The sequence below is a fragment of the Artibeus jamaicensis genome, unplaced genomic scaffold, assembly GCF_021234435.1.
Source record: "Artibeus jamaicensis isolate MK-2021 breed Jamaican fruit bat unplaced genomic scaffold, CSHL_Jam_final contig_889, whole genome shotgun sequence".
In the NCBI taxonomy this organism is placed as follows: domain Eukaryota; kingdom Metazoa; phylum Chordata; class Mammalia; order Chiroptera; family Phyllostomidae; genus Artibeus; species Artibeus jamaicensis.
Genome location: NW_026522005.1, coordinates 6,250,727 through 6,308,002, shown reverse-complemented (window position 1 = coordinate 6,308,002; position 57,276 = coordinate 6,250,727). Strand labels below are relative to the sequence as shown.

General features: G+C 42.0%; 1 protein-coding gene, 1 long non-coding RNA gene and 1 pseudogene across 3 annotated transcripts; 1 reads left to right on the top strand and 2 right to left on the bottom strand.

Moving 5' to 3' along the window:
- Positions 1-7,770: 7,770 nt before the first annotated feature.
- On the bottom strand, positions 7,771-8,018 carry LOC119061659 (heat shock factor-binding protein 1-like; annotated as a pseudogene).
- Positions 8,019-9,437: 1,419 nt separating this feature from the next.
- SPINK2 (serine peptidase inhibitor Kazal type 2) lies at positions 9,438-19,676 on the top strand. The gene is made up of 4 exons (XM_037162277.2): positions 9,438-9,568; positions 10,402-10,445; positions 18,186-18,295; positions 19,403-19,676. The coding sequence occupies exons 1-4, from the start codon at positions 9,493-9,495 to the stop codon at positions 19,446-19,448; spliced, it is 276 nt and encodes a 91-aa protein (XP_037018172.1). The 5' UTR covers positions 9,438-9,492; the 3' UTR covers positions 19,449-19,676.
- LOC119061657 (uncharacterized) lies at positions 18,379-28,074 on the bottom strand. 2 transcript variants are annotated; one of them, XR_008389627.1, is made up of 3 exons: positions 28,022-28,074; positions 26,064-26,217; positions 18,379-19,208 (listed from the first exon to the last, which is right to left on the bottom strand). It is a non-coding gene; the product is annotated as an uncharacterized LOC119061657 (long non-coding RNA). The 2 variants fall into 2 exon arrangements; XR_005084827.2 differs by lacking the exon at positions 28,022-28,074 and adding an exon at positions 26,337-26,421.
- Between the last annotated feature and the right edge of the window lie 29,202 nt (positions 28,075-57,276).

Genomic DNA, 57,276 nt, shown 5'->3' with positions numbered 1-57,276 from the left:
ATCTGTAGATCTTGTATAATCAATTAAGAGTAGGTTATATATTGATTATGACCATGATTTGAACACTTTTTAGTGATTCTGACTACTGAGCTTTTGCTCATAGTAATATCACTAGAATGACATCACTTCCTGAGGGCAGGGGTTTTAGTTTTAGTGTGTCTATTCACTGCTAACTCTAGTTCCTAGGATAGTGCGTATGTAGCATCTTATAATTATTTGTGGAATAGATGAATGAATAAAGTGTATAGGATCATGTATCTTTCTGCATAGTAGGGATGATTATTCAAAAATAATGACTTTTCTTTGACTTGTTTTTTTGTTAACTTCTAAATTGTGACCCTGCAAAGCACCTACCGATATTGCAAAAAGGACTCTGCTGGGAAGGAAAACTTTTTCCTCTCCCCTTTTAGTTTCTTTTGGCTTGTCTGATAATTACACATAGGGCAGATGAACAGGAGGAAAACGAATTTAATTATATACATACAGGGGTCCTATAAAAAAATATGAGAAAATCAGTCCTGGCTGGTGTGCCCCTGTAGAGTGAGTACTGGCCTGTGAACCAAAGGGTCGCTGGCTCGATTCCCAGTCAAGGCACATGCCTGGGTTGCAGGCTGGGTTCCTGATTGGAGGCATGTGACAGGCAACCACACGTCAATATTTCTCTCCTTCTCTTTCTCCCTCCCTTGCCCTCTCTCTAAAAATAAATAAACAAAACCTTAAAAATATATGAGAATCATGAGCAAGTTGTCCACTTCAGGCTTATGTGACGCCCTGAAGTAAAGAATGAGACAGGGGTGTGGACCTCCACAGGAGGGACATTTACAGGACATTAAGGAAAGCGGTGTTCAGATCCTTGCCCTGCCATGCAGATAGGTCACTCAGGTATCAGGGATCGCTGGTAATTTCAAGAGACTCACTGGCACCTGTAATCACAGACCGGCAGCAAGTGACAGAAAACTGAAGGTACAAGTCAGACCTCCACAGGCACAGTCAGTAAGACAATTCAGCATAAAAGAACGATGATTTTGAATGAATTGACCAGATAATAGGTCTGAAAAAATGGTTTTTGCCTAAATTTCCTAGACCCTTTATGAAATTGTTATTCATCTGGAGGTGTGGAGACCCTGAGGCAGCAGTGTGCACCTAAAAAAAGACTGAAAACCCAACCACAAAGACTAAGGGCAGACATATGTCCCAGCTCGCACTTGGTGCTCCCTTTACCGCGCATGCCAGTGGTCAGCCTTGGCCATTTTTGTTTGGTGTATATCTGGCCGGGGGTCAGTAAATCATGGCCCCGAGTCTAGATGTGTCCTGCTGCCTATTTTGTAAAGTTTTCCTGGAACAAAACCATGCCTATTCACATATACTGGTGGCCCATGGCTGCTTTTGCACTACAGTGACACAGTTGACAAGTTGTGACCGACGGTGTGACTCGCAAAGTCTAAAGTATTGTACTTCCTTGCTGGCCCTTTATGGAAAACATTTGTTAACCATTGTTCTTGGCTGACAAATGCTGAGACAACTATGTGGGAAGCACCATGACACAAAACATTTCTAACATCAACTGTTTGGAACAAACTAACATAAAGGCAGCAACAACAACTACCACCCACATATATTTATAACAAATCTACCTTGAGGGGTACATGGCTTTCTCATTGAAGCCAAAATTCCTTTTAACACAGCTCTAAGCTTTGTTCCCGAGTCTGCGTCAGGTTTCAGTTTGTATTCCTGAAGCATCAGAGGTGAAGATGTTTATAAGCAAGGGTATATGAGGTCTGTCCAGAACGTATCCAGCCATGTACTATGGAAAATAGAGACATTTATTGAAGAAGATACAAGATACAAGAAACATTGCACATAGGACGAGATGCCTCAGTCCCCTTCAGAGTAGGCACCTTGGGACCTCCCTCAGTTTTCCCAATTGCCATCAGCTTCCCTGTTGTATTTTCCTGAATTTCATCTACGCTCTGAAATCTCTTCCTTTTCAAAGGCAATTTTAGTTTTGGGAAGAGCCAGAAGTCCCAGGGCGCCAAATATGGGCTGAGGGGCCGAGTCACCAAAAAACTCTGCATGAGATGTGATGCAAGGGCAGGCTCATTATTATGATGAAGCTGCAGCCTTCTCGATCATCCAAATAGTTTCTGCTGAGGCATGTTCAAGCTTAAACAAAATGTGATGCTGATTCATTGCTCTACTCAGTCACTTTGAATGTCATGGCCACACAGTACACATGCTCACTCAGTTGCATCTACCTCCCCAACTGACCGGGACAATGAAGTTGTCATTGTTCACACATGTGCATTCTCGTCCACTCTCTTTGGCTGTCAGGTTACATCAATGTTGAACAAACCATTCTCATTATATTAATAATGGCTGGATTTTTTTTTCCCGGAAAGATCTCGTATGTTAGTTGTTAATAGAAATCCAACACAGTGGAGAAAATATTTTTGTATATTTATATATCAATCCTTGATGAAAGTCTTCAACAGAATAAATGATCAGTATTTTATGACCTTTGTTCAAAGAACTTACACTAAGTGACTCAGAAAAGCATTAACATTCCTTCCAAATTCACCCTTTGGCTTCAAACAGGACACTAGCCAGAACTCAGCTGTGCATGGTGCCAGATGGAGTTAAAACTGCATGCTGTCTTCTTGTCCCAGTTTTTGTGGTTGCTACAGTCAAGGGGTGGGGTATGTGACCATGCCAGTCATTAGGTTATTGTATGTCAGCTCTAAAGCCACCCTTCCAGACTCTGTGATGCTGGATCTTTCCTACTTGCCCAGCTGGCTTCCCGAAGGTCTGCCAATAGGATGTGTTAAGAAGACACTGCAGGGCAAGGACATGGAGGAGGACCTACTCCTGTGTGCTTGCTGGTCCTTTCAGCAGTGCCGCAGCAATGCCTCTCCACCTGGCAGAGCAGCTGACGCCAATCTCCACTTTGTCACACATTCTCAGAACTGCTCCCTGAGACCCGCCAGTCCCAAGCAGAGAGCACCCTCCTCAGAGGATTGAGCCCCGGCTTTCCAGGGCCTCTCTTCCAAATTTCTAGCTTCTGACAATGCTGGTCCTTTCTTCCCCGAGACCGAGGTGCGATACCTACATCCTGAAGTTACCATCTCTGTGGGTTCCCTCATTGTTCCCTTTCTGCTTTTTGCAGTTTTCCAATATTGGTTTGGCCAATTTCTTATATTAAACTTTCTTTGGTGCGATTCCTAGTGAGTCTTGTGTTTTCCAGACGAGACCCTGACTCATACAAGGAGTATGTCACAGAATCAACATTTGACACGTAGGCAGAAGAGGCAGAAAGAAAATGGATCTGCTACTGCACAAACTTGCTGTGCTTCTTTGGCGAGATCATTTCTCTTCTCTACGCCTCTCATTAAGGTTTGCTGAGCAGCTACCAAAACTTGTATTCAGGATCAGTAAATATGTCAAAGGATGCTTCTTAAAGAAAAAAAGAATCAGTAAATAAAATATTCTCAAATGCTATATGAGGTACTGTTGGAGGACATCGATGTTTGTGTATCAGAATAATTTTAGTTGTTAAATTTTATTTATTTATTTATTTGTTTATTTTTTACTTATTTTTAGAGAGAGGAGAATGGAGGGAGAAAGAGGCAGAGAAACATCCATGTGTGATAGAAATACTGATTGATTGCCTTCAAGAGCCCCCAACTGGGGACCCGGCCCAAAGCCCAGCATGTGTCCTGACCGGGAATAGAACGGGGCACCTTTCGGTGTGCAGGGTGACACCCAACCCACTGAGCCACACTAGTCAGGGCTATTTGCTAAATTTTTAAAAATTTAATTCTTTTAATAAAAAATGATACATGCATCTAAAACCTTAATGTTTTTAAATCACTGGTACATGCTCTATTAGTTGGCCAGGGCTGCCGTAGCAGAGCACCACAGAGCAGGTGGCTAATGCCGCAGAAGTGCATTTTCTCACAGTCCTGGAGGCCTAGAGTCTAAGTCGGTGTGTCTGCAGGTGTTTGTTTTTCTCCCTGAGGCTCCTCTCCTTGGATTTCAGGCGGCCATTTTCTCTCGGACTCCATTGTAACTTAATTACCTTTTAAAAGTCCCCATCTCAAAATATAGTTACATTCGGAGGTACCAGTGGTTAGGACTTCACCACGAGTTTAGGGGAGACATAATTCAGCCCCCAACACATGCAGTTTGTTAAAAAGAAACGCAGTGGGCTGCTCCTGCTCTCGGCCTCCTGCCTCATCTCCCACTTTCCAGAAGAAACCAACTTGCACTGTTTTAATTACTTGGATGTTTATCTTCACATCTCTAAATAATATGTGTAAATGCCTCCTCTCGGTCTTTCAGGTTAGACGTTCATCCCTTGTATTTCACTAAGAAAGATTTAACTTTTTCTCACCTCCTCTCCCTCTCACTACCCGTGTATACATTTCCTCCCCCATGCTCCCCAAATAGTTCATCATAATTTTGGTTAGACCAGTGATTAATATTTGCATTGGTGAACAACTTTGTTTTTCCTGAAGCCAATAACTGTCTTTTTCATTTTTCTTAGTTTTCTTTTTCCCCTTAATATTATTCTATATTGGCAATACAAATAATCAAGACTGGTGAATAAAAAACTTCAAAAAATCATACTGTGTTTATTCAGGGTTTTCCTCTGTGAAGCACAATACCACTCCTTAACTTTTTCACTTCTTTGATACAAAATCTCTTTGCTGTGATAATCGTGTGGCTCTCCTTCCCAGCCAATAGTTAGCACTCCTGACACTCCATTTCTGAGTGGCAAGAGTTATTGTCCTTGTTTGCTATAATCAATAATAAAACCGCTAGTCTGCAAGAATTTAGGTAAGAAGTAGTTTTAAAAAACTTGAGCCTACTATAAGTTGTTTACTATTTTCTAGCAAAGTGGCTGGCATGGGCTTAATATGGTCTCTTTTCCTTTTCTGTTTCTGTTTCCAATCAGTAACTCAAAGAAAAGATGGAATAATTGTTTTAAAATCCAGCCAGACTTTCTATGATAACTATTTTAGATGAACAATGTAGGGTCCTACTGAAGTTATTCAAATCTCATGCAAAACTCAGATGCACACCTTATCGCATTAGACAATTCGGTCATTTTCCATATTTAAAAAATCTCACACTAGAGAGGAATTCCGGCCAAAATGGAGGTGTAGGCGGAAATACTGTACCTCCTTGCACAACCAAATTTAAGGACAACAAAGATTTAGAAACAAAAAACACAACCAGAACAGACGGAAAATTGAACTGTACTGAAGTCCGGCAACAACGAACCTTTGATCCAGACCAGTAAGAGGGCCGGAGTCAGCAGCCATGGGAGAGGGGTTTCAGCAGGAGAAAGCAGTGGTTGGCAGACCCGGGTGCAGAGAAGAAACGAGCAAACCCGGTGAGGCTCGAAAGGTGGCTGGCTGGCCCTGGAAACACATTCTCACGCAGATGAACCAGGCAAAAAACAGGCAGTGAGACAGACTGCACAACCCAGGGCCTCAGTGATGGGAATTAAAGCCTAAAAGCACCGACTGAAAAAATTTGCGGGGGTTGAGGTGCTAGGAGTGACTCCCAGCCTCACAGGAGAGTTTGTGGGAGAGACCCACAGGGTCCTAGAATGCACACAAGCCCACTCACCTGGGAACCAGCACTAGAAGAACCCAATTTGCTTGTGGGAAGCGGCAGAAGAGACCAGAATCCGAGAGAGAGCGAGGAACAAGTGCCATGGCCCCTCTCTGACCCCGCCCCCACATTCAGAGGCACAACCCAGCAAGTGCGTCGCCCCGCCCTGGTGAACACCTTAGGCTCTACCCCTGATACGTAACAGGTGTGACCAGACCAAAAAAAAAAAAAAAGGCTCAAATGAAAGAACAAATCAAAGCCCCAGAGCCAATACTTTTAAGCGACCAAGAGATAGCCAACCTATCAGATGCATAGTTCAAAACACTGGTGATCAGGATGCTCACAGAAATGGTTGATTTTGGTTGCAAATTAGATGAAAAAATGAAGGGTGCACTATGTGAAATGAGGCAAAATGCAGAGGGAACCAATAGTGATGGAAACAAAATTGGACTCAAATCAATGGAGTGGACCAGAAGGAAGAAAGAAACAACCAAACAGAAAGGAATGAAGAAACAAGAATTCAAAAAAGTGAGGAGAGGCTTAGGAACCTCCAGGACATCTTTAAAAGTTCCAACATCTGAATCATAGGGGTACCAGAAGGGGAAGAGGAACAGCAACAAATGGAAAAGTTATTATTTTGAATGAATAATAAAGGAGAACTTCCTCAATCTGGCAAAGGCAATAGACTTCCAACAAGTCCAGGAAGCCCAGAGAGTCCCAAAGAAGTTGGACCCAAGGAGGAATACACCAAGGCACATTATTACATTACCAAAGATTAAAATGAAGGAGAGAATTCTAGAAGCAGCAAGAGTTAAGGGGACAGTCACCTACAAAGGAGTTCCCATCAGATTGTCAGCGGATTTCTCAAAAGAGACCTTACAGGTAAGAGGGGGCTGGAAAGAAGTATTCCAAGTCATGAAAGGCAAGGACCTACATTCAAGATTGCTCTATCCAGCAAAGCTTTCATTTAGAATGGAAAGACAGATAAAGTGCTTCTCAGATGAGGTCAAATTCAAGGAGTTCATCATCACCAAGCCCTTATTATATGAAATGTTAAAGGGACTTATCTAAGAAAAAGAAGATAAAAGTATGAACAGTGAAAGGACAGCAAACTCACAGTTATTAACAACCACACCTAAAACAAAAGCAAACTAAGCAGACAGCTAGATTAGGCTCAGAACCATAGAAATAGAGATCACGTGGAGGGTTAGCAACAGGGGAGTGGGAGAAGGAGAGAGGGGGAAAGGTACAGAGAATAAGTAGCATAGACGGTACATAGAAAATAGACAGGGGGAGGGCAAGAGTAGTGTGGGAAATGTAGAAGCTAAAGAATTTATGACACATGGACATGAACTAAAGCAGGGGGATGTGGGTGGGAGGGGGTGTGCAGGGTGCAGGGAAATGAAGGGGGGGAATGGGACAACTGCAATGGCATAATCAATAAAATATATTAAAAAAATAAAAATAAAAAATCTCATCCTAAAGTGGCAGTGGTCGCTCTTCATTATTTTAGCATCTGATCTCAGAGACTTAGACATAAAATCACCATTCAAGTCTGAGTTTTAGCTACATAGTCGTGCCAAGTATTTTCTGAATGAGCAATTTGGGTGTGTGTGTGCCTTTTGTGTTTCTGTGTTTTTAATAAACTTATTTACCTTGTGCACAAACAATTTTTAAATGTTTTTAACTATTTGAAGAATATCACTAACACACTATTTGGTGTTAGCTCATCACTCTGTGTGGAGAATTAAAGAACCCTAAACACTATAAGTGTAATTATAATGAAAGGATCTACTGTATCTCTAAAAGTAAAAGAATTACACAGCGAAGTTTATCCAACAGCAACTACTACATAGAAAGGGAATGATAGAAAAAAATGACTTCACAAAAATATACTAAAAAATTTGACAATCTTATGCAGGACCCATTAAAATTTTAGTGTTTAATATTTAATAACACAACTGGCCAATATCCAAGTTGTAAAGTTACCACGTGGAAGAAACTGGTGGGAAAAATCACTCTATAAACTAACTATATAGTATGGGATGAGAAGAATGCACACTTTATAATATAAAACCTGCCTGTCAATAGTAGTTAGATGCAAAAAGCCATGTGGTCTTCTCTTGGCTTGTAAAAACAATGTCCCTGATTTCAGTGTAAATTAGCGACCTTCAGCTCTTTCCATGTAGCAGGTGTCTTATTTCCCCCTTCTAGGTGTTTCCCAGCCTGCGTGATGAGGTCTGCAATGGTTTTCTCCAGGTCATCAGTGCGACTACTCATGTCATCAATTCTTCCGATGACCGGTTGGACATAGTCTAAAATTTACCTTGCATCTGTTGCAGGCATGTCTGCACCACTCAGGCGAGACCCTGCCTGGGCCTGGGGTCGGACTCTGCCATCTCCTCGGTTCCCAGCCTGGCCATGAAGTCTCAGACCATCATCTGCACTTCCATTTGTCAGTGCAGACACCTCCAGCTTACTTAGTTTTCTTTGTACTGTTACTAATCAATCCCCGAACTTACTCCCTTGGTGTAAATCTCATCCCAGTCACTGTAAGACACGTTTCCTATTCCGTCTGTGTCACCCTTTAGAAATGTTCTCCTGGGCCTGTTGCTTGCTCCAGTCTGGACGGGCCCAGCTGTAGGACTGCTGTACCACCGCCTGCTTCCTGGGTCCCATGTCTTCCTCATTTGATCTACTTTCTTCTTGTGATGTCAGTTTAACATTTTAAAGAGTCACTTATTCAGCCAGCATTTATGGAGTGTGTGCTAGGCACTAGGGACACAGAAGTCAGAGAAATAGACAATGTCACTGCCTATAGGCTGGAGATGTTTGGCTCTGTGACAACACAACAGCCAATGTGACCCCAGTTTGGAGCGTATGCCCAGTTGCTTACAAACAGAATAGCTACCCTCTGTGCAAGTCCTCATCTTGCCTGGATCACTGCAAAAGCCACCAAATTTGTCTCTCTGATAAATCTCTCTCCTATCCATTCTTCATCCAATCTATTAAAATGTAATTCAGATCAGAGGCATTGCCTGGCTAAAACTCCTCCACTGGCTTATCACTGCAACCAGAAAAAAACCCAAACCCCTTATCACAGCCCACCCAGCCACACGTGCTCTGGGCCCTGCAGTGCCCTCTCCCATCCCTTTCCCTCTCCTCCAGGCAGGGCTCCAGCTGACACACTGGGCCGACTCCTGCCTCTGGATCTCTGCACTCCCTTTTCTTTGAGCCTGGAATACTCGTCCCAAGGCCTTCACCAAGCTTCCTTCTTCTCGTGCCTCAGCTTTGAGCTCAAATGTCACCTCTAAAAGGCCTATTTTCCCCCTGAATTCGCAATGGTAATTCTTCCCTCCCCCACCCGTTTTCTAACACTTAATTTTAGAAAGTGTTGTATTTATTCAGTTGTTTTGGAGTTCCCTGTGTCACCGCCTCCCCAACCCCTACAACTAGAAACTTCTTGAAAGCAGGGATTCTTTTGCTGAGTTCAGCCCCCAAACACTGTCTGGGACAGAGTAAATTCTGAAGAAGTAGGGGTGGACCCACAGAGCCCACAGGGTTGTTTCCCGCCGCTCTTACTTGGTCCTTGTTTGCTGCAGGAGGAGACCCTCCTCTTAATCATTTACTCCCATCCTCGTAGGGGTGGGGCAGGGGAATAGTAGGGGCCTAAGGTGGGTGCAACATCTGCTTTCCTTTCCACCCTTTCTCCCCTGCTCCCTGCTCTACCCATCCGTCCCTGCCCCTCCCCTTCCTGCCTTACCCTTTCTTAACACCTCTCCTAGCCCGCCCCTTTCCCGCCCCTCCCTCACCCCAGCCTGCCTGACCGGTGCACGACCAGTGTCTCGTGGGCACCCGAGCACTCGGTCACCCATGGCCGGCCATGGAGGGAGGATGGCTCTCTTGGGAGTGAGTTTGCTGCTGTTGTTCCTGGCCGGGGACTTGACAGGTAACGCTCACTCGCCAGCCTGGTCGGCCCAGCAGCCCTGGAGGAGTAATGAGTGGGAGTCTCGCTGGTGACCATCCGGATCCCGCGTCCCTGGCGTCCCTCCTCGTGCTGTTTACTGGCAGTTCCTGGTACAGGAACGTCGGAGTATGGGGATAGCTGAGGAGCCAGGGACCCTCTAGTTCTTGCTTGGGCCTCACTCGCAGCTAGTTCTTAGTGACAGCCTACTGTTTGCTCTTTCTCCCTTAAAGCAGATTTTCTGGAGCCCTTTTCTGGAGCCCAAGATACGGAGTAGGGTTTTTTATAGTACAGAGACCCTGGTGTATGGGAATTAGGAATAGTGAATGCCAAGTGCATCAGGAACTCAGGGGCGTTTGAGAAAGGGGCTTCAGTCCTGCCAGACTTCACACCTTTTAAAAATGGAGTTAAAGTAGTAATGCCTGAAGTTTTGCATTTATTACCCTGAGCTGCAGAGGAAAAGAATATGGTGAATTATCAGAGTTACTACTCTGATTATTATTGTATAGCTCCATAGTCCTTTCTTTCTTTCTTTTTTTTTTCATAGTCCTTTCTTGAACAAACCTTTTGGGGCGGTCAATTATGGAGCCCATACCAAATGTTCTTTCTGTGTGCGTGCTAGGAGAACTGCCAAAAAAACGGCTGAGTATCCTTTGGAGGTGGGTGTGGGGATCAGAGGGGTGGTTCAAAGAAGTTAGGCATTCCAGGGAAAGGAGAAGGGATGGCCTGGAAAAATGACGGGCTGATTTTAAAAGCCCTTTGTGAGCAAGAATTGACCTTAATCACATATTTTAAAATGTCTTGTTTTCTTCTTGCAGCCTCTACAAACAGTCGATTTGGTCAACCTTCAGAATATAAAACAGTAAGTAGAAAACCACTGGTCCTGTTTCTATAATACACTGAAGCCCACAACGGTTTGGGTTGGGGGCTAGTTTTCAGCTCTGACCAGCCACTTTTGAAACTGCGGACCACTTTAGAAACCAGAATCTCCGGGATAAAAATAGCTCAAGGCTTGAAGGCCTCAGGGCTTTGTTTCCTTTAACATTTCCTTAAATGATTCAGAAAGTCCTTGGCTTAATAGTTATACTTTGTACTAAACATTTTTTGCACAGTACCTTATCAAATGAAATTCAGTGGAAGCAAAGACCAACCGCATGAGAACAAAGAGAAGCTATTTATTCAGAACTTGCTGTAACAAGGGAGTCAGCCTGGTTACTTGTGTTTTGGCAGAAACTCAAAATGCAGGTCGGGGAGTGGGAAAGCTCTAGGTGGGGGAAAGGAAGGCTTCAGGTGGGCCCTGATGCAAGGCTGCGGGCACGGGGAAGCTGGAGACTGGCTTCGGAGACCACGCAGTGTGTGGGTTGGACATGTGGTGGTTAGGAGTGCGTGTTAGACTTTCTCCAACTTGTCCTAAGTTGGAAGTAGGAACAAAAATTAGGGAAGGTGTCAGCTATTAGTCAAGTCCTGACCATACTGGGCCTATTATTATAGAGGTTATTGTTCGGCCTCCTGGACTGTCACTAGAGCTAGCCATCCGACTTCTTACAAGTCTGACTTATGGCAGGCTGGCTTCCTGGGCTGGTTATTCCAAATAATGAATTGGCTTCCTGGGAAGGTTGCTGCAGGTTGTGGGTCAGATTTCTATTTTAATGCCTAGTCTGACATTGTCCATTTGTATATTCAGTCAATTCTTATAATGACCTTGTAAGATAAATAGACATTTTTGTTTTGCATATGGGGATATTGACCTCTTGAGTTAGGTAACTTTGAGTGTTCAATTCAGATTAAACCTCTTCCAAGAAGCCTTTCCACCCTATTTTCTACTTCAAAGTAGATATAAATGCACCTTCTGCTTCCGTTCGACCTATACTGCATCATCATCACTATGATAATATATGGGAGGGAAAAAAATCTCTCTACCCTTCTGAGTTCTTGGCTGGGGTCCCTATGACAAAAGACAAATTAACAAGAGAAAAACAAGCAAGTGTATTAACATGTGCATTGCACGTCCAGTAGGAACACTCAGAGAAGAGGAACTCAAAGAGGTGGCTTAGCACTCCAGTTTACATGTCCTCTTTAATGAAGAACAGGAAATCTGTAGAGAAACGAACAACAGGAAAGTGGTTTATGCTTCCAAGGTGCATCAAACAATGACACGGTAAATGCATGGAAGAAAACTAGTGCAGCAAGGTGTGTTTGCAGGTCCCTCTGGGCTGATGAGAGTCTAGAGTCTGTCCAGTTAAGGAAAATTTATATTCAGCCTTTAGAAAGAAAAGGGGAGGGTAGAGAGAGCTTCTTCTGGGTTTGCTGGTTTGGGGTGGTTTTTTTTTTTTTTTGACATTTTTACTATATTTTTCTTTATTTTATTTAAATATCTTATTGTGTATGCTATTCCAGTTGTCCCAATTTTCGCCCTTTGTCCCCCTCCACCCAGCCCACCTCCACTTTGCTGCTTTTATACTCCCTTTAGGTCAAAATTATTGTTATGTCAAAGAGCCATCTTTTGGAGGTGACATATTTTGATTTTCTTCAACAAGACATGCTTAGATACCACTTCCTGTGTGCCAAGCACTGTTCTAGGCATTTTATATGTAGTAACTATGAAGTAAGTGTTATTATTATCCCTTTGGCCACGGTTACTTGAAAGTGGGGGAACTATGGTTCCAACCCAAGTGATCGGACTCCAGACCCAGGGCTCGTCAGGACCCCATCAGAGCACTGGATTGTAGTTGCCTATCTCCCCCCAGGAAGCTGTATACTCCCGTGATCAAGGATAATGTCTTATTTGTTATTTAGTGTCCAACATTCAGCACTTGGTGGGAGCCCAGGAATACTTTTTGATCAGATGATTCCATTTTCTTGGGTTTGATTTTCTTTCAGAAAATGGGGATAACCCCACCTCTGTCTCAGGGCTGGGATTAGGTAGGGTAAGGTAAATGAGGTACCTAGGCTGCAAAATTTAAAGAAACACTCACTCTCAAGAGGCAGTTACCACAGGAACCTGCTCTATTTGTACAGGATTATTAAACAGATCAATCGTGCAAGACATCCTTGTTTTTCCTTCCTTGTTTCCATTGCCACCGCTCCAGTTTAGGGCCCTGTTACCTCTTAACCTAGACTCACATAACAGCCCCCTAAGTGGTTTTCCTCAATCTTTAGCATCTCCACTTTCCAGCTCCTGCCACACATTGCTACTGCAATTACTCTTCAAAATCTTTACTCTGAGTAGAGCACGTCCCTGTGCAGAGCCTAGAGACTGCCCGGTGCCCACGGAGAACGTTTCACGTCCTTACCGCAGCCTACCTTTCTCTGCTTCTCTGAGCCTTTCTCTGCTTTCTCAGAGCTTACACTCCTTTCTTCTTCCTGAGAGAGTCTCCTGAAGGTCTGAGGAAGAGTCTGCCAGGTGCGACTCCCTAGAGTTGGCATCTTGGGTATAATTCAGATTCCAAATTTTTTCCTTTGGCATAAATTTGGGGAAATGGGTAAAATTAAGGGTTTGTGGGGGGAGTAATTTATTAACAGAATTCTGTGACCACATCGATAAGGTTGAAAAGTCTTTCTTCATACAGCCTTATGTCTCAGATCAGAGGAAATCCAGCAAGTGAGTAATCTGAATGTCGTAAAGTCACCTGGTAAGTAGCCAAACTGAGCTTTGAAATCAGGAGAATCAGACGGGCTGGAAACAGACTGTAACACCATCACTTCCTTCCAGCCAAGCAGGTTCCCCAAAGATCTGAAGGATGTCAAAAGTCTTCTGCTTAAAAGAAAAAATTCTTTACCTCAGCTCTTCAAAAGTCATGTATGAGTCATTCTCTGAGATGAAAGCATTTGAAAACTCCTGTTGAAAATAAAAATACCCAACACTCTCAGGCATAGATTGATTTTGAGCAGCTAGTCGTTTACCTCGTCATCTCTGAGAGACTGGGACGCAGGCAGGATATGTCTTGATTATAAAGGGGAGGCAGCAGAGGTGTAGAGCAGAGGGTTCTCTGAAATCGTGCATCAAGTTCAGTGTCTTCGTGCATTTTCCTTAGTGTTCACCAAGCAGTCAGAGTGGACTGAATGCCAAGCTGGGAGGGAGCAGCAGTTCCCAAACCCAGTCCTCGCTGACTCAGAATTCAGAGGACTCCACATACACAGATTTCAACCCTGGAGATTCTCTGATTGAGTAGGTTCTGGGGGAGGCCCCAAATCTGTAGTTTTAACAAGCTTCCACTGGGACATGCCCATCAAGCCCTGTGTTGGTCCACCATGTGCTACTTGTTAGCAGTAAAAAAATCAGTCAACCACCCTCCACGTTAGTATCTCACAAGCAAATGAGCCCCTCCTTTCTCCCCGAGAAAATCCCACAGCACACGCATCACTGCATGGCTGTAGATGGACCGCTCTCTCATATGCCGTCCGTGGAGCTGCTGCAGCACCAAGACTCACACATGTGTGATCAGAAGCCTGTTAGGCCAGCCACCAGACTTATTTTGATTAAACACATAAAGACAACATAAACATGAGTGTAAAGAAGGAAAGTTGTAGCCCATGTGAGAACTGTGTTGAATGCTTTTAAAACACTTGCTAAAAGACAACTTGCTAAATAAAAAAAGAAGAATTGCTGTTGAATTAAGTGAAGGTAAAACAACTATAAATTTTTTTTTTAATTGAGTGACTTCCACCAAGATGGAGGCATAGGTGGCAGCACTGTGCCTTCTCATACAACTAAGTTTAAAAACAACAAAGTTTTAGCAACAAAAATGCAGCCAAACCACAGAAAACTGAACTACATGAAAGTCTGACAACAATAAACCCTTCAGCCAAACCGGTAAGAGGGGCAGAGCCAGCAGCAGAGTGGGGTCAGGCAGGAAAGATCCACCTGACCGACCTGAGTGCTCGACCCAGGTGCGCCAGCAGCCGTAGGCGGATCCCAGGTGTAGAGAAGTGGGCGGACCCACTGAGGGTACAAGGCGTTGGGCCCACTGAGGACTGATTGTGGTCACACATTCTCGAGCAGATAAACCTGTGAAGGAGCGAATGGTGAGACGGACTGCACAGGCCCCAGGGGCGGGAAACAGCAGAGGGAACTGCCATTGTCCCTCTCTGACCCCACCCCCACATACAGCGTCACATACCAGCGACCTGGGTGGCCCTACCCTGGTGAACATCTAAGGTGCCTCTCATATGTAACAGGCACAAACAGATCAAAACATGGCTCAAGAGCAACTCAGAGCCCCAGAGCTGATAAATCTAAGCAATGAAGAAATAGCCAAACTTTCAGATGCACAGTTCAAAACACTGGTGATCAGGATGCTCACAGAACTGGTTGATTTTAGTCACAAATTAGAGGAACATATGAAGGCTAAGCTAATTGAAATGAAGGGAAATATACAGGAAACCAATAGTAATGGAAAGGAAACTGGGACTCAAATCAAAGGAGTGGACCAGAAGGAGGAAAAAAATGACCAAACAGAAAAGGATAAAGAAACAAGAATTCAAAAAAATGAGGAGAGGCTTAGGAACCTCCAGGACATCTTTAAACATTCCAACATCTGAATTATAGGGCTACCAGAAGGGGAAGAGGAACAGCCACGAGTGGAAAACTTATTTGAACAAATAATAGAGGAGAACTTCCTCAATCTGGCAAAGGAAATAGACTTCCAGGAAATCCAGGAAGCTCAGAGAGTCCCAAAGAAGTTGGACCCAAGAAGGAACACACCAAGGCACATCATCATTACATTAGCCAAGATTCAAATGAAGGAGAGAATCCTAGAAGCAGCAAGAGATAAGGGGACAGTCGCCTACAAAGGAGTTCCCATCAGACTGTCAGCTGATTTCTCAAAAGAGACCTTCCAGGCAAGAAGAGGCTGGAAAGAAGTATTCCAAGTCATGAAACCCTAATACCTACAACCAAGATTGCTCTATCCAGCAAAGCTTTCATTTAGAATGGAAGGGCAGATAAAGTGCTTCTCAGATAAGATCAAATTCAAGGAGTTCATCATCACCAAGCCCTTATTATATGAAATGTTAAAGGGTCTTACCTAAGAAAAAGAAGATAAAAAAGATGAACAGCGAAGGACAGCAAACTCACAGTAATTAACAACCACACCTAAAACAAAAACAAACTAAGAGGACAACTAGATCAGTTAGATCAGGAGCAGAACCATAGAAATGAAGGTCACATGGAGGGTTAGCAACAGGGGAGTGGGAGAAGGAGAAGGGGGGAGAAGGTATATAAAATAAGTAGCATAGATGGTAGGTAGAAAATAGATAGGGGGAGAGCAAGAATAGTATGGGAAATATAGAATCTAAAGAACTTGAGACACGTGGTCATAAACTAAAGGGGGGAATGGTGGGGGAGGGGGTGTGCAGGGTGGAGGGGAACGAAGGGAGAAATAGAACAATTGTAATGGCATAATTAATAAAATATATTTTTTAAAAAATAAAATAATTTTTAATGGTATATTACATTGTTTTGCAATTGCCTTTAAATCTCACTGTGTTGTAAAACAGTGGTTTCCAACTGGGGTGGTTTGGCCCCCGGGGGCCATTCCAACAGCCATTTTTGACTAGGAAACAGAGAACAAGGACACGACCAAACATTCTACAAGACAAAGAAAACTCACCTGGTTCCCACATGTGAATCAGGGTTGAGAAATCCTATTTTAAAGAAATCGAGACAGGAATTCCTAGGCGATTCATTTACAAGTTTTGCAGTGATAACACACAGAACTCTAATTAGTTGAAACATTCAAAGGAAAGGTCTTATCTCCTGTATTAGTTCAGATTAGATTCAGCTGCAAATAACAAAGGCTCAAAATAACCGTGAGCAGCGGTGCCCATCTGGTCCTCCATGCGCCTAGCAGCAGGATGGACGAAGAAGAACACAAATTGAGGGGAGTGAAAGACAGGCAATGGGTTTTTTGTTTTTGTTTGTTTGATTTTAAATGAGGTTCCCAGAAACTCCTGCACAACAATTCCACATATATCCTGTTGGATTCATCTTCATCACATGGTCATACCTAGCAGGACAGATGACCAAATGCATCGGTATTCATTCCCTTACCTCAGAAGATTGGCATTTTTGTTTCCACTTATGTTTTAGGATAAAATGTTTAGAGTCTGTATTTTTTATTCTTTCCTTGCTTTAATTTACTTTTTTCATAAATGACTAACCACCCCTTGTCCCAGTCACTGGAAAAGAGGGTGAGCAGCCCAGGGCATCGTCTCTGGGAGCCTGGTGCAGCAAGAGCACAGCGTGCCCCTGAATGAGGCATGAAGTGCAGAACAGAGGGGATGGAAAGGGCCGACTGAACCTCTTTGACTTCAGAGTTTGGCTCATGGCCAGCCCTGCTTAGGTCTTTTTAAATCCAGAAAATATCAATGAAAAGGTGTATTTCATTTATTCAGGGTGTCGAAATGGCTGACTCCATTTACTCTGAAGTAAAGAAAAGTGATCACCATTTACTAAGACAAACAAATGCCTGAAGTTTGAGGGGAGTCAGCAGTTACAAGTGGATTTTTGACTGTGTTAGGGGTTTGTGCTCCTAACCCTCCTGCATTGTTCAAGGGCCAAATGTACATGTAAATGCATGACTATAAAACAGAAACACAGCAGGCCATGTATTTAACCCTTTGTTAAAGTGGCACTCTGCACACTCTGTGACCTGTTCTAGTCCAGGCCTTGCTGGACAATAGTGGCTAAGAGCAAGACATGTTACCTTTTTTGCCTCAATTCCATCAAATCAGATGCTTCAGTTCTATGACACCATATCAGTTTCTTCGGGCCGCTGTAATAGAATACCACAGACTGGGGAGATTTGGCAACAGAAATCAATTGCCTCACTGTTCTGGAGGCTAGAAGTCCAAAATCAAGGTGTTAGCAGGGTTGGTTCCTTCTAAGGGCCGTGCAGGAGAATCGGTTCCATGCCCCTCTCCTAGCTTCTGGTGGCCTCTGGCGTCCCTTTGCTTGTAAAAATGGTGTTCTGTCTTCACATGATCCTTCCCTCAGTGGGTCACTTTGTGTCCAAATTTTCCTTTTTTTGTGAAGACATCAGTCATATTGGTTTGGGGCCCACTCTGTAACCTCCACTTGAACTTGATTACTGCATAAAGACCCTATTTCCAAATAAGGTCACATTCTAGGTACTGGGGGTTAAGATGTTAATGTATCTTTTGGGGCAGAAACAAATCCATAGCAACCACTAAGGCCCAGTTCCAAACCTGCTGCTTTCTTTAGTGCTGGTGGTTAAATGCTGGTATCTTAAAAAGTCCAGACTGAAAAATTAGGTTCCTGAGTAGAGATGGGAGGAAGTACAAATGGTGGCATGCCCTGGGCTTTGGTTAGAAAATCAGCAGAACGAACCTTCCTCAGGGAACCTTTTATCACATAGTAGGTATTGAACCAATGCGCCTGTTCTGCAATAAAAAGCCATTCGTGTGTGTGTGTGTGTGTGTGTGTGTGTGTGTGTGTGTGTGTGTGTTTGGAAAAATAAATATTTTCTGGCACGTTTCTAGGAGATCTAAGGACACTTGGGAATTTGTCTGCCCTCCGCTATTTTGTGATGAGAATGTTTCAAGTTGTTCTCTAATTTTTGTCTTCCGTTTTCTTTTCTAGCCAAACTGTTATCAATATAGATTGCCAGGATGTCCCAGAGACTTCAACCCTGTATGTGGAAGCGACATGTCCACTTATCCCAACGAGTGCACTCTGTGCATGAAAATCAGGTAACATTTTTACAGTGTAGAATAGCCGCATTTTCTTTTTTTTTTAAGATTTTAATTTATTTATTTTTTAGAGAGAGGGGAAGGGGAGGAGAAAGAGAGGGAGAGAAACATCAATGTGTGGTTGCGTCTCTCACAGCCCCCACTGGGAACTTGGCCTGCAACCCAGGCATGTGCCCTGACTGGGAATCAAACCAGCGACCCTTTGGTTCACAGGCTGGCACTCAGTCCACTGAGCCACACCAGCCAGGACAAAATAGCCATGTTTTCTTTAGTCTTCCTTGAATTTGGATTCCTTAAGAAGTAGTTAGTAGCTCTTTTCTTGGATATAAGATTCACACATGACATAAGTAGTTCTGTTTTCAGACTGATGTTCAAAAATACACGGACTCCTGCAGTGCATTTTCCAGGTTGAAGTTGGAGAAGGGCATGTGCAGCTGTAGACCAGATAATCAAGTTCTGTTACTTTCCACGGATGGGTGACTTTCCAAAGTTAAGAATGTATTTAATTGTTAAACTCTGTGGAATATTAAATGTTCTTTGAAATTCAGAGGGCACATGCCGGTGACTTGCATACCCTGCGACATTACGTATTTTGCCACGTGTAATGCGCACTTTCTTGCCCAAATTTTTGAGGGCGAGACAAGGAGGTGAATTATACATGGGCAGCACTAAAACATGGGTGTGCATTATTCACAGCAGAATACAGTAGTTGGGAAACAGATCTGAATAACTCTACCCAGAGCATGCTAAGCGGTAAATGTGTTACACCCGATGCCCTTCGTATAACACACCTGCCAAGTGACTGTGCCTTGTCCCCCAAGTATGTATTTCAGGGGCCCATTCTCTGACGTCCATCTTCGGAGAGCTACCTAGGTCTTCTCAGAGGGATTCTTCTGGGGTCAGTGCTCGTGCCCTATGGTTAGAGAGAAAAATGGTAGAGTCAGAGCTGTCACCCTCGTTATTTTCTTCATTTAGCTTCAAAATTGGTTACGCAAACATCACCCAAGAAGGAACGTAATGTACAATGGCATGGGTCTTTTCAGTAATACTGGGACAGTGTCAGTATGGTAGGTGATAAATGTGTTTTTATGGTTGTCGGATTTGCAGGGAAGATGGCCGTAATATTAAAATAATCCGAGATGGACCATGCTGATGGAGCAGTTTACAGAAGTTGGAGAAACCACCTTCATCTGCACACTAGACGACTTTCATTTCCCCTTTTCCTCTTTTCTTGTGTTTCTTTGCATGAGATTTGTTAACCTACATTTTCCGAGAGGAGGTGTGGAAGACAGCCATGTGCAGGAACTGATAATTAAAGCAAAAAAACAAAACGAAACAAAAAAATTTCTTATTTCTTGAGCTAAGCTTGTTGCTCAGATGATTTGTGCATTGCTTTGTTTAGCTGGAATAAAATCAGCATGTATTCACCTGTTCTCTGGTGACTATCCATTCTCACTCGGCAGCCTCTGGGGGGCTCTTTGCCTATCAGGCAGAGGTGAATTTCCCTGTGGGAGAAGTGGAGTCACTGATGAGAGCCAAGGTTTATGCCAATTCACCATTTTCCTGAATCGTGGATAGTAATATGTAACTAGCACAGTTATTCGCACATGGCAAATACCTGTGAAATAGATGGAGCTGACTTTAGCCCGAGCTGGTCATGTCAAAGAATTATTCAAGGAGAATATTCACTAGATTCAATAGCTTGTTTCAACACAGTTTTCCTTCCAGGTTAATGCAGGCATTTGGCTTTTTCCTTTTAGAACAGTGGTTCTTAACCCCAGGGTGACTTTTCCCCCAGGGGACATTTGACAGAGTGTTTGGAGGCGCTTGAGGTGTCACACCTGGAGGGTGGGTGCTGCTGACATCTAGTGGTTAGAGGCCACCACTGCCGCCGAACATCCTGCAGTGCACAGGACAGCTCCGAAGAATTCTTTCAAAATGTCAGCAGTGTGAACGTGGAGACACCCTGTTTTAGAATCTGATACAACATAAAGAATAAATGTGACCTGAGAATAATTTAGAATAATATTGCGTTCCAGGTAGAGGGTTTTTTAGTCAAGTCCGGGCTTTAAGTGTGTTGTATTGTGTATAGCACCAGGAAACCATGAGACATGGCTTAAGAGGTGTCTGGGAGAGTGTGCAGTGGAAAGAATGTGGCTTTGGGGGGAGTTTTCTTGTTTGGAAAATGGGGATAATGCTCAACTTATGGAGCCATTGCCAGGACACCCCTTAGCACCGTGCTTGAGACATAGAAACCACAGAGATGGTAGCTACTATGATTTCAAGCACCCTTCTTAGCAAGAAACTGAGGCCCACAGAAGCAAAGCAACTTGCACAAGGTTATATTACACATTTGAAGCAGCCTGGACTAGAAGCCTGGGTCTCCGAATTCCCAGTCCTCTGCTCTTATAAGGAATAGAAGCAACGGAGTGAGAAGTTGGATAACATAAATGTGTCAAATTAATGTTCTGTAGTTACTTTTTAAGTTTTCATTTTTCAATGACAGTTTACTTTCAATACTATTTTGTATTGGTTCCAGGTTCCTGTAGTTATTTTTGGCCTAAAAGTTCTATAAAGTAGGATATGCTTTGAAGAAAATTAAAAAACACACAGAAGTATATAAACATAAAAAATGGAAGTCTTGCCCATCTGCTTTTATGGAAGCACTATGTTTTGACTGTTTTTTTAAGGTATGAAATTATTTTGACACATTAGTTTTTTTAAAAATCTTGGCTAGACCAGGCACCCTTTCTGCGTGTGCGCCCAGTGATAACACACATGCAGACTCCTAGTGATTGAATTGAGACAGACTTGGGTATAACTGGTCCAACATCATTCTACAGATGAATGAGCTCAGTGAGGAAGGAACGACCGGGTGGAGACTTACCCAAAATGACATTGTCTCTCTGGGTCTGATTGGCAACAATCAAGATGATAATTACCACTAATCACTGGCTTGGCTTTAGCTTTCAGCTTTGTAATTCCTTTCATGCCCCTTCAGAAACAGGCGAAGATGGTAGAGAGCTTGAGTGGGTATATGGAAGGAACAGCTGCTGAATCTCTTTGCAGCAGGAGGCGTTCTTTCTAACAGTTCCTGCTCAGCTGAGATGGTGAGAGAAGCCACCCCTTGGAACAATTACAGCTGTAAACCTGACACAGGTGTGTGTCTGTGGCCCTGGCAGGCTTTCCGCATCCTAGGCTCTGCTGAGCTGCCTGTTGAGAAAGGGGGGGCCCATCTTCTTCTCTGCCCTCACATGCCCTGGAACAGAGCACTCTCTGGTACTACATTTATAACAGGCTAGTGACATAGATCTCTTTGGATCCTTCAGGCCACCTGCATAGACTGGTCTAAAAGAAAAATCCCATGGAATATATAGAATGTACATTTTCTATTACAACAGAGATTTGGATCTTATATATTTTGAAGAATAAAAATGGGTTAATAAAATACAGCACAAAAATAGGGCAACAGACTGTAATTACGTTAACAAACAGAAATGTGTAATGATGATGATCAGAGATTTTAAGGTATTATAATTAACAGCTGAATATTCAATAGATTTTTGTGGGGTCCAGTTGTTTAAGTTTATACAGCATTATTTTGAATGCATATATAATAATGGCCATTTCCAATTGCTAATAACTCAATCATTTAAATGACCAAATTATTTCACCCCCATAGGTCATCTTTACAGTAGGAAGTTTTATTTTTCTGTGTTGAAAATGGTAAAATGTCCATATCCATTTTTAAAAAGTGATATTCAGTAGTAGGTGGTCTATGGAATTTTTTTCATGTAGAATTAAGGTGATTTTGAGGATCAAAAATTGAGAACTCCTTTCATCTGTTGCTCCCCAAACCCCCAGTCAGGATCAGATCCAGGCCTTCACAGAAATACCCTTTTAGTCACGAGTTTTCCCCCCCAAAAAAACCCAAATCAGATAAAGCAGCTGATACTACGTGAAACTTCCTTCCAGTCCATTGAGGCCTTTGTCTATAGACCCTCTGTGACACCACACATTCTTATCTATATTGTATTAAATACACATGTAGATGATGCAGACAACACACAAGATACAGAAGAAAAAGAACTTGAAGAAAGATATGACTCATTCTCAGCTCCTCCTACAATACCCAGATCTTTGTTTTTATATTCTCCATCGTTTGGGGCAGGGGATCAACATATTTACACAATACTTAGAAATAGGACTAATCACATTTGAAAGCAGTTGACAATAAGTACACTGTTTAAATATTTTATTTATTTATTTTTTGAGAGAGGAAGGGGGGGGAGAAAAAGAGGGAGTGGAACATACCCTGAACCAGGAATCAGACTGGTGACCTACCACTTTGCAGGATGTCGCCTAACCTACTGACCCACCCAGGTCAAGGTACAAGTGTATCAGTTAGACTGCCCAGGTTCCTGACTCCCCCAGGCCGTCTTTAGAGCAAGAAGTTTTATTTCTCTGTCTTGAAAATGAGATATTGAATTTAATGTGTCTAACAGTTGCATTCACTACAGTATTCTTAATCCACAGAATTGAAATACAGGCGAATTTTATGAGGTTCTATGCTCTAAACTGTTACCCTTTATGCTTTATACTTCTTAAGAGCAAAAGGCAACTCTGTCTTAGTACTCTCAAAAATTCAAAAGTTAATTTTTCTATTGTGGAGATCATGTTTACATGACATTTATGATAAAATTAGATTTCATAGTTCTTGTGGCTTTTTTTTTCTGACCCCAAGTAAAATTAGTTTTCCTTATATGGAGAAAAAATAGGGAGGAAATCTATCAAGACATTAACAAAATTAAATAATTGTATACACATTTTTCTTCAAGGACTATACATTTTTGACAATTAAAATAGGCCTTTTTAGAAATCGGTGGGAAGAAAAGTTCTACTTTAAAAAGCCATAAGATGAAAGGAAGTCTTATTTGAACCAACAAATCTAAGAGCCAGAAATAGCCCGCCGATAATCTTTCACAGACTTGTTGCCAGAAGTTCTTCCCTGCAGTGGAGTAATTCTGCGGCCGCTGAGACGCAAGGGGGCAGTGGCTTCTTGGGAACTTGGTCTGCCGCAGCTCCAGCTGCTCGGCCGCAAACAGGCAGAGTGATGTGTCTCTAACTCCTTGGCACCGTCGCGAACCTAGGAAGGTCCCATTTCACTTGCAAACTGCTTCTTAAATAAAGGCTCTTATGCTTTTATGTGTTGAAGACACCATTTCTATGCATAAAACTGAGTGAATGGTTCTGCTGCAGTTAATGTGGAGTCAAGGACCTCGGCAAAAATATGGGAAACGAAGAAATAGAAACAAGTTTACCCTCTGGAGTGGGGGTTATAGGAAAACACTCGGATGGTGGTTGGAAAAGCCGGAATTTGAAAAGCTGCCAGAGAAGGAGGGTTCAAGCTTTGCTGGCCTGAGCAAACAGCTCTGATGCAGGGACCAGCGACTAGCCTGAGGCCGCTTCTCTGTAGAGGGCGCGTTCAGGAGGAAGCTTCCAACTTGCCACCTCTAGCTTTTCTGCCTCCCACTTCCCCTCTGGTCCATTGCCTTTCCTCCTAAAACGTCTACCCTTGTCAATATATACATTACTTCAGATAATGCATGATATCCAATATTAGCTTGGCTATTTAGAGTTTAAAAAGTCGTTTAATACTTTTATAAAGCACTCTCATGTATACTTTTTATCCATGACTTGAAATAGTACTTTGACTTCTGCCCCTCACTTTGTATTTTCTTTCACATCTTATTTTTAGGATATATTATGTTTGATATTTTGAATTCAAATTAGAGCTCACATTAAGTGTCAAAAGCACAGTTAGTTGTTCTACCTCAGAAACCAAAAATTTGACCCCCAATTTCATAACCATTATCACTGAAAATAAGACTCCACCATGGAGACCAAAGCTAATATGATAAAGGCATGAATGACTGGGACCAAGTGCCAAGGGCATTGCACTGGCCTGGCAACGTGGACCAGGCTGTGCTGGTTAAAGGTCCTGATGTGGGCAGAATGGAAGTTGCAGCATCTCGGTTACCCAGCTCAGCAGTGAATTCCTTTCTGAGAAGGAGACACAAGGTGGCACTGGAGCAGAATTTACCACTGAAGGACTTTCAGAGGTTTCCCTGCACATGAAATCAACAACTAATATTTGTGAGACAGATAGCCCTAATTTTCACTGTGGTGTGTTAGTCTTCATTGGAGGAGTGAAAAAAAAGTGCTCTGTTAGCCAGAAGGTGATTTATTAGGAAAAGTTGTCTTCATAAACCATATATTTTGATAAACTGCAACAAGGCACAACCAGGTAGAAAAATCTCTCTATGGGAGCCTTTGCTACATTGTTTTTAGAGTTGGATTATTTTTACATACTTAACACTTGTAAATGTATTTGGAATTTTTTGTTCTACTTTTTGTGATCAGTGTTATAATTTTTGTAACATTGAAGTATTGAAACAGCATTGTGCTCATAGGAAATCAGGATTCAACTCATGATGGCCTTTCTTTGGACTGTCTACCAAAAATGATCTGTGTGTAAGTTGGGCACAGCTGTGTCTCTATTTTGTGGTTTAGGGAACAGTCTGAAATCAGTGACCTTGTGAGGCCGGCAGCCTATACAGGCTGATCCAAGTGGGCGCATGAGTCGGTATTTGGCATCCTGATCTAGGCCATATAATTTGAATGAGGTGATGATGATATCCCCTTGGTCAGGGTTCTACAAACCAGGAAAACTGGATGGTATGGGCACAAGGAGAGGGGCTATTAAGGTCAAGCTTGTTCTACATCACATTTTCAGCTCAGCCTCCTTGTCAACCCTATTTTAATGGCATAAATAAGAAATTAGGGTGGCTGATCACAAAATGATACTTTTAGGAACATTTACTTTATAATAGTGGAATAGTTTCAGACCTCTCTGAAACCTCTCTAAATGGGTACTACCCATCTCCAAATAGCTCATTCATCAAGCCTTGTATACAGATATTTTCCTATTTCTGAGCCAAGGGAGGCCCACACATAATGGACTTGAAATTGTTAATGGAAAGTCTTGAGCAGCTACAGACAAGAGGGGTTTGATAGCATCACCCAGAAAATAATTATGACATCAGTGTTTCTTTCCTGCACACTGGGGGAGACTATCCAGGTTCTTGGTGTTGTTTAGAGAACTCTCTAGAATTGTCCTCTTGCTAAACAAAAGTCAGTTGACATGACCCATACTATAAAAGCAGAGTAAAAATTATACAGAAAGATGGAAGTTATTCTAAGAGAGTGGCAGCTGTAGTTGGCATAGTACAGAAAGCACCTTGGAAGTGAACAAAGCTCCTAATACTAAATAATGGCAGCAGTAGTAAAGGCTGTGAGGGCATCGTCAGTTCTGTTCTTGGCCTGAGGAGGCCAAGTCAATACTTGACCTATTGCAGAGAGTCAAAATTTTCAGTGGTAAGCATAAGTCTGTAATTGTTCCTTCTAAAAAAAATTGATGGAGCACTGAAGAGTATTAGCAAAAAATACAGATTGAGCCGACAGAAAATGCGAGGGTGTGTTGTCCATCTGAAACCAGGGCAGAAATATTTCCATTATCTTCACCTAACTAAGAATTCATCGACTCCTTAGCAATTGAGAGTTGTATCTTTTACTATACAAAAATCATATTTTTGTGAGTCATATTTTATAGTATTTGTGTTTTTTTAAATATTCAGACATATTTATACATATGTGTACTTAAAAATATATCTATATTCTGCTTTGTTCCAGTAAGGATTTAAAATACCTGGATATGCACATTCCCATGTGTGTTTCAGGTGGGTGAGCAGATGGCCGACTGGACAGAGAGATGGATGAACAGACACGTCTGTAAGATCATTTGGGTCGGGTCCGTTGAGCCTGGCACATGAGGTCAGGCAACACCATCCTCTTCAAGGTCCCTGTGTGGTTCAGAGAGGTCAGTCCCTGATTGTTAGAATATTCTTAGAGCTTATCAACAATTTCTGCCACATTCAGGGACACTGACCAACACAGATATCCAAACATACCCTTTGCTCACCTAAATTCCACAAACTCTGTGATAAAGAAGTGGAACCCAGTCTTGAGTCGCAGATCAGACACGTAGAAATTGGACTTATGGACTGTGACCCTTAAAGAAAGGATTAACTAGATACAAAAAGGACCTTCTAGTGGAGCCAGCTGGTCTGAGCATCAGGGTTTGAGATTGTCCCTCTGCTGCAGTGTTCTAGGGGCAGCTGGGCTTGGTGACCTTGGCCTTCAGTCCCGTGAGAGACAGCATGTGTGACAGAACACTGTCTGACACGTCATATGTGCTTTATAAATATTGTCATGTAAATACTTCAGTCCTTGTTTTTTTTGTATCTTTTAAAAATTTTTAATCTTATTTATTTATTTTTAGAGAGAGGGGAATGGAAGGAGAAAAAGTGGGAGAGAAACATCAATGTGTGGTTGCCTCTCATGTGTCTCCTACTGGGGACCTGGCCTGCAACCCAGGCATGTGCCCTGACTGGAAATCGAACCAGCGACCCTTTGCTTCACAGGCCCGTGCTCAATCCACTGAGCTACACCAGCCAGGGCCCCAGTTTTTGTTTTTGAGAAGCTCACAGTACTGGAAGGGAAAGAGTGATACGCAGAGAAAGCAAATTGCAATAAATTGTAATGAATGCTATAAAATAGGTATTGGAGAGCTGGACTTTCTCTGCAGCATGGTAAATTCTCGGAGGCGGGGTGGCATGTGCTTGCCACATACAGCCTCCCACTGCAGAACCACGCTGGAGAAAATCCAACAAGCTTTCATCCTTCCTTTTTATGGCTCTACTATGAAATCAACCTCCAGGATGCTAATGTATATAACTACCATAAATGGCTTTCAAAGGCCTTCCTATCAAATTTAAATGATAGCGAAACTCATAGAATACCACCTGCTTAACTTTATAGGGTGCAGGAACAATTTATGTGAAAATAAGATTGGGCAACTCTTCCGCAGTTTCTGCAGCTGAAGCCCTGGGTGGGGCACCAAGTGCATTAGATGTGGCAAGAACCCGTAGAGGCAGGGTGGCCAGCACATGCAGGGCATGAGACTGTCCCAGGTTTAAAACCAAAGGTCCCACTTCACAGGAATCCCCTCAGTCTTAAACAGAAGTTTTAAAAAAACATTATAAAACAAATACGGTTATAAGCCAATTATATTTCAAAAAAATTTTAAGTACATGTTGCAAATGCACTATTTTAGGCTTCATAAAAAAGGAAGTACAACTTTTGGGCCCCTTGGATTGGAGATTACTGGAAAGTAAAGTAGAAATTAACCATGTTTACTAACTTTCTGTTGAGGGGATGCACATGTGTTCCTGTACTTAAGTGACAATCTGATTCAGGGAATAAGAAATAAACCACTATAAAGTTAAATCAAAATACATTTACATATCATTCAACACAATAAGAAAAATCATGCTACGAGATGGCTGATGGCCAAATCCATGCTTCATTCTAGACTTGGTCTGGGAATGGGGTTCAGAGACAGGGAACAGCCCTCAGGCCGGGGCCTTCAAGGGAAACTTTATAAAGTGGCTCTGCTTTACAACAGTTTGGAAGAAGTGGGATTTCAATACACAGAGATGAAGGGAAGAGCCAGGTGGACAGTGCAGCCACAAAAATAAGAGAAGCTAAACAAATTCAGAGGGAAGTGGAGGAGGAGACGTACAGTGAGATACAGTTACTACTCACACGAAGCTCTGTGGTAGCGCACATACTCTTGAGCACGGTCTGGAGGATCGTCTGTCAAAAAGATCTCTCTCTTTCCCTTGTGTGGAGAAGCACTACCTTCCTGCCTAAATCTTTCCGTCTCCAATCTTAAATATAATGCAGTAGAGTAGCTCTTTGTCTTGGTTATTCGTGTTGGATATATCCACCCTAGTCTTCCCACGGGCTTCCTCCCTGCATGGCGACTGGCTTCCCCTGGAGTGGAGAGTGCGAAAACAGAAGCTTCCAGGCCTTCCTAAGTCCTAGGCCCCAAACTGGCCCAGCATCACTTCTGCTTTATTCTGCTGGTTAAAGCAAGTCACAGAGCCATAGAGAATCAAGGAGAGGGCACTGCATGAGGGTATGAATGCCAGGAGGCAGGGGGGTTACCAATGCCCCAGCTTTCCACCCTCCTCTTTAGGCTTTCATTACAAGCCTCTTCAATCAAAACCCTCTTTCACACCACAGAGGTTTGCTTAACATTTAATGCTACGCACCTCTGTTTAGAGGAAGAAGGCAGCCAGCAATCTCCCCATAGGGAGAACAGAACCTGAACAGGAAGTTAGGTCTGTTGAGTTCTAAAAGAGACAGCTGTGTAAAGACTGACCAAGCCCAGAAGCTGAGAGAGGGCCAAGCCCAGGACAGAGAATCTGGAAAGGGAATCCAGTGTTTAGACTTGAGATATAAGGGCTGGCCAGCGGCCTGCTGCCTTTCAGCAGGAGCGCCCAGAGTTCTTGCTCACATGTGCTGGGAAAGGTACTGGAAGCAGAGAATTTGCCCTAGGCATCCACGGAGAACTGACTGGTGAACCACAGTACATTTGAGAACTCCCAGGAGTGAAGTCAGACTCTGGCAAGATCAGAAAGATTTAAGGCTAGGAGAGTTGTCATGGTTTCCTGAGTCAGTTGATGCCAGATGAATTTTTCCATGTGTTATACTGCTGAGTTTCATTGGGTTATTGACAATAATTTTGCACTGGCTTTCCTTTGTCTTCCTCCTCCCTCCCCCTTTCTTCAAGACACCAGGTGCAGAGTTGAGGTTTTTAAACAAGCACCTATCCAGACACATTCTCATCAATGCTCTGTGCAAAGCCCTTCTCTTTTTTAAAACGTGCTTCCCCCATCCACACCAGCCACACGTTCCCATCGCCTGCCCTGCACAGGCATCTCACTCTGATGTGGCTGAGATGTGCTCTTGAGTAGGTACACCCTTGTGCCATATGTAGCGTTGTTGTGTGATTGCAGTGAACATACATAAGCAAGAAGAGGGAAGGGGAAAGTACGGAGGGGCCTTCCAGGTTAGCGGTCTCCCCTTTTGTGGAGTTTTGTAGGTATCCCAGTCAACAACTTCTGTTTCCATCTTGTCAGCCACAACTTTGCCACTTACCCACCCTTTTCTACCTGGGAGGCTGGAAAAGGTAACTGACCATAAATACTGAACCGAACACATTGACATTTGCTGTAAAACAAAGATTTATTAGTGAAGAAGATGGGGAAGTGGCTATGGGTAGACATCTAGCTACCTCTGTCACCTGTAAGAATGAGGAAGGGACTGGCAGGGGTTTCCTGGTCCCCGGGGTCTCTACGCAGGGACAGAGGCAAGGAAACACAAAGGCTGGAGAGAGAAGGCTGGAGTGGCTCCAACCCATCTGGATCCACTTCCTCAGGAGCAGAGATCACAGAAAGTGACCACAAGGGACATTCACTGTAAATGTGTCTTTTATCCTACAGAGAACAGGACCAGAGGATCTTGGGATAATTTTGGAAGCAGAGAAGAGCAGGGATGGACACCCTGTGCACAGACTGCAAGTGAGAAGGTGGGGATCTACCCTTCACATCCTTCCTTCCAAGTGCGACTTGCAGTCCCCTTGAAAAATATCCTCAGCAGGATGTTTAAATGAAAATGTTTATAAATCAAAGCCAAATTCGAAGATAATAAAGACATGTTTGATGAGTACTTTGTAAAACTCACCACATACACTCAAGTGAAGGAGACCACAGGTAAACATTTCAAGGTGCTGAACTAAAAAATAAAAGGAAGAAAAATTCTCACTTAGGTGACACTTTTCAAGATTGTGATGGTGATGGTTAATATTGTGTGTCCACTTGACTGGCCAGAGGGTGCTGAGATTAAACATTGAGTCTGGGTATGTCCAGGAGGGTGTTTCTGGATGAGATTAGCATTCAAACCGGCAGACTCAATAAAGTAAATTGCTCTTCTCAACATGCGTGGGCATCATCCAATCTACTGAGGTCTTGAATAAAACAAAAGGTGGAGGAAGGAGGAATTTACCACATTTTGGGTTGTTTTTTTTTCCTGCCTCACTGTTGAGCTGAGGCTCATTTCACCTCTTTCCGCCCATGGACTGAGGCTTACACAACTAGCCCCACTGGCTCAGACCTTGGGACTCAGACAAGATTATTCAGCACTGGTCTCCCTGCGTCTCCAGCTTGCAGATGGCAGCTCATGGGACTCCTCAGCCTCCACAGTCATATGAGCCAATTCCTCATAAGAAGACACCACAAATATATATCCATGGATCTATGTCTATATCTATACCTTTATATTTATCTTATTGATCCTGTTTCTTTGGAGAACCATGACTAATACAGTGATACTGTATATGGAGGATACTGTTGCTATTTTCATTATCCAGATTCTAAGACTCCAGCCACAGCATTGCATGAGACTTGATTTTTTTTAATTAAAAAGATATATTCATTGATTTTAGAGAGAGAAAAAGGGAGAGAGAGGCAGAAAGAGAGGAACATCAATGTGAGAGAGAAACATCAATCAGTTGCCTTTCATATGCAGCCCGACCAGGCCTTGAGCCCGCCACCTAGATGTGTGCCCTGACCAGGCTCCCCAACATTTTGGTGTACGGAACAACACTCCAACCAATGGAGCCATGCTGGCAAGAGCAAGACTAGATTTCTTTTCAATATTTTTTAGTCTAGACATTAGTGTTGATTTATTTTTACACACCTATTTATTCTTGTACCTGCAGTTGTGTCTCAGGCACAGTGAAGAGTTGCTTCACCCCAAGCCAGCTTCTCTCCGTGAACACCCTGGGTCATACTTACCCACTACATTTCAAGCTCTAGCACTAAAGTTCTACTAACCCTCTATTGAGATGAACTACTGATGGAGTTGTTTCCCTGATGTAAGTCAGCAAGCATTTCCTTGACTCCTGACAAGAGCTTCCTCCAACCCCAAACTTGGCAGAGCCATTGGCAGAAAGGGTAAAGATCAAAGAGGAAGTAAAAGTAAGAAGTTATATCCCCTAAATCTTCTTTCTGACTCCACTTTATTTTGAGGTGATGTTTCCAAAGACACCTAAGTTACAATCAGTGACTGCATTTGTTTCTAAGCTATACCAGGGAATCCATGACTTGTTCAATAACTGGGACAGAAGCACAGCTGACCTGAACCCAGAGACTGGGATCTTCTTCAGCCCATTGGAGAAGACCCGAGAAGAGAATGACAGGTTTCTCTGGCAGTCTATCTTTTCATAAAATTCTGGCCACACCTTCAGATCCTGCCTGTCATGGCCTTGCCAAAGCCACTACTGTTTCTTTGCTTTGGAGAGTGAGGGCTATCAGTTCCTGCAGTAATTTAGTTAGCTAAAAACTACAATTTAGCTAATCAGCAGTACCTTCTCATCAGCAAACCCAAACCTCCAAGTGGCTTACATCCACACAATCCATTTCGTTTCAACAGATCTGTCTTTTCTCATTGCTCTTAGTGATTAGGTGTATGTGTCTAATTTCTTCACGCCAACTTATATACATTACAGTGTCATAATTATAGAGTTCTCTGCACCTCGAGCCCAGGAAACAATTTGGGGAGTTGGCCTATGCTCCAGACTTTCTTTCTACTGTTGTACATCTCAGCTATCTTCTACCTTAGAAAAACACCAACTTATCCAGGACAGAAAACCATTGCCAACAGGCCAGCACAATTCCCTTACTGTCAATGACAACTACAAGGAATGGAGAGGGCGAGGGGAGGGCATCTTTGTTCTCTTTCTTTTGTTTTCCCAAATCCAGACCAGATCCTGTTTTTGCACAGGTGTGGTAGGCCCTAGGCAGAACTGCAAAGTCCACAAAGAACCTATACTCCAGGCTTCACCATTTGTTTATCTCTACAGAAGGAGCCCCCGAAAATCTCCAGGTACTTGTTATTCTCTTCTATTCCACATTAATTCCACTTTTTATTTAAAAAATTTCTCAGCTCTCTGGCCACCCAAGCATTGACAGCAAGTCAAAATATTACTTCTCTCAAATGTGCCTCCATTTTACCAAAGATCAAAATTTAAAGTTAAAGAAATGGGGTATTGACCATGGGTATCAGGCATCACCCAGCAGGGGCAGATGAGAAGGGTTTACAGGGAGTTCCTTGGGTCCCTAAAAATCACACCATGGAGGCAAAGCTATAATGCACCTGCCCACAAACCAGACTTATCTTCAGGCTTTGGGGCAAAGATGTCTGACTTTTTTTGGGAATTCAGCACAGATCCTCAGTCCTTAAAGGAATGCTCTGTGCTCTTGTAACATTATAATTTTTAGTAATTAATGAACAAAGGTGGGTTTTTCCACAGGTCACCTTCCCCTTCCCCCCATTATCTTTTCCCAAACACATATGAAACTCTGACTAAATGGATTGGGCTCAGGGATTAGCTTACTCCTCCCAGGTTTTGTGATCATTGAATATGAAGCTGGAATAGGCATCAAATTGATGAATCCATTGGACATATATTGAGACTCTCTGTATTTCAGGCTCTATAATAAGAGTCAAGAGACATGATTTTTATCACAAGTAGTGGAGAGTCTGGTGGGTAGACAGCCACGTGAACAGATAAAACTACTGTAGATTGTGACAGCTAATTTCACATGTCAATTTGACTGGGCCATGAAATACACAAATGCTTGGTTAAGCATTATTCCTATGTCTGTGAGGGTGTTTCTGCATAAAATTAGCATTGGGGTTGGTAGACCAGGTAAGGCAGGTTGCTCTCTCTAATGTGGGTAGATGCCATTCAATCCACTGAAGGTCTGAATAGACTAAAAGGTTGACGAAGAGAGAATTTGCTCTGTCTCTGCCTGGCTGTCTTTAAGCTGGAATGTAGGTCTTCCCTTGCCTCTTGACTTGGGTCTGAAATGGAACTTACGCCATGAGCTTTCCTGGTTCTCAGGCCAACTGCACATCTTGGACTTTTCAACCTCCATAACCACGTGAACCAAAAATATTTTTTATATCTCTATTGGTTCTATTTCTCTGGAGAACCCAGACCAATATATAGCCCAAACAAATTTCAGTGCACATTCTTGGGTGTGCAAGAAACAAAACTTTTCTAATTTTTGCTATAAATAAGTTTAATTTTTAATTTTTAGCTTGAGCCCCCATTCCTCCTGCTGGTAGAAATGTAATTTTAATCGATTAAGCTTTTTCAGCCAATCAGATTTTGTTTCTCTCCTCTTCGATCTAAGGTTGCATGTCTATTCTGAAGGCTGTCAGGACATTCTGATGAGAAGTGGGGAGACTGGTTGCTGCCTGGGACTCAATGGCCACATTCTACCTGGTTCTTGGTTGTCCTTCATTTCCTCACTGGAATTCCCTGAGGTGATTCTATTTTCTTATCAGATTGTTGGTAGGAGGTCCAGGCAATTATCTGCTGCTATGTTTCTCCTTTCTAACTGTAAGACTTGCTCGGGCTCATCTCTCGGTCTTTTCACATCTCTCCCAGGGCATGGGAAATGCTGGGTTCATGTTGGCTGGCTGTAAGGCTCTGGGAAAGTCAATGGGGCTGTCTCACGTGCTCTTGGCTTTAATGCACCTTCAAGTCACCTATACTCTGTGCCCATTCTGCACTGGGTGCAGACAGATCCTATGGCACTGGTGTTAAGGAATCTACTTTTGGTAAATCTACTTTTAGGTATCTCTCTCTCTCTCTCTCTCTCTATCTATCTATCTATCTATCTATACACATATATAGTTTTGAGTTTGTAGAGTCACCAAAAGATTCACTAACAGTATTATTCATAATTGTAAAAAAAAAAAAAACTGGAAAAGTCCTAATGCCCATCGACAGTAGAATTAATAAATTGTGGTAGTCACAAAATGGACTATTATTCAGCAATTTAAGAAAATACGACATCTCCATATAACAACATACCATATTTTTCGGACCAAAAAACACACCTAGGTTTTAGAGGAGGAAAATAGAAAAAAAAATTTTTTGAAGCAAAAAATGTAACAATATTTTGTAACATAAATAACATGATATTTCACCAATGTAAATGTAAACAGAACTCAACAGCAGGATTAACAACCATTATTCCTCCCAAATTAAGATGGGGAGGGCATCTTAGAGTCCAAAAAATATGGTAGATAGCTTAAAAACATAATGTTGAAAAAAAACCAGACAAAAAAAAGTTTTATATGCTTCCATTTATATGAAGTGGAAAAGCAGGCACAATTGGGAACAAAGGATTGGTGGTTGTCTCTAAGGGGTGTTATCTGGGCAGGAGGGGCCGTAAGAGAAGCTACGGACTATCAGCTGCGCTGGGCAGGTGCTGCAGTAGTGCACATGCACGTGTTCATTGCGCTGAACACTTTAAGATTTGTGCACTTTGCTATCTATAAGTTATACTTTGCTATCAAAGGAAGAAATAGATAATTTGATATATAAAAACGTAACCCAACCTCAAAATCTATGTTGCAATGCTCTAACAATAGTGCATAGGTGGTGAAATGGACATGAAGGGAGAAAGGCACAACCTGCCTTAGAGAATCAGGGAAAGCTTTCACTGAGAGGAGATGCGTGAACTTGGAGGGCTGGTAGGCATTGCCAGCTAGACATCAGGGTAGGGCAAAGGTAAAAGAGCATGCAAAGTCAGGGAGGCTCAGCACATTTGGGGATTTACAAAGAGTGTGGTATGTCTAGGGCATGAAACGCAACAAGGAAGGATTTGTAAAAGTATGAAACTGGAGTTAAATAAGGCTGTTTAGGTAGAGAGGGACCATATCATGTTGTCTGGATGGAGATCCGTCGAAGGTTAAAAGAGATTGATATACAGCTGCTTTGGGGGGGATGGTGGTGAATGGGAGGCCAGGGGCTGTCTGAAGTCAGGGAGACCAGCAAAAAGACTGGTGTTTTGTTCATGAGAGAAGTAAGGAAAACTTGGGGAAAAAGAAGGCAGCAACAATAGAAATGGATAAGTAAAGTTAGAACTGAGGAAGATTTTGGAGGCTGATGACCAGGACTTGACTATTTGGCTCTAGGGTCTGTGAGAGAGGAATCTTTGAAGATTCCCAGTTTTCTGGCTTCAACACTTGAGCTGATGATGTGATATCCACTGAGACAGGGAAAAATGAAGAAGAGCAGGTCTTCAGGGACCAACGCCGATCTCCAGGTACTTAGAAGACACCCATTTGGAAACATTCAGAAGACAGGCACGTAGGTTTGTAGTTCAGGAGAGACGTTAATGTTGGAAAATAAAGTTGAAACTCATCTGCACACCTGGATGATAGGTGAAGACATGAGAGAGGAAATTTTACTCGGGGGGAATGAATAGCATTAAAAAGAAAAAAGAGCCAAAGAAGGGCCAATAGCTGCAAGGCTTAGAAGGTATCGATTAGACGAGGAGCCTACAGAATGTTGGAGAAGTGACCAAAGAGACAGGAAGAGAATCAAGACTGGGAGGTGACGCAGAAACCAGGAGGAGATGAAAAAGATCCCTTCCCACCAGTGGGGAGCTCACAGTGCACTGAACCAGTAAGACCAAGAGGAACATGCATCTCAAATTACAAGGAGGGTGTAGGCTGCAGTCTGAGCCAGAGTTAGAAGATCTAGGGGTTTCTTTCCGGTTTTCCCACCTTTGCACAGTTCTTCTCCCAAGGTCTAATTTCTCTTTCCATGAAACAGGCAACCATGAGATTGGCTTATTATATATAATAATATAATTACATGTAATGTAATTAGCGGGGTTATTTTCTTAGATGTATGAAGCTGTGTCTACAGGGTTCTTTGAAGTCATAGGGAAATAGCAGTCTCATTTTCTTTCTCATAATTTTTCCATCATCTGCAAAATTAATAGCTTTCCACATTTGTTAACTGCACTCTGGACTGAAAAACAAAACTAGATCTTAAATTTCTTTAGCCCTAGATGTAGCCTTTGAGGGGAAAGTTTCAAATGACAACTATCATTCAGCTACCCACATCGAATGTGTTCAAATTATTTTTCAGACACGGAAATAGACAACCAAATTTAGGCAAATATAATGTTAATGCCCACATTTTATATGTGAGAAATATATGCTACCCATTGAATATTTTTTATTTTGAGTCCTTTAGCTTCCAGAATTTATCTATTTTTAGAAAATATTGCCTTGTGTTCCAAATGCTTTTCTCGTGTAATGAAATATTTAGTGTTATCATTTGTCTGGGCTTATTCAATAATTTAGCAGTTCCACCTAAGGCAATTTGGACATTGTCCAAATAAGGCCTGAAATAAGAAACTGTCCGACCAGTTTGTGAGAAAAATGCCGAGAAATACTCATGGACTAGAAACATGTGAGTGTAGCTCCCCTCCCTCACTTTTTACCCAAGTGCAATACAAAGTAACATGTACTTTAAAGTACTTATTATTAGAGCATATTGCTCATTTATTTTTCTGTGTCAGCTTGTGTCATTTCCGTTATCGAGAGGTGCACTTAGTTTTCAAGGGCATTGTATTATTTATAACTGCTGATTTTGCAAAGGCATCATCACCTACATTTATGACCACTTATGGACAAGAAATTCTACTAGGCCTCTATGTGCAGAAATATTGCCAGCATTCTTTGTGTTAGAAATCACTCAGGGCCACAAAAATCCTCATTCAATGGTGCTGAATTTATGAAAACAACTCCTTCCAACCCAGAGATAAGTAGGTGGAATTATCTTCATTTTCACTGAGAGGCTTAAGTGCTTCATGACCAATTTAATATACTAGAGGTTGTAATGTGTTTGGTATATTTTATAACCCACAAAATGTTTTGTAATAATTGCAGTAGCTAGAATTGAGTTTTTACCTTCTTTGGAGTGCTTTGAGGAGTACGTATCCTACATTCGTTGAATGTTTGATGAATGAATGCACGATTGAATGAATAGACATGAACTGTCTTGCTATAGATCTTGTGAACTGTGGTCCAGGAATAGAAGGCCCTTTTGAAGACCAAGATAATGGGCCTGGGGATGAGGAGATGAAGCTAATTGGCAGAAGGTTATTTATTAGCAACATATGATATACCCTTATTATTGCTGTTGGGTAATTAAGAAGGGGTTATACATGTGTTTATTTGCATAAGTGGAGATAAAATACTATTGTCTTACTCTATGCTCCAAGAACATATTTTGTGTAATACAGCCACACAGTGTAACCAATGCCCTGCTAATGACTCCCTTAGGCAGTGGTCAAGGTGGACTTATACCATCTTGTGAAATCATATTAGAATAAAATTTTAATTTAAATCTAGGTGTATGATATGCTACATTATGCTACATTTATGTTTTATTTCATACCCATATCTCTAGGTTAATATTTTTAATATTTCATGCATGTGTTTCTTTTCTTTCTTTTTATATTTGTAAAACCTAAAAAGAAATTCCACCCACAGTATTTATGTATAATGAGCCTGTTTTCCTCACCAACACTGAGCGTCATCTGCTTTTTGAGTTTCTGCCAACGTGTTATGTGAAAAATGATCTGGGTATTTTAAATGCACACTTGGTTATTAGTGAGGCAGAGCATCTTTCTATATGTTAGCGCATTGATTCTGTTTTATTATTTATTTATTTAATTTTCTCACCATCATTTATCCCCCTTATGCCCTCTTCCACCTCTACCCACTCCCTGTCCTGTTCCAATCACCCCGATTCCTTTTCTCATTTGAGGTATAATTGACATATAACATTATGTTTGTCTCAACATAATGCTTTGTTATTTGTATGTATTGCTAAATGATCACCACAATAAGTTTAATTAACCTCCATCATCACATATTGTTATAACATTTTTTTCTTGTGAGGAGAACTTTTAAGATGTACTCTCTTAGCAACTTTCAAATATGCAACATAGTATTATTAACTATGGTCATGCCATACATTGCGAATATTACTTGTGAGCATACCTGAAAACTTTTTTTTACAATAGTGAATAGTACATTTTATTTCAGAATGTAAACATCACTAAACATGCATATACATTAAAACAATCAAATTTACAATTTAGGTCATGTTTTTCCTTTTGCACAGGACATCATTACAATGTAGGACCTACAGCATACAAAATACATACAAAGTTGTATCTTGGCTTCTGAGAAGCCAAGGCCAGACTAGGAACTGTGCAACTGTAGTTCTTCACTGGAGTGATCCGGGGAAGACAAAATGTGGCCTTTGGAAGCGTGGTGTCATGCTGGTTACAAAACAGAAAAGAAAGTTCCTATGGAAAAGGAAAATGTGTGCTCTATGGAAACAGTCTTGGGCCCTTGGATTCTACCTTGGAAATTTGGTGAATGATTCCAGAGACACCCCATCAGTGGCTTTGGATGGGGGAGGGCTCATTTGTGTGGCAGGTTTGGAGGCAACTGAGGACCCCACGCATGCATCTTACACGCCCACACAAGCAATTTCCACTTGCAAAACTTTTAATGTAACACATGCTGTTTCCTGAGGCTTCTTTAATTTAATCAACTCTCTTACTGTAATAGAGAAAGGCAATGACCCTTGGAGTTAAGCACGGAAGGAAAAAAGAAATCTCCCTGTTCCCTCATTTCAGGGCCATGCTCTCCTGTGAAAGCTCTGAGCTCTACAGAAGCTGGTATGAGACAAGAAAACCGAGATACTTTGAGCTGGAACTTTAACTATAAACTGACCCTAATGTATTTGAAATATCAAACGGGAAACAATTTCACAACTTTAAGTAGGTAAGAGATGAAAGGTAGAAAATTTACCTCTGGGGTGGATTATTTTCCTTTGAATTTCATGCAGGACACAGGCTCTGTTTCAGCTACCTATAGTTGCATAACAGTGTATTCCAAAACATAGTGGTCTGGGGCCTCTTGAGCAGCTGCGGTCAAACAGTGGCCTGGCTGGGACCTTCTGAATGGCATCATTCATATACTTGGAGTAGGGATGGTTGGAAGCCTGGGAGCCCTTTCTTTTTTTAAATTTTTAAAAAATTTTATTGATTGATTTTTGGTGAGAGAAAGTAAGAGGTGGGGGGAAGAGAAACATCAATTTGTTGTTCCATTTATTTATGCGTTCATTGGTTGATTCTTGTATGTGCCCAGACTGGGGATAAAGCCTACAACATTGGGGTATCTGATGGTGCTCTAACCAAGTGAGCTACCTGGCCAGGGATTGGCGCCTTTTTATATATGGCCTTTCCCATATGTAGTCTGTTTAGTAGGGTAACCTGACTCTTAAATGACAGCTCAGGGCTCCAAAAGTTTAAAAGTAGAAGCTTCCAGGCCTTCTTTAGGCTTAGGCCTAGAACTGGCACAATGTCACTTCTGCCATATTCTACTGGATGAGGGAGTGTTGAGACTAACCAAGACTTTGTGTTAGAGAGGGCTACTGATGGGCTTAATCCCAGGAGCCAGGGCTCACTGGAGGCTAGCTTCAGAGACGGGATGCCACACCCCCTTCTAGAATAGATGAGTTTGACATGTATGGTCCAAGGAGCTAAAGTGACCTGAAAAGTATGTGTAAGGTATAGACTGCCTTCCCCCTTTTTCCCCACTCCCACCTCCAGCCTCTGGTAACCTTCTTTTTTTTTTTTAAAGATTACACATATAAGTGTGATCATTTGTATTTCTCTGTCTTACTTATTTCACTTGGCATGATGCCCTCAAGTTCCATCCATGTTAGACGGCAGAATTCCTTCTTTTTATGGCTCAATTATCCATTCAGCTGTCTGTGGACATGTAGGTTGCTTCCATGTCTTGGCCATTGTAAATAACGCTGCAGTAGACATCGGACTGTAGATATAAGACTGCGGATATCTCTTTGAAATAGTGATTTCATTGTCGTTGGGTAAATACCCAGAAGTGGAATTGCTGAATCATATAATAGTTCCATTTTCAATTTTTTGAGGATCCTTTATGGTGTTTTTATAGCAGCTGCACCAATTTAAATTCCCACCAACAGTGCACAAGGGTTCCCTTTTCTCCATGTTCTTGCCAGCCCCTGTTGTCTCTTATCTTTTTGATGAGGGCCATTCTAACAGGTGTGAGGTGATAGCACCTGTGGTTTTAATTTGCATTTCCCCGATGATTAGTGGTGGTGAGCACCTTTCATGCACCTCTTGGCCATTTATATGTCTTCTTTGGAAAAATGTTTCTTCAGATCCCCTGCCCATTTTTAATTATATTGTTTAAGATTCTGTTTACTTGTTTGTTTGTTTTCTCTTGAGTGGTATTGTTCTTTACATATTTTAGATTTTAACCTTTTTCTCAGATATATGACTTGCAAATGTTTTCTTTCATTTTGTAGGCTGACTTTTCCTTTTGTTGATGTACTGGCTCTTTCTGAGATGTGCAGCCCCTGGGTCCCCTTGCTGTAGGTTCTTTTCTCTGCTTGCTCCCACATCCCCCTTTACTTGATCTTCCTTGCTTTTGGCAACCCTTCCAACTAATTGGGGACTGGGGGTTCTAGCTCTCTCCTACTATCCAGGAAAAAGAATTTTGAGTCTGTTTCTCTATCTCTTTGTTGTTTGGAGCTGATTTCAATGCAGGGAAGAAGAGAAATGCTACCTTGATACCACCATATTCAAACCAGAGATAGAAATTCATGGGTTTTCAAGTGCAACAGACCTGGATTTTAATCTTGGCTCCACTACTTGGGTTACCTTGGACAAGCTACTTAACCCTTTTGCTCTTAAATGTCCTAATCTGTAAAATGGAGCTTTAAACGACCATCTCTAAGAGGACTGTGGACAGTTAGGTGAGGTGATGCTTGGAAAGCTTTTGGGACAATCTCAGCACTGACAGGTGCTCAGTAAAGAGCAGCTGTGACAGTTAGTGCCACGCTACACACTGGCCATCAGAAAGCTCTGATTAACTTTTAGCCCACTGTTATTTATGCAGAAAACATCCTCATAAATGAATATAATCATCCTGAAGAGATTGGAGTTTCCCAAAATGTATTCTACAGAGCATGACTCAGGAAATACTTAAGTATGACTCAAAAACAAGGAGGGAATGGGTTTCATGGAAAAATAAACCCCAGAGACATCGTGTAGCACAATCTACCCTTTTGAAGATGCACAAGGCAACAACCTCTATGATGGTGTTGCAATGGGTCCCATCATGGAAGAATGTAACAAGCACAGAGAGCACAGAGAATGCTCAGATGTGTTTATGGGAGTGAGCCTCCCACACATGCAGGCAAACGTCTCCACAGAAGATGAAAGAATTGGCAACCCTCCTTCCACAGACGGAAAGTGCAGAATCTTAGTCATTAAGTCTAGGACTGGTTCTGGGGCAACAAAGCAAGCTGCTGTTCAGGAGTACTCTCATTGCTTTGTTACTCTGGTAAACATAGCACTCACCACATGCTGGGCACTGTTCTAGATGCCTCACATACACTAACTAACTCATTGAACCCACAGATGTTTCAAGAGGTTATTTATTCTTCTTTACAGATGAGGAAAGAATTCTTTTCCAAAGAATGAGGAAATTGTTTCTCTCCTTACGAGAAGGACCTAGATGAGGAGAGTTGTTGAAAGAGGAATGTTTCCTTTGCAGTAGAGGTGTAAACATCACTGGTTTAAGTTAGTGTGTTCAATGGTAAAGGCACCAGTGTGTATAACAATTTTGGTCCCCACTGACTTTGGGGACCTAGCAGCCCCACCTCCCTACCCCTTAATGCCCTTCATGTTTTGTAATAGGGGCAAGGAGCATCCCTGGCCACGTGTTCAAGCTGTGTGTGTGTGTGTGTGTGTGTAGTACCACAGTGCTTTGGGGACCAACACCTGTGGAAGGGAAGTAGAGGAAGCAGGATTGAATAAAGGGAGAAGCTGCATTGTGATGCAAACCCAGCAAAAGACTTCAACTGACCCCACAGGAAGATCTGAATGTGAGATGGTCCTGCAGAGTTGCCCCAAATTTAAATGATGGTTTGGTCCTTTACACTCCTGCTCTGTCAGTCATTAAATGTGGGCTACCCGCAGAGAGAAGTTGGGCACAGCAGTTTATATTATCAAAGGCAGTCACCAGGAAGGGCTGACAGTTGAGAGCAGTTGTGGCCACCTTTCCAGCAGCTAGGAAGCTCAGTGCGTCAATCCAGGAGGGGACCCAGGTGGTACATTGCAGCGTCCACTGCAAGGTGCATTTCGAGACAGGAAGTTATTATGTACTTAATGTGGAGAAGTAAACCAGTCCAGGGGTGAGCTCCCTCCCCGTGGTTACCCTAAGGGAGAATAGAGCTTTTAGAGTTTAGGGCACATACGATTTAAAGGAGATACTTGGAGGAAGGTACGCCCTTATCAATATTTGATATTGTCTCTTAGATGCTGGTCATCCCCCTGGGTGTGAAGTGGTATCTCACTGTGGTTTTGATTTGCATCTCCCCAGTGACTAATGACGTTGAGCATCTTTTCCTGTGCATTTGGGCCATCTGTGTATCTTCTCTGGAGAAATGTCTATTCAAACCCTTTGACTATGTTTAAATAGAGACAGACATCTGCCTTTTGTTGTTGAGTTGTAAGGATCCTTTCTGTATTCTAGATACAAGTCCCTTGTCAGATATGTGGTTTGTGAATAATTTCTCTCATTCTGTGAGTTTTATTTTCACTTTATTGATACTGTTCTTTGACTCATTAAAGGAGTTTTTATCTATTTTTTTCTCTTTTCATTTGTGTTTTTGAGGGTCATATATGAGAAACCATTGCCAAATCTAAGGTCATGCAGTCCAATTTATCTATGTTTTTCCTTTGTCATCTGTATTTTGGGGGACCATGTATGAAATCACTGCTAAGAATATTTGCATCTGTATTCTTTTAAGAATTACTTTAGTTTTAGCTCTTACATTTAGGTCTTTGATCAATTTTGAACTAGTATTTATATATAGTGTGATCCTGGGGTCCAATTTGATTATTTGCATGTGGACATCCATTTGTCCCAACACCTTCTTTTGCTTTATGTGTGTTGCAAGCAAAAGAATGGGGTCATTTTTAGCAAGGTGGTGAGTGGTGAAGGCATCATAGAGGTTGTTACCTATACATTTATCTCCATCTCTCACTCAGAGAAGGGGTGGCCTTAGCCCCACTTGAAGCAATGGCAGGAGCTTGAAACCTCAGAAAAGAAAAAGACAGGGACACATCCAATCTTTATTTAAAATTTTGATAATTTGTTCATAATGGATTTTTACATTAATTCTCATCTGTCCAAAATTGCATGAACATATTATTCATCTTGACTGCTGAGTTTCTGGGCATCCCTTGCTTGACTTGCCCTAGTCCTGAGCCTGCAGGGCCTTGCTCTATGAAACTTTCTGGGAAGGGTCCTTCACTGAGCTCACCTATTGCATTGTGAACAGGACTCAGTTTAGATATTTTTCATATAAGTTCTGAGGAACATAACTAGTACATATCAAAAGGTACAAATGATTTTCTTTCTTGGAATCTTAAAGCCCATAGATTCCGTCAAATGTCTCCAGTACCACAGGGTTGGATCTCTGATTGCCATTTCTCCTCCAGTTAAGAAATTCGCTCTCAGCCAATGGACATTCTTGATTCTGAAGAGAACTTTGTTTAACCCTGAGTGGGAATGAAATCCAAGTTACATAAAAACAAAACATTTTTTTTTGTCTCCCTGTTTTACTTTCACCCTGGCCTCTGGTATTTACTCAAAGTGCTTTTTAAACAAACTGGTCTGACAGAAACTGATACTGCTGAAAGCTGGAGCCCAAAACAAACAACCACATTAAAAAAAAAAAAAAAAAAAACTTAAGTTCACCCCTAAGTGAAGAGCTGAACAGGTTCCCAGCAAGTAAAACCCAGTTCTTCACAGTAAGCCCACTCATCTCCCTGCCTTATTGCTGACAGACAGATCAACCCTGGCAGTTAGCCCCTGAGCCCTCACCCCAGGCTTTCCATTGCAATGCTCTCTGCAACTTTAATGCCGAGCCCAAGGCTCAAGAGATGCCAGGCTTTCTGTGCTCCACTCCCCACCCCGCCATGGCCTGAGCAGGGGTCTCACACTAACAGAGCAACAGAGTGGTTGAAATGGCAGGACAGTCTCAGCTACTTGAGTTTTGGGGGGAGGTGCATTGGGTTTTATCAAGCAGTGAATTAGTAAGGAAGGCCAGCAGGACAAAAGACAATGACATAATTTGTACTTGTGCTTTATTAAAAACAAAGCAAAACAAAAACAAAGATCTCAGGACTTGCCCACAGATACTCAACTGACTGTTTAACAATGCCCAAGTTCTGTCCAGCCCTCCCTGTATTCTCTCCCTTGCCATAGCTCTCAGGTTGTTTGAAATGCTGGAGCTGCCTGCAGGCCCTTGGTACAGGACCCTGCTGGACCAAGCCTTAGTAGGTACCTACTGCATACCCCTGAAATGCCAGAACTCTGCCTCTGGCCTTGAGTATATCCTGGCACTTTGACCATTGCACCCCATATTTCCCAGAGCCCAAGCTGGTTTGAGATACCACAGGGGTGACCTTCGAAACTGGCCCCAGGCCAGGCCTGGATCAAGGCATCCAGACCCAGAACCAGACTGAGGAACTAGATGGCCTGGAGTTGGATGGTGAAGCCTTGACAAGCACTGAGCTGGCTGTCGTACCTGGGGCGGAGCGTGTGGCACCACCACAGGCTGGCGGTTGGGTCCCTTGAAAGGGGTTGACCTGTCGCACTAACAGCTGTAACAGAGGCTGCAAGGAGCCTCTTCAGAGCTCCTCCAAGCCAGTCCCGGGCTTTGCGTACAGGTCTTGTGACACACGAAGCTGTTCAGAGAGGTGAGAAAGTATTCCTGCCTCCTTCTCCTAATGCAGAGTCCAACTTTTTGCAAAGCCCTCTGTTCTCCTTACCTTAAATAACTCTGGATGCCTCCAGGCAGTTTCTCTTGGGTCCTTATGATTGAGTTCAATGACAATGTTGTGTCCCTGGATTCTGCTGCCAGCATTCTGCACTCTCACCCTATGCTGCTGAAGTGCAGGGCAGAGTAGGGAGGGAGTGCCTCTTCCCTGTTTTTAGTTTTAATCTGTTATTAGGGTATAAGGGTCATGTGACAGGTCAAAGAATGGCCCCCCAAACATATCCCCATCAAATCCCTGGCATCTGTGAATGTAACCTAACTGGGGAAGAAGGTCTTTGCAGATGTGACCAAGTTTAGAATTTGGAGAGGAGGTGCTTGTCCTACACTGTCCTAGTGCCCTACATGCAATGACATGTGTCTTCACACTATAGACACATGGGGGCGGGGGGACATAGACCCATAGAGGAGAAAGCAGCATGCAGATAGATTTGGCCACAAGCCCGGAAACGCCAGGGCAGCTGTCAGGAGATGGAAGAGGCGGGGAGTAAGTCATTCCCACCAGTCTCCAGAGGGCATGCAGTCCTGCTGACGTCTTGATCGCAGGCTTCTGGCTGCCAGAACTGTGAGACAAGAAATTTCTGTTGTGCTAAGCCACCAGGTTTGTGGTGATTTTTAACGGCTGCCTTAGGAAACTAATACAAATAGTGTTGCTTGGATTCTCCCATGGTCCCACAGAGGTTTCGTTTTGTTTTAATCTGGTGGGCGTTCTCCAATGAAAAGCTCTTTTTGTTGTGGGCCACATCAGACTCAGACATGAATACATGGGGTGGGACCCCAGGCTGAACGGCAGCCCCCAAACTATGCTTGAGATCATGTCTCTTTTCTGCACAAAGTTGTTCGATCTGGTTCCCTCCCCTTTCAGAAGAGTTCTCTCCAAGAGGTTCCTCAGCCCCCCATGGAAGTCATGGGGACTTCAGATGCACCACCCCACCAGGTCGCATGGCACGTGAAGACCTGGATGATGGCAGGAGCTTTGACTCAAACTGGGAATGACGTGATCCTCAGGCCTTCATGCACACGATGTGGGAAACTTGGCTGCCAAGGGTCTTAATGGATTCAAATGCATATGGTGAGCAGGACAAGCTTTCCTTCAGAGAGGACACAAAATGAAATTCCATAACAAACCGCATCCCAATTGCTCTTCAGTTTTTTGAAACAGTCTTCATTGTCCAAAACACTCTCTTCCTTGCCTTCAACAAGATGCTAAAGACTGCTGTGAAAATCTTTTTTACATTGACAATGCATACTGTAGTATAGTCTTCATCTGGAGAACCAGCTATGTCAGAGTGCAGCAATTTGTTAATAAAGGTACCCACAGTTTATGGTGATGATGCACTTGCAGGTGCTACAGAAAAATTCCTAAATAAAATATTGTATTATAAAAACACAATTGCAGTGGGCAGTATGTCCAGTGCAAACTTACTCTTAAAAATAATTTTCAAAACACAATCAGAACAAAGTTAGTTTCTTGAATCGGTAATACATTCAAATAATTCAAAAGTCACAGAGTATAAAAGAGTATTGTGTGGAAATTTCCTCCTGTTTCTGTCCTCCAGCTGCCCGGTCTCTTTCCCCACTGTACCGTTGGCTCGTTGACAGAAAACAGATGATCTATTTCTTCTTATACTTGCAAAGGAGTACACACACAGTAGCATCCTCTGTGCACTTAAAATCTGTCTGATTGAAGTATAACATACGTAACAAAGCACACTTTGATTAATTTTCACATGCTGAACGTTTGTGCCACCGACACTCAAACAAACAGAATTACCTGAATCCCAGGGCCACCCTCCATGTCCCTTTCACTCACTACAGCTCTCTAGGACCTTTGCTCTTTAGACAGCATATGTTTGCTGTCTGTATATTTTCTATAAATGGGGAACACTTGGCTCTTAACAGCACCAGTGACTTCTGCAGTCTGTACCCCTTCTATAAATGGAATGACTTAATATGTCTGTGTCTGCTTCTTTTGCTCAACATTATGTCTGTGAGGTTCTTCCATATTGACGGATATAATTATAATTCACTTATTCTCATTGATACCGAATATTCTATCATTAAACACATGGTTTTTGCAAATTGATTTTTTTAATCACTTTATAATATAGCTCAGAGAGGTTTTTGTATTTGTATATTAATAGTGTCCTTTCTTTGTGTATTAGTAAAATTTAACAACTTTTACTAATTAGGTAAAATTTAACAACTTTTTAAAAAATTGTTCCTAAGATGAACATTTAGCAGCAACCTATTTTAAAAACCAATACTTGCTTTTAAAAAAGCAGCAATTAATTTCTGGACTTCTGCCAAGATGGAGGTGTAGGTGGAAACATTGTGCCTTCTCATACAACCAAGTTTAAAAACAACAAAGTTTTAGCAACAAAAACGCAGCCAAACCACAGAAAATTGAACTATACAGAAGTCTGACAACAACGAACCTTTCAGCCAGACGGGTAAGAGGGGCAGAGCCAGAAGCAGAGCAAGGTCAGGCAGGAAAGGTCCACCAGACCAACCCAGGCACGGAATCCAGGTGGGCAGGCAGCCGTGGGCGGATCCCAGGTGTGGAGTGGCAGTGGGCGGACCCACTGAGAGCTGACCGTGGTCACACATTTGTGTGCAGATAAACCAGCGAAGGAGTGAGCAGTGAGATGGACCGCGCAGGCCCCAGCAGCAGGAGGCAGCAGAGGGGACTGCTATTGTCCCCCTTTGACCCCGCTCCCACATACAGCGTCACAACCCAGTGACCTGGGGGGCCCGCCCTGGTGAACACCTAAGGATCTGCTCCTCATAGGTAACAGGTGCAAACACATGAAAACATGGCTCAAAAAGAACTAAAAGCCCTAGAGCCCATAACTCTAAATGACCAAGAAATAGCCAAACTTTCAGATGCACAGTTAAAAACACTGGTGATCAGGATGCTCACAGAACTGCTTGATTTTAGTCACAAATTAGAGGAACATATGAAAGCTAAACTAATTGAAATGAAGGGAAATGCATAGGAAACCAATAGTGATGGAAAGGAAACTGGGACTCAAATCAAGGGAGTGGACCAGAAGAAAGAAAAAAATGACCAAACAGAAAAATATGAAGAAACAAGAATTCAAAAAAGTGAGAAGAGGCTTAGGAACCTCCAGAACATCTTTAAACACTCCAACATCTGAATTATAGGGGTACCAGAAGGGGAAGAGGAACAGCCACGAGTAGAACACTTATTTGAACAAATAATAAAGGAGAACTTCCCCAATCTGGCAGAGGAAATACCCTTCCAGGAAGTCCAGGAAGCTCAGAGAGTCCCAAAGAAGTTGGACCCAAAAAGGAACACACCAAGGCACATCATCATTACATTAGCCAAGATTAAAATGAAGGAGAGAATCCTAGAAGCAGCAAGAGATAAGGGGACAGTCACCTACAAAGGAGTTCCCATCAGACTCTCAGTGGATTTCTCAAAAGAGACCTTCCAGGCAAGAAGGGGCTGGAAAGAAGTATTTCAATTCATGAAATCCAAAGGCCTACAACCAAGATTGCTCTATCCAGCAAAGCTTTCATTTAGAATGGAAGGACAGATAAAGTGCTTCTCAGATAAGATCAAATTCAAGGAGTTCATCATCACCAAGCCCTTATTATATGAAATGTTAAAGGGACTTATCTAAGAAAAAGAAGATAAGAAAGATAAACAATGGAAGGACAGAAAACTCACAGTTATTAACAATCACACCTAAAACAAAAGCAAACTTAGAGGCCAGCTAGATTGGGAGCAGAACCATAGAAATGAAGATCATATGGAAGCAACAGGGGAGTGGGAGAAGGAGAAGGGGGGAGAAAATACAGAAAATAAGTAGCATGGATGGTAGGTAGAAAATAGATAGGGGGGAGGGCAAGAATAGTAGGGGAAATATAGAATCTAAAGAACTTGAGACACGTTGTCATAAACTAAAGGGGAGGAGTGGTGGGGGAGGGGCTGTGCAGGGTGGAGGGGAATGAAGGGGGGAAATAGAATGACTGTAATGGCATAATCAATAAAATATATTAAAAATAAAAAATAAAAAAGCAGTGATTAATTTATTTTTTTAAAAGATTTTATTTATTTATTTTTAGAGCAATAGGAAGGGAGAAAGAGAGGGACAGAAACATCAATGTGCAAGAGAAACATCGATCAGTCGCTTCTCCCACACCCCACCGGAGGACCTGGCCCGCAACCTGGGCATGTGCCCTGAGAATCAAACCAGTAACCTTTCAGTTTGTGGGATGATGCCCAACTTACTGTGCTACACCAGTCAGGGTGGGATTAATTTCATAGTACTTTCAGTACACATAAAATATAGGTGTGGGCAAATATACATTTGCAGTTATGAGTACATGAAACAGAGTTTATTCTTATATTATTATTTATTAATTATTGTATTATTTATTATTAATATCTATTTTGCCCACTCTTTTGCTTTTGAATGAAAAATCATTTTAAAAACATATCTTATTTTTAAAAATATATATTTATTATAATAAATGTATCTATTTTACATAGAGAACAGATTCTGTAGACCTCCAAGTGCTTCATAGGATGGGACTGCAAGGGCAGTGTGAACGGTCCCATGATCTTGGGGAAGAGTGGATGGACTGGATGGTACAGGGCCTGAAAAACAACTCAGCCCTTCTGATCGCAGGACTGACCATTACCTCGGACACATTCCAAGGCTATTTGCTTTGCCTGCCAAGCTTAATGGTTTTCAAGTTTCTGTCATTGAAAATGTAGAGAAATTTGTTTAAGCTACGTCCAGTTGATGAGGAAAAGTTGAAAGTCTTCTTCTGTGGTTGGGCCAGAAGCACTTCAGCAGCAATGTGTGTAACTGTCTTTGGTGATGTCGGTAACACGTTCTAACCCCTTGATGTCAATGTGGGAAACAACTGGGTAATTGAACAGTAAGCTTCTGCTTTAAGGACAAAGAACTATTGTGGAATTAAATGTCCATTTCTGAATTTAGTTGTCTGTTGCTCATGAAGTGAGTCTTAAAATTCATTAACAAGGTGTTTCAATTTTTTTCTTGAGATCATGGATAAACAGTATGTTTAAAATTGACCAAGTGCTTCTCACCTACTATGTCTTGCACACGTGAAAATAAGCCACTACTTCTAACACTTTTTGATTCTCTTTCCGGGTCACAGAAAAATGGTCTGTGATTTGCTTCATTTTACCAAATAAAGAATGACTTTTGAACATATACTTTCTTCCTCCCTTTTGATAGAATGTAGAAACACAAAGAGAAAAATCTTTCATTCCTGCCTTATCATGACTCCTTCCTAATCATAGTCCTCATTTGTTTGGAGCAAGGCATGATGGAGCAAACAGCTGAGGCCTATGTACCTCACTCTAAGAGAGAACCTGGGTGTGGAAGAAGCCTTAATTCTACTCTCCAAGCTGTGGGAGTTAAATTATACTGACCAGTCAGATTCACTTTTGCTGTGCTCCTGTTTTGAAAGGGGAGTTGTCATTTATTCCCCCACTTGCATAAACTCAGCAGGTCTCCACAAGGCACAGAAACTCAGTTAGGCGAGGCATTGGTCCCATAATGAGGTTATGTAAAATGCTACGGGAAAGCGACAAATTCTCACCATCCTTCAGACTGTCTATTTCCAATTCTGAAATAGACAGTCTCCTGTTCACAGTGGCTGCCAACTCTTCCTATGAGTGCTACAAATCAAATCATGTGATGTGAATTTTTTATTGTAAACCCATTTTCAGTGGAAATTGTTTTTGCTGTGAAGCTCTCATGATCTCTGGATAATGGAAGTGACACTACTGAACAGTTTTCTGTTTGTTTTTATCAGACTCCTGAGTGTTTCAATGGTCCTGAACAGTTTTTATATTGAGTCATTACCTTATATGCTTAGGGTTCCTGCAGCACATAGGTACTGTAAAGTCTGAGTCCTGAGCTTTGATTTTTTCACAGTCAATATATTTTTTCATATCCACAATCTCAGACAGAAGGCAAGCTGCCACGTTGACCTCCCCAGGCCAGTGGGAAGAGTTTTCTAGGTCATGACTTGTGGACAGAGCAGTTCTTAATGTTCTAAGACTTATCCAGAGGCTAAATTCCAGTTCTCTTATTCCACATGTGCAAAAATGGTTATTTTTTATGTCTCTTGACTTTTCATAGAGTTTATATAATCCACTTGAGTCTACAATTGATCCAAAATGATTTTGGATGAAAACTAAGTGATAAATAGTGAACTCAAAAGGACTACTTAAGAGGTCTTTATTTTATTTTATTTTATTTTTGTATTGTGATTCTTTGGATGATGTGTGAATTTATATATTTTAAAAATTATTTTATTGTTGTTCGATTACAGTTGTTTGTATTTTCTCCCCACCCCTTCCCCTGCCCCCTCCTTTATTTTATTTTAAAATGCTAATTTTTAGGTGGTATGTGAACTTGGTTTCATGAAAAAAGACTATTAAGTAATTTAAAATTTCTGCATGGAAAAATACTTTAACAAAGTAAAAGACCTCTGAAAAATACTTAAAACAGTGATGATAAACAATGTGCTGGTTTCCTTCAAATAAAAGAACTCTTACAAAACAATAAAAAAAATAACAGCAACATTAAAAAAATGGATGAAGGATGTGGATAGGCAGTCCACAGAAAAAGCTCTTAAGGACTGAAGAGATGCTCAAGTTTATCCATCATTAAAGAAGTACAAGTACAAGTGAAAACCAGGTATCATTTTTCACCCATCATAATGGCTGAGGATTATACTGCTGAATTTGTTTTACCTTGTATAAATTTCTTTTTCAATAAAGTAATCATATTATTTTTCAATAAAATAACAGTTTAAGCAAGTCTACAAGTTAAAATTAATAAAGACATAGTTGATTTTGAAATCAGAAATCTGGTTTCAGATTAAGACAAATTTTCTACTTTATTTAAAGTTTACCAAAATCCCATTTTATTTCCACCCCTCTGACATCCTTAGGTAAACGAATTCTTCCTGCTACAATAACATCATGACTATTACACAGCCTAGGCTTTAGGGGAGGCAAAGCTTCCCTATTGTTCGTCTTTCTGCTGTCCTCTCAAGAAGAAAAGTTGCCATGGGTTGTTCAAACTCTTGGACATTTATTGGGTCAATAAATGTGCCATGAATGTGCATTGGAATGTCACTCATTTTGAGTGTGGAAAGATGGGGGCTCTTTCAGGATTCTTTTCTTTCTCTGTGCCGTAAAAGTGGAAGGTCAGAGCTCATTTCTTTCTGTCTCTCTCATGGCAGAAGTAGTACATGGACAAAGGTTCTGCATCTCTCAACACCAACCAAGGCCAGCCCAGCCAGCCATCTTCTAGGTTCTCCCTTCAATCACTGATGGGTCAGGGTCTGCTCCACTTTTTCAGGCACACACAGGGCTCAGCACCCTAGCAGTCCAAGCCAGCTCAGCACTAGGCAGTGAAAACAAATACTCTGTTTTTATCTTGCAGCTTTTATGCTCTCTCTGGACACATTTCTGTGTCCTGGTATATGTGTCAATTGGGCTTTTGGCCTGAAGTTTCTCACTTCTAACCAGATTGGAAAAATAGGACTGATCCATATGGTTCAGTTCATGTCACCAAAGTTCTTACTGAGCTCCAAACTCAAGCCCAGCAACAAAGGCACACCAGCTACTAGGCACAAGAGCTACTCCTGGGAGTAAGGCATCAATATGACTTCCAGACCCTACTTGCTAAATGGGGGAGAGGCTCATTTAGACTTGGCTCAAGGATCAAGAGCTGAGCCCGCAGCTAAGACAACTGAGGAACCGAGAAGTGGACTTGGATTTGAAAGGTGCCAGGATGTAGTAAGGACTCAATAAATGTCAGTTGAGGTCATGAGTAAGGCTGGAAAGATAAAAGAAACGACACATGGGGTATAATTTTCTTTCACAATGTAAGAAATTTGATATGCTATCAAATAGTACATTGTGAGACATCACCAAAATTATGTAGATTATACTAATTAAGATAAAAGCTATGTTACTCAGAGCCCCCAATTTTACTTAAGAGGGTCAAAGTTATTTCTCATTGTTATAACACTCTGCTTAGTCTAGGCTATCAAAAACAGTACTACTCTTCTAGGCCATTCAGAATCAAGCGCTTCTTCCATGATTGCTTAGGGCTGCGGCTCCCAAACCACACCCTGGGTTGTCCCAGGGGCCTTGGTGAACTCACCGGAGGGCCACAGGATATGTCAAACATCTGAGGAAAACACGGTGATTCTTGACATCTGACAGACAACACATAAACTACTAGCTTGAGGTAGTTCACAGTTGCAACACTGGATAGCACTACTTTTTGATGACATCATAACTTTGTGAAGCTAGTTTTTTCGTGGCTGCTGTGACAAAAGACAAGTACTATGAGAAAATGAATGTGGAACAGAGAAAGAGTTGGTGGTGTCCAATCTGATTCCAATGATTGAGTTGTGCAGTGCCCAACAGATACACTCATCCCACTACCAAGTGATTGTGGTTGTTTAAAAGTGAAATAAAATATTTTTCTTTCAATTTATGCATAATAAGTTTTGCAAATGGCTATTAAAGGTTGGGGGACAGCTCTTCACAGAGCTCTCATGCTTTTGCATAGGTTGCAAGCAGAGGCACTGACTGCCTTTGATCCAGACCATCTTTTCTAGGATGTTTGATAGTTAATAGCCTTGAAGGACAGAGATAGGGACTCTCTCTGGAATGAAGAGCAGGTCTGCTTACTGCCTAGCACGACAGAAACAATGCCTTTCTCTAGAGCAATGACCAGGCAGGTTTACTGCCCATTATTAAAGCTCCAGGTTGCCATAGCTTGGTAACCTGAGATTCAGGTTAGCCATCCTGTAACACAACTCACTGCGTGTGTGGGTGTCCCACAGCCCACTTCACAGAGACCCATGAGAACTGGGGCTCAGGAAGCCAAAGCCAAGGCTGACACTCTGACTATTGCTACTGCTGTGAGTAAGGCATTCCTTCGCCTCTGACCCAAGAGTCTCATGTCTTTTGCCAACATCCGTGAAACTGTGGCAGGTTAATTCATTGGATTACAAGTAGGATAAAAACTCAGAGCCTTCACAGCTCTTGACACTAAAGTATCAGGACATAAGTACTTATTAGGTTGTTTGTACAAAACTACTTAATAAACAGAACTATTAGTTATTTCTTTTGGTCTAGGAACACTGTGGTAAAATTACTGAGACACTACTGTGCTATAAACTGAAAAGTCCAGTCTCTGTGCATTGCCACTTTCCAACTGGCAAGGTGGGGAAAAGGAGAAGTTTAGAAAAGCAATTTTTTAAAAGCAAGCTGGACACAAGTTTCTTCTGCTCACAGCCCATTGGTGAACTTAGTCACGTGGCCACAGACAGCTACAGAGAAGCCTGGGAAGTGGAATCTCTGATGAGTGTCCATAGCTTGGCTTAAAATCTACACTATGGAAGGAGAGGAGATGGGTTTTGGCAAACAACCACCAGTCGCCACTACAGATGTTTCCCTATGGTTAGTTATTGCTGCTCGAAATAGTCGTGTGGGGTGCGATGTGCAAACAATCTTTTAATATATTCACTGTGAGCTAGCTCTGTACAGCTTTCTCTGAGAGGCATTTGCCTTAGTAACCTCCACAGTTTCCCTCCCTCCTTACCCCTTCTGGGCATCCTATTCTAATCCTAACTTCCAGGAACCCGTTAATGAGAATCTTCATTGGCAGACTTTGGGATGCTCTGTTTCTTGTCCTGGGCGGCAGGCCCTGGGATCTGCAATGTGGACTCTTGGGCTCAAAGCTCTTGGTGAAGAGAAGAGCAGTGATTGGAGCAAGGATCCTGGACTCATGTTTACAGCAGGGCAGAGTAACTGTATTTCACATTGAATCAGGCAAGGTGAATCCAGGCTTTGATGGACCTGAAGCTTACACAATTTGGAGGCTCTCTTTAAGAAAAGAAAATAGGAAGGAGAGGAGATGGGTTTTGGCAAACAACCACCAGTCGCCACTTGCTCCAATCACTGCTCTTCTCTTCACCAAGAGTTTTGAGCCCAAGAGTCCACATTGCAGATCCCAGGGCCTGCCACCACAGAGAAACTGTGGAGGTTACTAAGGCAAAACTAAGTATGTATAAAGAACACACAATCAACACTTATTTAACAAGAAAAGAAATAGTCATTTTAAAATATAAAAAAACTGGCAAACATTACAAATATCACCAAATCAAAAAAAATAGCTTGTTGTTTTTATTCATTAACTGTCCTACATGCCTCTATACAGTTTTGGGATCATTTTTATGTGCTCATTTGTTCTAAACATGTACAAAATTAATATAAAATTAAGGCACACAGAAGAGCATTTTAAATTGCTTCTTGTATTGGTTTATGTAATAATGTAATCAAATTACTTTATACTAACACTGATTTATTAATGAATATGCATGGGAGTTTCAACACAGGAGCACTCGTTCCTCCAGGCCAGTTTGCTGTGTCTGTGGCAACGTGGTTTCGTTTTCATTGAGAACAGACTTTGTCAGCACAGGAAGAATAGATATGTTAAGAGGTGATTTAATCTGATCTGATGCATGAACATGGGACTTCACACAGGAATATGCCTTCCTCTGCTAAGGATTTATGACCTATAAACCCAGGAATTGTGATTAATTCTATTTTTTGAGATTCCCATCAAAAAAGAAGAAAATATGTGATGACGTGTTAGTAATTGTGTATGATCAAGCATATTGTTTGATAGTAGCAAACTTTTATTTAAAATTAGGGGTCAACAAGAGCTGAATCTTCCACTTAAAATTGTATATATCTGATGATTGAAGGAACTTTCTGAAGACTAGCTTTCAATTCCGTATGTTTCAAACCTTTTCTCCTCCATTATGCCCATCAGTGTCTTGTGTTCAGGACTCTGGGACACGCTCATATCACAATTCTGCCCTTAGCCCTGCACTTTTATGTCATGGTGCCAGATGAGTTGGCGTGGTAGGGAAAGGAGTATTCCTGAAAGCCATTATTATACCAAGGGATATAGTAATAACTTAACTAAACATGTAAGTGACTACAAACCACAAAAATACACATTACTCAATCCAAACTTCATGTATCCTCAATTCAACTCTTTAGCCAAATACCAAAAATGCCTAAAGTCACTCATAAGAAAAGATTGACGATGAGAAAGTAGGAGATGAAAGACGTAGTGGTCTAAACCACTTGCTATTAAAATGTCTTTACTTTCCAAGCTTTATAAAAACATATGACTTTTGGAATACATTGTGAAGGCTATTCAATGGACCTTGGATGGGGCGTGTGCAAGTGAAGCTTAACCTCTGTTAGCTTCTCTTGGCTAGAAGTTGTGAATGACTAAAAGGAGATCCATCTTAAAACAAATACAATACCCTCAAAAACCAACTAGTATTTGAAGCACTTTATAATTTTTAAAACTTTCATGCTCACAACTATATTTAACCCTTAGAGCAGCCTTTAGGTTGCCAAAGAGATACCAGAGTTTATGGAAGTACAGTTATTTGCACCAGGCAAGCAAAACTTCCTGAACTCAAAACTGCAGACTTCTGACTTCAGAATCCATGCCCTTTCCATGACATCACACCAGAAAAGATTCATGTACATAAAGATACATGGTTGCATGACATATATTTACTGCTCAATAAATATTTGTGGAACAAATGAATGAAAAGAAAGAAAAGCAGGATTCAGGTGTCATTTAAATGACCCAAAAAAGACAATATTCAGTGGGAAGGCAAACGGGCCAGAATCCCACCCTTCCATCTGCATCTTTCCACATACTTTCCCTGCATCTCTTCCAGATGCCAACCTGTTGTCCATGCCCCACGGCCCAGTCCTGTGTTATGGGGAACAGAACATAGATAATCGTTCTGCAAGAGGGCTCTGTGTCCATGTGTCCATGAAACGATTTCTGCTCTTCTGGGTCACAGGTGGGGAGTGGGTTGGGTTTTCCTCTGTGGGTGGGTGGGGGTGTTGAGGAGGACACGGGTGTGCCTCAATTAGGTTAATCGTAGCCTTACTAAATAATGAAAATATGCCCAGATAGATTTCTGACGGATGTGTCATTCACCAGTTCAATGCCTATTGCTTAACTTTAGTTGTTAAGTGAGAGGAGGCAGGAAAGGAAATCTGCACTTTTAATTT

Excerpts from the sequence above, each read along its gene's own strand:
- SPINK2 (XM_037162277.2), top strand. The coding sequence starts at position 9,493 with ATGGCCGGCCATGGAGGGAGGATGGCTCTCTTGGGAGTGAGTTTGCTG. Across the intron at positions 10,446-18,185 it reads AACCTTCAGAATATAAAACA|CCAAACTGTTATCAATATAG; the intron begins GTAAGTAGAAAA and ends TTTCTTTTCTAG. Across the intron at positions 18,296-19,402 it reads ACTCTGTGCATGAAAATCAG|GGAAGATGGCCGTAATATTA; the intron begins GTAACATTTTTA and ends TCGGATTTGCAG.